Source organism: Oncorhynchus clarkii, chromosome 2, assembly GCF_045791955.1.
Source record: "Oncorhynchus clarkii lewisi isolate Uvic-CL-2024 chromosome 2, UVic_Ocla_1.0, whole genome shotgun sequence".
Lineage (NCBI taxonomy): Eukaryota > Metazoa > Chordata > Actinopteri > Salmoniformes > Salmonidae > Oncorhynchus > Oncorhynchus clarkii.
The window spans coordinates 22849522-22905935 of record NC_092148.1 but is presented as its reverse complement, the minus strand read 5'-3'; the positions used below and the strand labels follow the sequence as shown (position 1 = coordinate 22905935).

General features: G+C 42.0%; 3 protein-coding genes and 1 non-coding gene across 5 annotated transcripts; 3 read left to right on the top strand and 1 right to left on the bottom strand.

Annotated features, from left to right (window-relative positions):
* The first annotated feature begins 5324 nt into the window (after positions 1–5324).
* Positions 5325–28259, top strand: LOC139424561 (semaphorin-4A-like). Its single transcript, XM_071176537.1, has 14 exons — positions 5325–6159; positions 9566–9726; positions 11428–11490; positions 11600–11698; positions 11900–12002; positions 12178–12297; positions 17633–17760; positions 21338–21519; positions 21718–21853; positions 24431–24620; positions 24795–24910; positions 25030–25193; positions 25448–25518; positions 25649–28259. The coding sequence occupies exons 1-14, from the start codon at positions 6060–6062 to the stop codon at positions 26338–26340; spliced, it is 2325 nt and encodes a 774-aa protein (XP_071032638.1). The 5' UTR covers positions 5325–6059; the 3' UTR covers positions 26341–28259.
* LOC139383570 (U7 small nuclear RNA) lies at positions 12617–12669 on the bottom strand. The gene has a single exon (XR_011628749.1). It is a non-coding gene; the product is annotated as a U7 small nuclear RNA (small nuclear RNA).
* A 3241-nt stretch (positions 28260–31500) lies between the features above and the next one.
* On the top strand, positions 31501–35122 carry LOC139424625 (membrane-spanning 4-domains subfamily A member 4A-like). The gene is made up of 7 exons (XM_071176643.1): positions 31501–31648; positions 32141–32382; positions 32598–32699; positions 33048–33104; positions 33376–33561; positions 34043–34180; positions 34632–35122. Exons 2-7 carry the CDS (start codon positions 32182–32184, stop codon positions 34752–34754), a joined length of 807 nt encoding a protein of 268 aa, XP_071032744.1. The 5' UTR covers positions 31501–31648; positions 32141–32181; the 3' UTR covers positions 34755–35122.
* A 5965-nt stretch (positions 35123–41087) lies between these two features.
* Positions 41088–49530, top strand: LOC139424612 (nucleoside diphosphate-linked moiety X motif 17-like). 2 transcript variants are annotated; one of them, XM_071176622.1, is made up of 8 exons: positions 41088–41593; positions 45105–45221; positions 45378–45561; positions 45689–45714; positions 45879–45971; positions 46137–46235; positions 46388–46524; positions 46710–49530. In XM_071176622.1, the coding sequence occupies exons 1-8, from the start codon at positions 41519–41521 to the stop codon at positions 46879–46881; spliced, it is 903 nt and encodes a 300-aa protein (XP_071032723.1). In that variant the 5' UTR covers positions 41088–41518; the 3' UTR covers positions 46882–49530. The 2 variants fall into 2 exon arrangements, with proteins under 2 accessions (XP_071032723.1, XP_071032732.1); XM_071176631.1 differs by having other exon boundaries at positions 41290–41593; positions 46791–47105.
* Positions 49531–56414: the final 6884 nt, after the last annotated feature.

Here is a 56414-nt window from a genome sequence, read left to right as displayed (position 1 = left end):
CTTTTTTTAAACTTTATTTTTACATAATGTTGCTGCTACTGTCTCTTATGACCGAAAATAACTTCTGGACATCAGAACAGCGATTACTCACCACGAACTGGAAGAAGCTTTTTCCTTTAACGAGTCTGACGAGAAGGATACACTGCTCTCCCGGGAACAGGCACCAAATCCCCATCATTTACGTGAAGAAAAGACAGAGGAAAAGAGGACACAGATCGGGCTGCCTTCTGAGAATCCGTAGGCGAGCGAATAAACTCACACTGCCATCCATTCTACTTGCTAAAATGCAATAATTGGAAAATAAAATTGATGACCTACGATTATGATTATCCTACCAACAGGACATTAAGAACTGTAATATCTTAAGTTTCACCAAGTCGTGGCTGAACGGCGACACGGATAAGATAGAGCTGGCGGGATTTTCCATGAACCGGCAGAACAGAGAAGCTACATATGGTAAGACGAGGGGTGGGGGTGTATGTCTTTTGTCAATAACAGCTGGTGCGCGATGTCTAATATTAAAGAAGTCTTGAGGTATTGCTCGCCTGAGGTAGAGTACCTTATGATTAGCTGTAGACCACACTGTCTACCAAGAGAGTTACCTATATTATTCGTAGCCATCTATTTACCACCACAGACCGATGCTGGCACTAAGACCGCATTCAACCAACCAACTCTATAAGGCCATAAGCAAACAAGAATATGCTCACCCAAAAGCGGCCCTTCTAGTGGCGGGGACTTTAATGCAGGCAACCTTAAATCAGTTTTACCAGCATGTCACATGTGCAACCAGAGGGAAAAAAACTCTAGACCACCTTTACTCCACACACATAGAGATGCATAGATTGCTCTCCCCCGCCCATTTGGCAAATCTGACCATAATTGTATCCTCCTGATTCCTGCTTACAAGCAAAAACTATTGCAGGAAGTAGCAGTCACTCGATCAATACGGAAGTGGTCAGAAGACACGGATGCTACGCTACAGGACTGTTTCGCTAGCATAGACTGGAAAATATTCCGGGATTCATCCAATGGCATTGGAGTATACCACCTCAGTCATCGGCTTCAAAAATAAGTGCATTGACGACGTCGCCCCCGCAGTGACTGTACGTACATATCCCAACCAGAAGCCATGGATTACAGGCAACATCCGCATCAAGCTAAAGGCTAGAGCTGCCACTTTCAAGGAGTGGGACACTAATCCGGACGCTTATAAGAAATCCCGCTATGCCCTCAGATGAACCATCAAACAAGCAAAGCGTCAATACAGGATTAAGATTGAATCGTACTACACCGGCTCTGACGCTAGTTGGACGTGGCAAGGTTTGAAAACTATTACGAACTACAAAGGGAAACCCAGACGGAAGTTGCACAGTGACGCGAGCCTACCTGACGAGCTAAATGCCTTTTATGCTCGCTTCGAGGCAAGCAACACTGAAGCATGCACGAGAGCACCAGCTGTTCTGGATGACTGTGTGGTAACCCTCTCAGTAGCAAATGTGAGCAAGACCTTTTTAAATAGGTCAACATTTACAAAGCCGCAGTACTCAAAGCATGCGCAGACCAACTGAAAAGTGTCTTCACTGACATTTTCAACATCTCCCTGGCTGAGTCTGTTATACCTACATGTTTCAAGCAGACCACCATAGGCCCTGTGCCCAAGGAAGCGAAGGTGACCTGCCTAAATTACCGCCCGTAGCACTCACGTTGGTAGCCATGAAGTGCTTTGAAAGGCTGGTCATGGCTCACATCAACAGCATCCTCCCGGATACCCTAGACCCACTCCAATTTGGATACCGCACCAACAGATCCACAGATGATGCAATCTCTATTGCACTCCACACTGCCCTTTCACACCTGGACAAAAGAAACACCTATGTGAGAATGCTGTTCATTGACTACATCTCAGCGTTCAACACCATAGTGCCCTCAAAGCTCATCACTAAGCTAAGGACCCTGGGACTAAACACCTCCCTCTCCAACTGGATCCTGGACTTCCTGACGGGCCGCCCCCAGGTGGTAAGGGTTGACAACAACACGTCTGACATGCTGATCCTCAATACTGGGGCCCCTCGGGTGTGTACTTAGTCCCCTTCTGTACCCCCTGTTCACCCACGACTGTGTGGCCAAACACGACTCCAACACCATCATTACGACACAACCGTGGTAGGTCTGATCACCGACAACGATTACAGCCTATAGGGAGGTCAGAACTGGCAGTGTGGTGCCAGGACAACAACCTCTCCCTCAATGTGAGCAAGACAAAGGAGCTGATCGTGGACCAGAGGAAAAGGCGGGTCGAACAGACCCCCATTAACATCAACTGGGCTATAGTGGAGCGGGTCGAGAGTTTCAAGTGCCTTGGTGTCCACATCACCAACAAACTATCATGGTCAAAACATACCAAGACTGTCATGAAGAGGACACGACAACACCTTTTTCCCCTCAGGAGACTGAAAAGATTTGGCATGGGTCCCCAGGTGCTCAAAGTTCTACAGCTGCACCATTGAGAGCATCCTGACCTACTAAGCTAATATATGTAATTGTTTAAAGAAGGTCATACCAAGGATCCTTTAGAAATTTGATTTTCAATTTTAAGACCCTTGAAGTATCCCAAAATAGAATAAAAAACGTATTTGATGTTTTCAGACCCTTTACTCAGTACTGAGGTCCTGAGCACTCTGGAGGATGTTTTCATCGAGGATCTCTATGAGACTAGTCATCTTTCCCTCATTCTTGACTAGTCTCTTGCCCTGCCACTGAAAAACATCCCCACAGCATGATGCTGCCACCACAATGCCTCACTGTAGGGATGGTGCCAGGTTTCCTCCAGACATGACGCTTGGCATTCAGGCCAAAGAGTTCAACCTTGGTTTCATCAGACCAATTTGTTTCTCATGGTCTGAGAGTCCTTTAGGTGCCTTTTGGCAAACTCCAAGCAGGCTGTCATGTGCCTTTTTACTGAGGAGTGGCTTCCGTCTGGCCACTCTACCATAAAGACCTGACTGATGGAGGGCTGTAGAGATGGTCGTCCTTCTAGAAGGTTCTCCCATTTCGACAGAGGAACTCTGGAGCGCTGTCAGAGGGAGCATCGGGTTTTTGGTCACCTCCCTGACCAAGGCCCTTCTCCCCCGATTGCTCATTTTGGCCGGGACGCCAGCTCTATGAAGAGTATTGGTGGTTCCAAACTTAAGAATGATGGAGGCTACTGTGTTCTTGGGGACCTTTCAATGCTGCAGAAATGTTTTGGTACCCTTCCCCAGATCTGTGCCTCCACAAAATCCTGTCTCGGAGCTCTATGGACAATTCCTTCGACCTCATGGGTTGGTTTTTGCTCTGACACTGTCAACTGTGGAACCTTATTTAGATAGGTGTGTGCCTTTCCAAATGATGTCCAATCGCTAGCATTTTACAACGGGGGACTCTAATCAGGTTGTAGAAACATCAAGGATAGTCAATGGAAACAGGAGCACCGTAGTTAAATTTAAAATTCTCAAAGCAAAGGATCTGAATACTTATTTAAATAAGGTATCTGTTTTTTGTTTAGAATCAATTAGCTACAATTTCTAAAAACCAGTTTATGGGATATTGTGTGTAGATTGATGAGGAAAAACATATTTAATACATTTTAGAATAAGGCTGTAACATAAAATGTGGAAAAAGTCAAGGGGTCTGAATACTTTCCAAATGCACTGTATATACTGTACTTCTATTAATTTTTGAACTGGTACCGGGGAACTTTCAGATGAGTCTTGTGAGGCCTATGGGCGTCCTGGAGCAAAATGTGTCCGTGAGACTCACACTGTTCCACATAGGGGTTATATCGGTATGTAGCCCAAACTGTTTGAACGCTACAGAAAGATGGTGGCAGATCAGCTGTACCGACTTCAGACGAGTCCCAAGATGCCTGTGGGGGTCGTAGAGCAAAGCGGAGAACACCACCGTGAGAATCTCATCTTTCCATAGAGGGGTCGTAGTAGGGCAAACAATTTGGACACTACAGACGATTTTGTGTGAAGACGGATGTTTCATGGCCTGACAAACACTGCTCTAGCCCTGTCACCTTTCACCGGTCACCTTTCACCGCAGTTGCGGAAGTGCGAACAGCAGTTACGGTGGATTGAGACACATCCAAAGCAACAGAAAAAAACTGTTCTCTAGCTGAAATTGACAGATTTTAAGAGAGTGGTCCAGCTGCAACATCATCTCTCAGAGCAGTCATCCCTCAGGGTCTCTACAGTATACTTCCACTTACTGGTATGTCATCTCTCAGTGCAGTGGTTTCGAAAGAAGTGGACGTTTTGAAAGGAACCATATAAGGAGAAGTGGGGGTTTCGAAAGGTGCCTCAAGATGTAATTTGGGTTATCGAACGTTAGTCAAGGTCTGCAGAGATGACAGTAAGGAATTTCTGTTATGCAAAAAAAAAATGTCTTCACTGTGTCTTTGAACGTTACCTACCAGTAGCCATGTATGTAACTTTAACTTTTTTGTAAATGCTAGCTAACGTTAGCTACCTTAAAATAAAAACTGCATTCATTTTACAATGTATTATTTATTATTGAATTTTTTTAATAATAATAATAATTTAAATATCAAGTCATGGTGGTTCTAGTAGTTGTGGAATTCCAGCACTTCTAGTGTTAACATGCTGACTAGACTGGGCAATCGCACAAATGTTGATTTTGTTCATCCACACCTGACGCGATCAGGACAAGCAGGTTGAAATATCAATAGAACTCTGAACCAACTATTCATTTGTGGACAGGTCGAAACACATTAAACATTCATGGACATTTAGCTAGCTAGCTTGCTGTTGCTAGCTAACCTGTCCTGGGATATAAACATTAGGTTGTTATTTTACCTGAAATGCACAAGGTCCTTTTTTCTGGATCTTTGTAGAATTTTGACCCATTTTGAGTCACACAAATCGTCTGTTCTCTACTCCGACAATTAATCCACAGATAAAAGGGGAAACCTAGTTAGTTTCTAGTAATATATCCTCCTTCAGACTTCTTCTTCTTTGTGTTATATGTCGGTTGGCAACCAACTTTAAGGTGCATTACCATCACCAACTGGACTGAAGTGTGGACCTCAGTTCTTCTTTCATTCACCCACGTGGGTATATGCTCCCAAAAACCAATGAGGAGATGGGAGAGGTGGGACTTGCAGTGTGTCAAAAGTAGAACCAAGCACGTGGGCAGTTTGAATGATTTATTTTGCAACGCTCCTGCCGGTGTGGTCAGCATGTAAGACTCGGAACGCCCACTCCTTTTGACACCCCTACTTTTCCTGTGGGGTGCACTGCACTGAGAGATGACATATCAGTAGGTAGCAGCATAGACCCTGAGGGATGACTGCTCTGAGAGATGAAGTCGCAGTTGAACCCTATGGGATATTATGCTAATTTGATTTCCACAGGGCTACGGAAATCGACTAGGTTAAATGTTCAAAGTTTCTTTTGAAAAAAATATTTAAAACAGAATAGTGTTACCATATTCCATTGAGAGTTAGTTTCATGTAACAGGGTCAACCTTAAAATGAGGGACAGAGGTAAATGAATCACCAATCACAGGAAATGAATAATAATGTTCAGAAATGACTGTCAAAGCAACAAAATAACTATGGCTTTACGATGATGGTGATAACTTGGAGAAATGTTGGAGTTAAGTGGAGGTTGCAAGACTTTTCATATTAAAAATCTGATTTATTGAATTCTACATATTGTCAATATTAACAGGGCACTTTATTTATTGTAACAGTCTTTTAAAATTCAATATTGGTGCACAATTTCTACTTAAAATATCAAAGGGGCACAAAAGGCACTCTTTTCGTGTTATGGTGATGACGAGAGGAAGTCAGACGATGCAGGCCACAGCATTGCAACACCTTTTTCACAAGTGTGTAACAAAGCTCTCAGCACAGCCAGACTCGCACACATTTAACACGCACACTGTGCTCACATGAGGAAGTCCTCTTCAACAACAGATCCTTCCACATCCTCCGCCTCAATCTCCATCCAGGTATTCCAGCCGGTTCTGTTGAGAGGAGCACCCCCATCATGGCATATGGGAGCCTGGCCTGGAGTCTCTCTGCTCTACTGGGGCTTCTCCTGACCCCTTCACTAGGGTTGGAACCTCCACGGATCTCCTTCCCCCTCGGTTAGTAGAACATTTGATTCATTATTGTTTTTTCATGTCCATTTACTGGGTTTTTATGTATTTGCATCTGTGTGTGAATCTTGCAAAGATGCAGCATTCAGGAAAGACAGATATTATTTCAAGTTTAGTTCATGTAAATATATAATTTGTCAGGATATAATATGAAAAAACACTTCCTGATGTTGAACTGCTGAGACATGTTCCGACTACGCATAGCTTGTGGCTGTATGCATGTCACTTAAAATTTCCGTTTGTGCCTCTTCCTCTACATTTTAAGAAACCACAGTGGCATGAAACACGATGGCACAATAGACACGAAGGCCCATTACCTTTTCACTCAGGCCCCCCTTCCAGCATTGGGGAACACCCCTCGCCCCCGCCCTGTACTCGCTCTCGCCACGTCTATTTCTATGGGCACAAGCACTGTTCTTGACACACACTGTTCATGACACACACCTCTTTTGTTGGCGGAGAGAATATTTAGCAGGTTTAAAGCTTATTTCCTGCAATTTTAACCCTTTTGTCATGGGGTGAAGAGAAAATGTTGCAGTTTTAAAGCTAATTTTCTTGCAATTCTATAGATTTTGCCATGTCTAATGTTTATTCATGTGACATTTGAGTGACGCAAACATTCACACAGAATCTCTGGGCAAAAAAACCTAGCTAAAACACTTTAGCTGACATGGGCTAGTTGACCTGGACATTTCTGACAAGTTATAAATAGCTCTAAGGTCTGCAATGACAGACATGACGAGGAAAACGGATTATGCACTACCCAATTTCAAAATGTCACTTTGTGCATTCTACTATTACAACTTTCAAGAGTAAGTTGAAAGCTGGACCCCCACGCTCCGCCTGCACCCCACAGTTTGGGAACTACTGACCAAGGCCACAGACAGACTGTATGGACAGACACACTTAAATACACTATAAGCACAGACTGCCTGATAATACATGTTTAGGTCAGGTGACAGTTGTAGTTGATTTATGCTACATGGGGTATCCAATATAGTATTTTTTCATACTTCATTTACTTTTCCCCTCAAGCTGTTACCCAATCAAAACAATGGTCAATTATATCCCTTATTTCTCCAAATCAAATCAAAGTTTATTTGTCACGTGTGCCGAATACAACAGGTGCAGACCTTACAGTGAAATGCTTACTTACAGGCTCTAACCAATAGTGCAAAAAAAGTGTTAGGTGAACAACAGGTAAGTAAAGAAATAAAAACAACAGTAAGAATACAGGCTATATACAGTAGTGAGGCGATAAAAGTAGCGAGGCTACATACGGACACCAGTTAGTCAGCCTGATTGAGGTAGTATGTACATGAACATATAGTTAAAGTGACTATGCATATATGATGAACAGAGAGTAGCAGTAGCGTAAAAAGGGTGGGTGGTGGGACACAATGCAGATAGCCCGGGTAGCCAATGTGCGGGAGCACTGGTTGGTCGGCCCAATTGAGGTAGTATGTACACAAATGTATAGTTAAAGTGACTATGCATATATGATAAACAGAGAGTAGCAGCAGCGTAAAAAGAGGGGTTGGGGTGTGCACACAATGCAAATAGTCCAGGTAGCCATTTGATTAGATGTTCAGGAGTCTTATTGCTTGGGGGTAAAAACTGTGGAGAAGCATTTTTGTCCTAGACTTGGCACTCTGGTACCGCTTGCCATGCGGTAGTAGAGAGAACAGCCTATGACTGGGGTGGCTGGGGTCTTTGACAATTTCTACAGCCTTCTTCTGACACCGCCTGGTGTAGAGGGCCTGGATGGCAGGCAGCTTAGCCACAGTGATGTATTGGGCTGTACGCACTACCCTCTGTAGTGCCTTGCGCTCAGAGGCAGAGCAATTGCCGTACCAGGCAGTGATGCAACCAGTGATGCAGTGATGCAACGCTCTCGATGTTGCAGCTGTAGAACCTTTTGAGGATCTCAGGACCCATGCCAAATCTTTTTCGTTTCCTGAGGGGGAATAGGCTTTGTCGTGCCCTCTTCACGACTGTCTTGGTGTGTTTGGATCATTCTAGTTTGTTGTTGATGTGGACACCGAGGAACTCAACCTGCTCCACTACAGCCCCGTCGATGAGAATGGGAGCGTGCTCGGTCCTCCTTTTCCTGTAGTCCACAATCATCTCCTTAGTCTTGGTTACGTTGAGGGATAGGTTGTTATTCTGGCACCACACGGCCAGGTCTGACCTCCTCCCTACAGGCTGTCTCGTCGTTGTCTGTGATCAGGCCTACCACTGTTGTGTCGTCTGCAAACTTAATGATGGTGTTGGAGTTGTGCCTGGCCATGCAGTCGTGGGTGAACAGGAAGTACAGGAGGGTACTGAGCACGCCCCCCTGTGGAGCTCCAGTGTTGAGGATCAGCGTGGCAGATGTGTTGCTACCTACCCTCACCACCTGGGGGCGGCCCATCAGGAAGTCCAGTATCAGAGGGAGGTGTTAAGTCCCAGGATCCTTAGCTTAGTGATGAGCTTTGAGGGTACTATGGTGTTGAACGCTGAGCTGTAGTCAATGAATAGCATTCTCACATAAGTGTTCCTTTTGTCCAAGGGCAGTGTGGAGTGCAATAGAGATTGCATCATCTGTGGATCTGTTTGGGCGGTATGCAAATTGGAGTGGGTCTAGGGTTTCTGGGATAATGGTGTTGATGTGAGCCATTACCAACCTTTCAAAGCACTTCATGGCTACGGACGTGAGTGCTACGGGTCTGTAGTCATTTAGGCAGGTTGCCTTTGTGTTCTTGGGCACAGGGACTATGGTGGTCTGCTTGAAACATGTTCGTGTTACAGACTCAATCAGGGACATGTTGAAAATGTCAGTGAAGACACCTTCCGGTTGGTCAGCACACGTCCTGGTAATCCGCCTGGCCCCACAGCCTTGTGTATGTTGACCTGTTTAAAGGTCTTACTCACGTCGGCTACGGAGAGCATGATCACACAGTCGTCAGCTACAGTACAGTATTTCTACACTTTTTTTGCTCTTTGTGACTCATTTGCTTGCATACAGTTTTACAAGAAAGTCAATGACCACAATCAGATATGTCAAGATGATAGATTCAAAGGCCAAGCCACTCAAAATCTAAAATTAAACTGTGCACAATGCTACATGTTCAAAAGTGAGACCACATAGTCTGAGTTTTTGTTTGGATACCTATATATACACAGTACGTATGCCGTTTTACAACAGTTGTGGTAAAAAGAGATGAGAATATGAGCCAACTCTCACAGTCTAAAAGTGAGCACTAGCTGCTACATTATAGAACCCCATTATAACTTTTTAGCTGTGGTGGGGGGGGGGGGGGGGGGTGTATCAATACCCATGGTCCGGTGTTAGCTGGCGGTCCACACAAACATACATCATAATCATACCATTTTTATTTGCCTTTCCTTTCAGAAAGCCCAGAGAGACCTCTTCCCTTATTCAGCCAACCAGACATTAAAAACACCACCACACTGTTGCTAAGTGACGACGGCTCCACTCTGTTTGTAGGGGCACAAGATGCTGTGCTCTCATTGGATGTCAGCCAGCCTGATGTTATAACCATGAAGACTAAGGTAGGCACATTCGAGAGGAAGAGGGAGCTGTCTTATTTCATCAGAGATACAGTGCCTTGCGAAAGTATTCGGCCCCCTTGAACTTTGCGACCTTTTGCCACATTTCAGGCTTCAAACATAAAGATATAAAACTGTATTTTTTTGTGAAGAATCAACAACAAGTGGGACACAATCATGAAGTGGAATGACATTTATTGGATATTTCAAACTTTTTTAACAAATCAAAAACTGAAAAATTGGGCGTGCAAAATTATTCAGCCCCCTTAAGTTAATACTTTGTAGCGCCACCTTTTGCTGCGATTACAGCTGTAAGTCGCTTGGGGTATGTCTCTATCAGTTTTGCACATCGAGAGACTGACATTTTTTCCCATTCCTCCTTGCAAAACAGCTCGAGCTCAGTGAGGTTGGATGGAGAGCATTTGTGAACAGCAGTTTTCAGTTCTTTCCACAGATTTTCGATTGGATTCAGGTCTGGACTTTGACTTGGCCATTCTAACACCTGGATATGTTTATTTTTGAACCATTCCATTGTAGATTTTGCTTTATGTTTTGGATCATTGTCTTGTTGGAAGACAAGTCTCCGTCCCAGTCTCAGGTCTTTTGCAGACTCCATCAGGTTTTCTTCCAGAATGGTCCTGTATTTGGCTCCATCCATCTTCCCATCAATTTTAACCATCTTCCCTGTCCCTGCTGAAGAAAAGCAGGCCCAAACCATGATGCTGCCACCACCATGTTTGACAGTGGGGATGGTGTGTTCAGCTGTGTTGCTTTTACGCCAAACATAACGTTTTGCATTGTTGCCAAAAAGTTCAATTTTGGTTTCATCTGACCAGAGCACCTTCTTCCACATGTTTGGTGTGTCTCCCAGGTGGCTTGTGGCAAACTTTAAATGACACTTTTTATGGATATCTTTAAGAAATGGCTTTCTTCTTGCCACTCTTCCATAAAGGCCAGATTTGTGCAATATACGACTGATTGTTGTCCTATGGACAGAGTCTCCCACCTCAGCTGTAGATCTCTGCAGTTCATCCAGCGTGATCATGGGCCTCTTGGCTGCATCTCTGATCAGTCTTCTCCTTGTATGAGCTGAAAGTTTAGAGGGACGGCCAGGTCTTGGTAGATTTGCAGTGGTCTGATACTCCTTCCATTTGGATGTTTAAAGCTTGGGAAATCTTTTTGTATCCAAATCCGGCTTTAAACTTCTTCACAACAGTATCTCGGACCTGCCTGGTGTGTTCCTTGTTCTTCATGATGCTCTCTGCGCTTTTAACGGACCTCTGAGACTATCACAGTGCAGGTGCATTTATACGGAGACTTGATTACACACAGGTGGATTGTATTTATCATCATTAGTCATTTAGGTCAACATTGGATCATTCAGAGATCCTCACTGAACTTCTGGAGAGAGTTTGCTGCACTGAAAGTGAAGTGGCTGAATAATTTTGCACGCCCAATTTTTCAGTTTTTGATTTGTCAAAAAAGTTTGAAATATCCAATAAATGTCGTTCCACTTCATGATTGTGTCCCACTTGTTGTTGATTCTTCACAAAAAAATACAGTTTTATATCTTTATGTTTGAAGCCTGAAATGTGGCAAAAGGTCGCAAAGTTCAAGGGGGCCGAATACTTTCGCAAGGCACTGTACGTTTATAAAAAGGTTCCTACAGTCTACAAATATTCTCTCTGTCTGTTTCTCCTGTAGATGGAATGGAAGCCCCCTCCAGATGTTCTACACGAGTGTACCACTAAGGGCAAGAAAGAAACGGTATTCATTGAGCCATCATGCACTTAAATGCACACACTTGCCTTCACAAGAAACCAATGAGAACCACTCTCACCTCTTTGATATCTGCCTATGTACTTATTTTCCTCAGACGGACTGTCCCAACTTTGTGCGAGTGCTGCAACCCATCAATGACACCCACTTGTATGCCTGTGGAACATTTGCGTACAACCCTCATGATACCTATATGGTAAGACATTGCAGATCTCCTAGACTCTCCTAAAGCCTTCTGTTCTTCTCCTTTACGTCATATTTGGATAGACAGAGTATTTATATGATAATGAAACCTATAACACACTTTTAATGACCCCTCTCTCTTTTTCCCACTTATGGTCCTATAATTCCTCCCCCCTCTCAAATGTGTCTGTTCCTTTCTCTCTCATTCTCTCAGGACACAGACACTCTCACCATGGCCAAAGTCCCCAGGAAGTACAATAACGGAAAAGGTTGCTGCCCGTTCAACCCATATCAAAGAAACACAGCCATCTCTGTTGGTGAGATTGATGATGTGGAGAGCCAATTGTAGCTGAATTAGTGGACTGCCTTGGTGACGATGCCACATGATAATTGCCAAGAAGACACCAACACTTCCGAATAAATGCTCTACTTTGTATTTTGTTCTCGTCACTCAGATACCTCAATTTTGAACATGTTTCTCTATATATATAGATGGTGAGCTTTTCACAGCCACGACAAATGACTTCCTGGGTAAGACACCAATGGTCTCCCGCCATCTCAGTAAAGATGGTCGCCCAGATGTTAGCCAGGATACCTCAGTGACCTTGAATGGTGAGTGGTCTTCAACAAATAGAGCGCAATAGTAATAACATGGTTTTTTTGACACTTACTCCGCCTTTGCTCGTTGGCCAAAGCCTATGGGAAAATGAATGGGGGATTTTTGGATAAACGCTGAAGATAAGGTCTGTGATATCCCACATTAAAAAATAAAACTGTAGTATATACTATAGTGATTAATGTAGTGTTTTTGCAGATTGTAGTATACTGTTGTATTTACTATACTGTTTTTGCAGAATGTAGTATACTATAGAATTTACTGTAGTGTTTTTGCAGACATTACTGTGTTTTGTTTTATCTTTGACATAGTAGTGCGGGCTTTCTCCTTGAGGAAACCTACTGGAGAAATACTAAAAGAGCACATTTTCCATAACCTGTTGGTAGGTAGGACTGTGGTCTAAACAGATAGTTCAATGGGATTGAGATCCGGGCTCTTCGCTGGCCATGGCAGAACACTGACATTCCTGTCTTGCAGGAAATCACGCACAGAACGTGCAGTATGACTGGTGGCATTGTCATGCTGGAGGGTCATGTCAGGATGAGCCTGCAGGAAGGGTACCACATGAGGGAGGAGGATGTCTTCCCTGTAATGCACAGCGTTGAGATTGCCTTCAATGACAACAAGCTCAGTCCAATGATGTTGTGACACACCACCCCAGACCATGATGGACCCTCCACCTCCAAATCAATCCCACTCCAGAGTACAGGCCTCTGTGTATAAAAGCCTTCGATGATAAACGCGAATCCGACCATCACCCCTGGTGAGACAAAACCGCGACTCGTCAGTGAAGAGCACTTTTGCCAGTCCTGTCTGGTCCAGCGACGGTGGGTTTGTGCCCATAGGCGACGTTGTTGCCGGTGATGTCTGGTGAGGACCTGCCTTACAACAGGCCTACAAGCCCTCAGTCCAGCCTCTCTCAGCCTATTGCGGACAGTCTGAGCACTGATGGAGGGATGATGAGTTCCTGGTGTAACTCAGGCAGTTGTTGTTGCCATCCTGTACCTGTACCACAGGTGTGATGTTAGGATGTACCAATCCTGTGCAGGTGTTGTTACAAGTGGTCTGCCACTGCGAGGACGATCAGCTGTCCATCCTGACTCCCTGTAGTGCTGTCTTAGGCGTATCACAGTACAGACGTTACAATTTATTGCCCTGGCCAGATCTGCAGTCTTCATGCCTCCTTGCAGCATGCCACATGCAGATGAGCAGGGACCCTGGGCATCTTTCTTTTGGTGTTTTTCAGAGTCAGTAGAAAGGCCTCTTTAGTGTCCTACGTTTTCATAACTGTGACCTTAATTGCCTACTGTCTGTAAGCTGTTATCAAATCAGATCAAATCCATTTTTATTTGTCACATACACATGGTTAGCAGATGTTAATGCGAGTGTAGCGAAATGCTTGTGCTTCTAGTTCCGACAATGCAGTAATAACCAACGAGTAATCTAGCTAACAATTCCAAAACTACTACCTTATACACACAAGTGTAAAGGGATAAAGAATATGTACATAAAGATATATGAATGAGTGATGGTACAGAGCGGCATAGGCAAGATGCAGTAGATGGTATCGAGTACAGTATATACATATGAGATGAGTATGTAAACAAAGTGGCATAGTTTAAAGTGGCTAGTGATACATGTATTACATAAAGATGCAGTAGATGATATAGAGTACAGTATATACGTATACATATGAGATAAATAATGTAGGGTATGTAAACATTATATTAAGTAGCATTGTTTAAAGTGGCTAGTGATATATTTTACATCAATTCCCATTATTAAAGTGGCTGGAGTTGAGTCAGTGTGTTGGCAGCAGCCACTCAATGTTAGTGGTGGCTGTTTAACAGTCTGATGGCCTTGAGATTGAAAAACAGCTTCTGTCTCTCGGTCCCAGCTTTGATGCACCTGTACTGACCTCGCCTTCTGGATGATAGCGGGGTGAACAGGCAGTGGCTCGGGTGGTTGTTGTCCTTGATGATCTTTATGGCCTTCCTGTGACATCGGGTGGTGTAGGTGTCCTGGAGGGCAGGTAGTTTGCCCCCGGTGATGCGTTGTGCAGACCTCACTACCCTCTGGAGAGCCTTACGGTTGTGGGCGGAGCAGTTGCCGTACCAGGCGGTGATACAGCCCGACAGGATGCTCTCGATTGTGCATCTGTAGAAGTTTGTGAGTGCTTTTGGTGACAAGCCAAATTTCTTCAGCCTCCTGAGGTTGAAGAGGCGCTGCTGCGCCTTCTTCACGATGCAGTCTGTGTGGGTGGAACAATTCAGTTTGTCTGTGATGTGTACGCCGAGGAACTTAAAACTTACTACCCTCTCCACTACTGTTCCATCGATGTGGATAGGGGGGTGTTCCCTCTGCTGTTTCCTGAAGTCCACAATCATCTCCTTAGTTTTGTTGACGTTGAGTGTGAGGTTATTTTCCTGACACCACACTCCGAGGGCCCTCACCTCCTCCCTGTAGGCCGTCTCGTCGTTGTTGGTAATCAAGCCTACCACTGTTGTGTCGTCCGCAAACTTGATGATTGAGTTGGAGGCGTGCGTGGCCACGCAGTCGTGGGTGGACAGGGAGTACAGGAGAGGGCTCAGAACGCACCCTTGTGGGGCCCCAGTGTTGAGGATCAGCGGGGTGGAGATGTTGTTACCTACCCTCACCACCTGGGGGCGGCCCGTCAGGAAGTCCAGTACCCAGTTGCACAGGGCGGGGTCTTAACGACCGTTCCACAGGTGCATGTTCATTAATTGTTTATGGTTCATTGAACAAGCATGGGAAACGATGGTTAAACCCTTTATAATGAAGATCTGTGAAGTTATTTGGATTTTTACGAATTACCTTTGAAAGACAAGTTCCTGAAAAAGGGATGATTCTTTTTTTCTGCGTTTATAGTCTATTCTATATATATATATATATCTTTTTTTACCCACCCCATTTTCGTGGTATCCAATTGGTAGTTAGTCTTGTCTCATCGCGTACGGACTCGGGAGAGGCGAATGTCGAGAGCCATGCGTCCTCCAAAACACAACCCAACCAAGCCGCACTGATTCTTTACACAATGCCCACTTAACCCGGAAGCCAGCCGCACCAATGTGTCGGGGGAAACACCGTGCACCTGGTGACCGTGTCAGCGTGCACTGCGCACGGCCCGCCACAGGAGTTGCTAACCCGGATGACGCTGGGTCTCCTGGTCGCGGCCGGCTGCGACAGAGCCTGGACTCAAACCCAGAATCTCTAGTGGCACAGCTAGCACTGCGATGCAGTGCCTTAGACCACTGTGCCACTCGGGAGGCCTGTTGGTTTTGTTACTTATGGGTGGCACAAAACAGGATATGGGGGAAGGGAATGGAGATATGCTAAATGCATACTGTAGTATTTACTATAGTTAAAGTGTAGTGTTTTTCCGGATACTACTGTAGTATTTACTATAGTATTTGACAGTATACTACAACATTCTATAGTAAACACTACACAATCGTGGGATACTACAGTGTGTAGTATAGTATTCTACAGAATATTATAGTTTACTATAGATTTCTAAAGTAAGTACTGTATTATTTGTTCATGGGGTTAAACACAGGCTTAGGAGATCTTACATAATTACATTAGCTGATGAAGATTGTGAATTTTGAATCAGTTATGTATTCAAAACAAGCACATAGTCTTCATAATTCATAAAAGGTCATGTTAACTGACTGATATTATCTCATAGAACAAAATTTATAAGATCTCCTAAGCGTGTGTTAACCTCAGACCTAATTTATAAGTTTATCCCAAAACCCCATTCTTTCCCCATTAATTTCCCCCATAGGAATGGCCAAACATACCAGAGGTAACTTATTTCTAATTTTTAGGACTACAAGCTGGTGAGCTCTATACAAATTCAACATTAGCTTCAGTTCAAGAAACAGAACATAAGCAACTGGTGTCCCCCAGGGCTCTGTGCTCGATACCCTGTTGTTCTCCCTATTCTGCACACAACAAAACCAATTGTTCACATTTTATTGTGTATTAAGAATCACTAAATATATCAACATGTCAAACTTTGATTGTTATTTGAACTCTTCTACATTCACTGATTTTGCAACTGTTGAATTGGCAAGAAAATAGTTACACTCAATATCCAAAAGTAAGTGGAGACCTGCTCTTTGAACATCTCATTACAAAATCATTGGCATTAATATGGAGGTGGTCCCCCCTTAGCTGCTAGAACAGCCTCCACGCTTCTGGGAAGGCTTTCCACTAGATGTTGGAACAGCGCTGCAGGGACTTGCTTCCATTCAGCCACGAGCATTAGTGAGGTCGGACACTGATATTGGACAATTAGGCCTGGTTTGCAGTCAGCGTTCCAATTCATCCCAAAGGTGTTCGAAGGAGATGAGGTCAGGGCTCTGTGCAGGGCAGCCAAGTTCTTCCACACCTATCTTGAAAAAAAAAAATTGCGCACGTGGGAATTATCATGCTGAAACAAAAAAAGGGCCTTCCCCCAACTGTTGCCACAAAGTTGGAAGCACAGAAATGTCTAGAAGGTCATTGTATGCCGTAGCGTTAAGATTTTCTTTCATTGGAACTAAGGGGCCTAGCCCAAGCCATGAAAAACAGCCCCAGTCCATTATTCCTCATCCATCAAACTTTACATTTGGCACTATTCATTTGAGCAGGCAGCGTTTTCCTGGCATCCGCCAAACCCAGATTCGTCCTTTGGACTGCCAGATGGTGAAGAGTGATTCATCACTCCAGCGAATGCGTTTCCACTGCTCCAGTCCAATGGCGGCAAGATATATACCACGCCAGCCAATGCTTGGTATTGCGGCTAATGGGCCATTGAAACCCATTTCATGAAGCTCCCAACAAACAGCTATTTTGCTGATGTTGCTTCCATAGGCAGTTTGGAACTTGGTGGTGAGTGTTGCAGACGATTTGTACGCGCAACGTGCTTCAGCACTCCCATTCTGTGAGCTTGTGTGGCCTACCTACTTTGTGGCTGAGCCGTTGTTGCTCCTAAACGTGTCCACTTCACAATAACAGCACTGACCGGGGCAGGCCTAGCAGGGCAGAAATTTGACAAACTGACTTGTTAGCATTTTATGACAGTGCCACTTTGAAAGTCACTGCGCTCTTCAGTATGGGCCATTCTACTGCCAATGTTTGTCTATGGAGATTGCATGGCTGTGTGCTCGATTTTACACACCTGTCAGCAACCGGTGTGGCTGAAATAGCCAAATCCACTCATTCGAAGGGGTGTCCACATAACATGTTGTGTATTACCCGTCTGTGCTTGAATAGATGTTTGTGTAATTGTCTGAGATGTTTGTGTAATTTCCTTTATTTCAGAGCCCACTTTCGTCAGTTCCGCATCTGACACCAGCGAGGGGAAGGTGTACTTCTTCTTCAGTGAAATTGGAAATGAGTACAGCTTCCTGGATGAGTTCAAAGTAGCGCGGGTAGCCCAGGTCTGCAAGGTAAGTAACAGGATGGGGCTTCGATTCCATTTAATATAGGAGAAATTAACATTAATCCAGTTAATGAATTGGAAAAGAAATCCTCATTGAATATAACATGCTAACTTCTCAAATTAATTAATTGAAATTAAATTCTTTACCTGAATTGAGTAGGAATTGCCCCCTAAGCCTGGTAGAATGGTAGGCCAGTGTCCCTCCCCATTCTCCTATGCACAGATTTACTCAGAAGGATATGAGAACCCTCGAGATGCAACTTCTCTTTTTCACAAGGCAGAAATGTGACTGCTTCCTCTGTCATTACTGACAGGAGAGTATTTACAGTGCCTTCAGAAAGTATTCATACACCTTGACTTAGTCCACATTTTGTTGTGTTACAGCCTGAATTCAAAATGGGTTTAAATGACATTTTCTCACCAATCTACCCACAATACTCCATAATGACAAAGTGAAAACATGTTTTTAGACATTTTTCCAAATGTATTGAAAATAAAATACAGAAATATCTAATTTACGTAAGTATTCACACCCGAGTCAATACATGTTAGAATCCCCTTTGGCAGTGATTACAGATGTGAATCTTTCTGGGTAAGTCTCTAAGAGCTTTGCACACCTGGATTTTTCAACATTTGCACATTATTATTTTTTTAATTCTTCAAACTCTGTCAAGTTTGTTGTTGATCATTGCTAGACAGTCATTTTAAGTCAAAACTGTAACTAGGCCACTCGGGAACATTCAATGTCGTCTTGGCAAGCAACGCCAGTGTATATTTGGCCTTCTGTTTTATGTTATTGCCCTGCTGCAAGGTGAATTTGTCTCCCAGAGTTGGAAAGCAGACTGAACCAGGTTTTCCTCTAGGATGTTGCCTGTGCTTATCTCTATTCTATTTATTTTTATCCAACAAAAGAACTCCCTAATTCTTGCCAATGACAATCATACCCATAACATGATGCAGCCACCACCATGCTTGAAAATATGAAGAGTGGTACTCAGTGATGTGTTGTGTTTGTCCCAAACCTAACTCTTATTGTATTCAAGACATAAAGCTAATTTCCTTGCCACATTTTTTGCAGTTTTACATTAGTGCTTTAATCCAAACAGGATGCATGTTTTGGAATATTTGTATTCTGTACAGGCTTCCTTCTTTTCAATCTGTCATTTAGGTTAGTATTGGAGTAACTACAATGTTGTTGATCCATCCTCAGTTTTCTCCTATCACAGCCATGAAACTCAGTCACCATTGGCCTTATGGTGAAATCCCTGAGCGGTTTCCTTCCTCTCCGACAACTGAGATAGGAAGGATGCATGTATCTTTGTAGTGACTGTGTGTATTGATACACCATCCAAAGTGTAATTAATAACTTCACCATGTTCAAAGGGTTATTCAATGCCTGCTTGTTTTATTTTTTACCCATCTACAGTTGAAGTCGGAAGTTTACATACACTTAGGTTGGAGTCATTAAAACTCGTTTTTCAACAACTCCACAAATGTATTGTAAACAAACTATAGTTTGGGCAAATCGGTAAGTAATTTTTCCAACAAATTGTTTACAGACAGATTATTTCACTTATAATTCACAATTCCAGTGGGTCAGAAGTTTACATACACTAAGTTGACTGTGCCTTTAAACAGCTTGGAAAATTCCAGAAAATGATGTCATGGCTCTAGAAGCTTCTGATAGGCTAATTGACATAATTTGAGTCAATTGGAGGTGTACCTGTGGATGCATTTCAAGGCCTACCTTCAAACTCAGTGCCTCTTTGGTTGACATAATCGGAAAATCAAAAGAAACAGCCAAGACCGCAGAAACAAATTGTAGACCTCCACAAGTCTGGTTCATCCTAGGGAGAAATTTCCAAAAGCCTGAAGGTACCACGTTCATCTTTACAAACAATAGTACGCAAGTATAAACACCATGGGACCATGCAGCCATCATACCGCTCAGGAAGGAGACGCGTTCTGTCTCCTAGAGATTAACGTACTTTGGTGCGAAAAGTGAAAATAAATCCCAGAACAACAGCAAAGGACCTTGTGAAGATGCTGGAGGAAACAGGTACAAAAGTATCTATATCGATATAACCTGAAAGGCCGCTCAGCAAGGAAGAAGCCACTGCTACAAAACCGCCATAAAAAAGCCAGACTACGGTTTGCAACTGCACATGGGGACAAAGATCGTACTTTTTGGAGAAATGTCCTCTGGTCTAATGAAACAAAAATAGAACTGTTTGGCCATAATGACCATTGTTTGGAGGAAAAAGGGGATGCTTGTAAGCCGAAGAACACCATTCCAACCGTGAAGCACGGGGGTGGCAACATCATGTTGTGGGGGTGCTTTGCTGCAGGAGGGTGTATGTAAACTTCAACTGTACAAATAGGTACCCTTCTTTGTGAGGCATTGGAAAACCTCCCTGGTCTTTGTGGTAGAATCTGTGTTTGAAAATCAGTGCTCGACTGAGGGACCTAACAGATAATTGTATGTGTGGGGTATAGAATCATGAATAATGATGAGTGAGAGTTACAGATGCACAAATATCATACCCGCCAAAACATCCCAACGCAACTAAAGGTGTTAACCCTCCACATATTTCAAGACAACTGGAGTACTGGGCCAGCCACTCTTAAATAGCACATGGGCCAGCTCAGTTGAAACACCTTCCGACTAACAAAATGGACAAGCCAGCACAGGTGTAAAACATACTGACTAACGAGATGACAGCAATCAGTACGCCCTATGTGCTGACGAGCTAAAGTCCAACCTCAAAACATAAATGGAAAACCCAAAGGCTGTAACATCTTCCCCCTTAAGACAACAAATAGAGAAGTTAGCATGTCTTGGGGTTATGACATTTGCGCATCTAACTTTCTCACTAATCACTATACACTATTCATTCAGGGCTATCTGTAATCATGCTAGCATCCACATTAATGTAGAAGTGTTTAGAAACATTATATTCTAATGTACTGTACAATAAAAGTGACTCAAATGGCACAATACATTATTTACCATTTCCATTGGGCACAAAATAATCTTAAACATAACGGAAAAAAACAGCCAATGCATCCAACAAGTTTGTAAAGTCACAAGTTTGATGTAATCATTGTGTGCTATGAATTTGGGACCAAATACTAAATTTCTGACTACTTTAATACACAAGTGAATTTGTCCCAATACCTTTGGTCCCCTAAAACGGGAAGACTAGGTAATTACGTGCTGTAATTTCTAAACGGTTGACGTGAAAATACCCTCAAATTAAATCTAACAGTCTGCACTTTAACCTCATAGTCATTGAATAATTTAAAATCCAAAGTGCTGGAGTACGGAGCCAAAACAACAACAAATGTCAATGTCCCAATACTTTTGGAGCTCACTGTAATTCCATTGATATTATGGGGTATTGTGGCAGTAAATTCAGACAGTAACACAACCAAATGTGGAAAAAGTCCAGGGGTGTGGATATTTTCTGAAGGCACTGTAAAGGCCAGAGGTGTATTCAGAACACTCTCAAAACAGAGTGCCCCAAAAAGTGAACCATGTCATGATTATTACTAAACAAATATGTTGTCCGTGGGTGCGTCAGGATGACATTGGGGGAGAGCGCATCCTGCAGAAACGCTGGACTTCCTTTGCTAAAGCCGAACTTCTCTGTCGGCCTCCCAAAGAGCTGCCTTTCAATATCATCCAGGATGTGTTCACCCTCGCTCCATCAGAGGGCTACTCCACACAAGATATTATTTTCTATGGTATCTTCACATCCCAATGGTGAGCATTTTATTCCTGCACATGTAAGATGAGATGTCTGGAGGTCTAATGACATGACCAAACAATTGTGCCAATATTTGGGTTAACTTTCTCACAAAATAGTTTTTTCTATATGGTTCTGCCCCCTCTTTCACATCTCTCTTTCCTGCTGGCCTCCTACCCTCTGTCTATATCTCTTCTCTCCCCTTCCACTCCCAGGTCAGTGGCTTCAGGGCAGTCTGCTGTGTGTGCCTTTCGGCTTGGGGACATCAAAGATGTGTTTGCTGGGAATTACAAGATATTCCAAAACCACCAATGGAGTCCTCGCATGTACAAGACTAGCAACCTGGGCAAGGTGTGGATGGGCCAATCCTATACTGTAGAAGTATACACTGAGTTTACCAAACATTAAGAACACCTTCCTAATATTGATTTGCATCCCCCCCGCTTTTTCCCTCAGAACAGCCTCAATTCGTTGCGGCAAGGACTCTACAATGTTTGAAAAAGCGTCTTTGCCCCAGTGCTTTCCAAAGTTGGGTCAAGTTGGCTGGATGTCCTTTGAGTGGTGGAACATTCTTGATAAACATGGGAAAATGTTGAGCGTGAAAAACCCAGCAGCGTTGCAGTTCTTGACACAAACCGGTGCGCCTGGCACCTACTACCATGCCCCGTTCAAAGGCATTTAAATCCTTTGTCTTGCCCATTCACCCTCTGAAAGGCACACATACACCATACATATTACAATTGTCTCAAGGCTTTAAAATCCTTCTTTAACCTTTCTCCTCCCCTTCATCTACACTGATTGAAGTGGATTTAACAAGTGACATCAATAAGGGATCATAGCTTTCACCTGGTCAGTCTATGTCATGGAAAGAGCAGGTGTTCTAAATGTTTGTATTCTCAGGGTAGATTACGGTATATGGGCAGGGTTGAGAACAATATCCTTTATAAGGATCCATTCTCATGGTTTACCTATTTTTTTGCAGTGGCAATAATAGGTTTATATACAGTGGGGAGAACAAGTATTTGATACACTGCCGATTTTGCAGGTTTTCCTACTTACAAAGCATGTAGAGGTCTGTCATTTTTATCATAGGTACACTTCAACTGTGAGAGACGAAATCTAAAAATCCAGAAAATCACCTTGTATGATTTTTAAGTTATTAATTGGCATTTTATTGCATGACATAAGTATTTGATCACCTACCAACCAGTAAGAATTCCGCCTCTCACAGACCTGTTCGTTTTTTAAAGAATCCCTCCTGTTCTCCACTCATTACCTGTATTAACTGCACCTGTTTGAACTTGTTACCTGTATAAAAGACACCTGTCTACACACTCAATCAAACAGACTCCAACCTCCCCACAATGGCCAAGACCAGAGAGCTGTGTAAGGACATCAGGGATAAAATTGTAGACCTGCACAAGGCTGGGATGGGCTACAGGACAATAGGCAGGGTAGCGTCGTGGTTAGAGCGTTGAACTAGTAACCGGAAGGTTGCAAGTTCAAACCCCCGAGCTGACAAGGAACAAATCTGTTGTTTTGCCCCTGTACAGGCAGTTAACCCACTGTTCCTAGGCCGTCATTGAAAATAAGAATTTGTTCTTAACTGACTTGCCTAGTTAAATAAAGGTAAAAAAAAAATATGTTAAAAAAAGCAGCTTGGTGAGAAGGCAACAACTGTTGGCGCAATTATTAGAAAATGGAAGAAGTTCAAGATGACTGTCAATCACCCTCGGTCTGGGGCTCCATGCAAGATCTCACCTCGTGGGGCATCAATGATCATGAGGAAGGTGAGGGATCAGCCCAGAACTACACGGCAGGACCTGGTCAATGACCTGAAGAGAGCTGGGACCACAGTCTCAAAGATTCGTCTCAAAGAAAACCATTAGTAACACACTACGCAGTCATGGATTAAAATCCTGCAGCGCACGCAAGGTCCCCATGCTCAAGCCAGCGCATGTCCAGGCCCGTCTGAAGTTTGCCAATGATCATCTGGATGATCCAGAGGAGGAATGGGAGAAGGTCATGTGGTCTGATGAGACAAAAATAGAGCTTTTTGGTCTAAACTCCACTCGCCGTGTTTGGAGGAAGAAGAAGGATGAGTACAACCCCAAGAACACCATCCCAACCGTGAAGCATGGAGGTGGAAACATCATTCTTTGGGGATGCTTTTCTGCAAAGGGGACAGGACGACTGCACCGTATTGAGGGGAGGATGGATGGGGCCATGTATCACGAGATCTTGGCCAACATCCTCCTTCCCTCAGTAAGAGCATTGAAGATGGGTCGTGGCTGGGTCTTCCAGCATGACAACGACCCGAAACACACAGCCAGGGCAACTAAGGAGTGTTTCCGTAGAAGCATCTCAAGGTCCTGGAGTGGCCTAGCCAGTCTCCAGACCTGAACCCAATAGAAAATATTTGGAGGGAGCTGAAAGTCTGTATTGCCCAGCGACAGCCCCGAAACCTGAAGGATCTGGAGAAGGTCTGTATGGACGAGTGGGCCAAAATCCCTGCTGCAGTGTGTGCAAACCTGGTCAAGAACTACAGGAAACGTATGATCTCTGTAATTGTAAACAAAGGTTTCTGTACCAAATATTAAGTTCTGCTTTTCTGATGTATCAAATACTTATGTCATGCAATAAAATGCAAATTAATTACTTAAAAATCATACAATGTGATTTTCTGGATTTTGTTTTAGATTCCGTCTCTCACAGTTGAAGTGTACCTATGATAAAAATTACAGACCTCTACATGCTTTGTAAGTAGGAAACACTGCAGATTTTGCAGGTTATCAAATACTTGTTCTCCCCACTGTAGTTGTTAATTTATGGACTTGTGCAATTAGCCTAATGACCAAATCCTCTTTAACCCCTTTGTTTCCCTCATGGCAATTGTAATGACTGAGTTTATGGCCTTTTTGTTGACAGTGTGGGTTGGCCAATGCCTCAGACACCACTCTAATGGCAGTCAAGGAAAGTTTCCTAGCCAGTGGAAGTGTGCGTCCGATAGGCAGTGCACCAGTTCTCAACTCCCCTGACCAGCGCTACAGTCGGATTGCTGCACTACGGACAAAAGCGGCCAATGGACAGGACTACACCATACTCTTCCTACTTAGTGGTGTGTCATAGTTATTTTCAATCTGGACATTGCTCTTTATTCTTGGTCTGTAAACTTCTGTCTGATTGCTCATGTGGTGATACAACTCCCATCCCAAATTTGATGGCAGATAATTTTGTCCCAGCACATTTTCTTTTGTTTGCAACCTTTGTCTTTCACTCTTCTCTTGGTCAGAGTCTGGGTTTCTCCACAAAGCTGTGCTGTTGAACACGGATACCCACATCATAGAGGAGATCCAAGTGTTCAGACAACCACAGCTGGTGAAAAACATACTTCTCTCCACCTCCAAGGTACACATTTGTTCAATCTTAACTTTTGTCAATACATGTTTTCAAATGGCATCTCTCTGTATACTGTCTGTGGCCTTTCATCCACTAAAGCCCTTTGATGCCTGTTCCTCCTATCGCAGGGTGTGCTTTATGTGGGGACCTCTGAAGGGGTGACCCAGGTGCCTGTATCCCAGTGCTCGTCCTATAAGAGCTGTGCCCAGTGTGTTTTGGCACGAGACCCCCTCTGTGGCTGGGACCCTGCCAGTGGACACTGTGCCAGTGTGTCTGCCATTCCAGCCAATGCGTGAGTACATATTTAGATCTTTAGATTAATCACTGGCCTCCACATACTGATGGTTCCCCGTGGCATTTCCATTCATTATTTTATTTTTTTTATAAAAAATTGTAAAATCGATGACATCCCAGCCTAGCACTCATGCATGCATTTGTGCAATGAAGAGAACAGTCAGGGCACCAATATTGATGGACATTCCTCTCTCTCTCCTACCTTTCCATCTCTCACTCCATCTTTGCATTTGTATGTGTTGTTGCTGTCAGACGGCAGGATGTGGAGCATGGCAACGTGATGAAGGAGTGTCAAGGTTCCCTCACAGCTAAACCTCTGCTAGGTGATCACTACAATTAGACAAGTGTATTGGGATTATAAAGTAATAAAACCAGTAAAAAAACATTTAAGCATTGAGTGCTCTATATTATGTATAACTCACTAATTTGTCTGTGCTCACATTCTATCCCCAGTGGAGGTGCACGCACAGCTAAATGAAGTAGTGAGGTTGAAGTGTTCCAGATCCTCCAATCTGGCAACCCTGAGTTGGAAGTCCGCCAAAGCTAGCGCTCTGCCCCACCACCTCTTCTTTCACTCTGGAGATGAGAATCTGGTCTTCATGGCCACACCTGACACCTTCGGAATCTACCACTGCATCTCTGTTGAGAGGGGTTATGAGGAGACAGCAGCTATCTACACTGTGAGACAGAGTGTCTCTCCTCAGGCCATTGATACTCCAGCCGTTCAATTTCGGATCACCACCACAGAGACTAAAGACCAGATGACCACTATGATGGAGATTCCAAGCGACACTGACAAGCTAGAGGATCCAGTCATCACCACAGACGTAATCACAACCGACAAGACTCCAGACACCAATTCCAGTACTGAGAAGCCAGAGGATATGACCCCAGACCTCCTTTCCAGCAGTGAGAAACCAGAAGACCACAATGAACCCTTAACAGCCAAGAATTACCATAGTGAATTGGTGGCAGTATCATTTCTCCTGGCTGTGTGTGTTTGTGTGCTAGTGCTAGGAGGGCTCTATGGGTGGCACCTGCAGGGCAGATATAAATTGGGCCCCTCGGACACTGCAGAGGGGGGATACAAGGAAGAGAATGACCCCCTGGAAGTCTCACCTCCCTCTATAAAGAAAGCAGAATGAATGGACTCAGAAGATATCTATCTTCATCGAGAGTCAATTTTTTTCAACAGGCATTTGATGACATAACATCAGGTGGATTTGAGCTTGTTGAAGATTTATAAATAAGTAAATTAAAAAGTGTGTTTGGGAGGGGGGGTGAAGGGTAGGTTTATTTACACGTGGAGCCTATTTGTCTTCAACTTAAACAGACAGATAATGCACATTTCTATTAATTTCAAATGAATACAATTTTTGGAATTCTACATTTCCTCAGCTGACATCTTTTTCTATAGGCTACAAAACAAGTGTGTTTATTTCTGTAGGAATGTTCATTCTCTTTTACTACGCCTACTATAATAAAAAGAAGAAATTACATTTCTGAATCTTTCATATCCCTTGGCTGTCACCAAATAATAGTGGACATGCATAAAGAATGCTGCCCCCAAGTACTTACCAAAAATGCCTCATTTGCTAAGATCACCGTATTATGCAGTGCTCTCCATCACTGCTTTTTTTTAAATCTGCATTAGCACAGTTAAAGTTTCCAATTCTAGCTCATAGGCGGTAATTTGAAAAAGTACAGTTGAAGTCGGAAGTTTACATACACTTAGGTTGAAGTCATTAAAACTCGTTTTTCAACCACTCCACAAATTTCTTGTTAACAAACTATAGTTTTGGTAAGTCGGTTAGGACATCTACTTTGTGCATGACATAGTCATTTTTCCAACAATTGTTTACAGATTACACTTATAATTAACAATTCCAGTGGGTCAGAAGTTTACATACACTCAGTTGACTGTGCCTCTAACCAGCTTGGACAATTCCAGAAAATTACATCATGGCTTTAGAAGCATCTGATAGGCTAAATGCCATCATTTTAGTCAATTGGAGGTGTACCTGTGGATGTATTTCAAGGCCTACCTTCAAACTCAGTGTCTCTGTGCTTGGCATCATGGGGGGGAAAAAAGACTGTAGACCACAAGTCTGGTTCATCCTTAGGAGCAATTTCCAAATGCCTGAAGGTACCACGTTCATCTGTACAAACAATAGGACACAAGTATAAACACCATGGGACCACGCAGCCGTCATACCGCTCAGGAAGGAGACACGTTCTGTCTCCTAGTGATGAACGTACTTTGGTGCGAGAAGTGCAAATCAATCCCAGAACAACAGAAACGGGTACAAAAGTATCTATATTCACAGTAAATTGAGTCCTATATTGACATAACCTGAAAGGCCGCTCAGCAAGGAAGAAGCCACTGCTCCAAAACTGCCATAAAAAAAAGCCAGACTATGGTTTGCAACTGCAAATGGGGAAAAATATCATTTTTGGAGAAATGTCCTTTGGTCTGATGAAACAAAAATATAACTGTTTGACCATAATGAACATTGTTATGTTTGGAGGAAAAAGGGGGAGGCTTGCAAGCCGCAGAACACCATCCCAACCGTGAAGCACGGGGGTGGCAGCATCATGTTGTGGGGGTGCTTTGCTGAAGGAGGGACAGGTGCACTTCACAAAAGAGATGGCATCTTGAGGTAGGAAAATTATGTGGATATATTGAAGCAACATCTCAAGACATTAGTCAGGAAGTTAAAGCTTGGTCGCAAATGGGTCTCCCAAATGGACAATGACCCCAAGCATACTTAAGGACAACAAAGTCAAGGCATTGGAGTGGCCAGCACAGGGTCCTTACCTCAAACCTATAGAAAATGTGTGGGCAGAACTGAAAAAGTGTGTGTGAGCAAGGAGGCCTACAAACCTGACTCAGTTACACCAGCTCTGTCAGGAGGAATGGGCCAACATTCACCCAAATGATTGTGGGAAGCTTGTGGAAGGCTACCCAAAACAATTTACAGGCAATGCTATCAAATACTAATTGAGTGTATGTAAACTTCTGACCCACTGGGAATGTGATGAAATAAATAAAAGCTGAAATAAATCTCTCTCTACTTTCATTCTGACATTTCACATTCTTAAAATAAAGTGGTGATCCTAACTGACCTAAGACAGGGATTTTTTACTAGGATTCAAAGTCAGGAATTGTGAAAAAACTGAGTTTAAATGTATCTGGCTAAGGTGTATGTAAACTTCCAACTTCAACTGTAGATTGAATGATGTCTTGTGCTGTAGTTAACAACTCTGTGGCCGTGTTCGAGAGCATCAAAAATGACTTCGGGTGACTGACTGATCTACAAATCACATTGCATCATAAATAACAACTCATTATTTGTAGATCAGTCCTATACAATTTACCAATGATACTTTGCAGTTTTGATTTTCTTGAACACGGCCAATGGGTAGTGCCAGAGATACTGTAAATAATGATGAGATCGTCTTGTCTCTGCCTAACAATGCGAGTCGTTCCAAAGGCGGAAAGGCAAGCGGTTTGTGGTTCCCACGTGGACAGATGTTGAATGGAGTGAACCATCTCGCTTCACCTCTTCTTCTCTGGTAGTGCTAAAACAATGTCATATTGTTAGGAAAATTATGATTAAATGACTGAACAATAGTCTTATTTTAAATGAAACTGTAACTAAATAAATGTATACTCTGTTTTATTATATCTGATTAACAATATGAGTTCATAAGAAGGGATTGTGTGACACGGACAAGGAGTAATTCAAGTTAATGAACACCATTCCAACTAGGAAGAAAGGAATGGTTTGTGGATTAAGTAAACAGATAAGGTAGATAACCTATGGTTGAACCGACGTAACTGAGCTCTGGGGTGTTTTAGATAAGGCAGTGAGTGCATTCCTAGGTTTTCTGTTAATTAGAACTGTCAGCTAAGTGGTGATCGATAATGGTGAGGAGTCAAGTTAATTCAGTTGTGTTGTGTGTCTTGTGTATGTGTTAGTGAGTTGGAATGAACTTTTAAAGTTCCCTTTGTCCCGGTCTAGAGGAGGAGATTAATTTCAGAAGCAATGAAATTACGTCATGTTATTGTATATAAACTGTTGCTCGTGGTAACGCGCTCCGAGAATAAATTCTGTTACCTATTATTGAAAAGACTGGTCTCCGTCTATTTTATGCAAACAAGAATCTTACAAATTCTCATAAAATAGATTAAGGGAATTTAATTAATGAAAACATATTGGAATAACTAAATTACAGTAACACATATCTGAATTCCTCCATCTTTATGCACCTTCGACAGGTTAATAATTGTTTACTTTTATCCGGGATCCTTGGGAGTTGGGACGTCCCTACCCTAAACCATACTCTTAATTAACTAACCCTTATCTTAACCGTTGGGGCTCCCGAGTGGCGCAGCACTCTAAGGCACTGCATCTCAGTGCTAGAGGCGTCACTACAGACACCCTGGTTTGATTCCAAGCTGTATCACAACCGGCTGTGATTGGGAGTCCAATAGGGCGGCGCACAATTGGCCCAACGTCGTCCGGGTTTGGCCGGTGTAGACTGTCATTGTAAATAAGAATTTGTTCTTAACTGACTTGCCTAGTTAAATCAACAACAACAAAGAAATGGTGACAGAGTTGGGATGTCCCAAGGATACGATTTAGACTTTAGACTTACACAATTAACAAAACTTTGAGAAGGTAGGTGGGTTTTCTAGTAAATTACCTGGCCTGGGCTGCGTTTCAAACTCATAAGACACACCGTCATCCACTTACCCTCGCCTTATGCCCTTTGGGGAATCTCCGCGGCCATATTTGTCGTCGGTCCAAATGATTAGCCAAGTAAGGGAAGTTTGCAACGTAAGCCCTTCAGCCCTCGTTTTTAATGGAGTTTGCGAGAGCACAATTATGTTCACTTCGGGGCCTAAATCAAATCATATTTTATTAGTCGCATGCGCCGAATACAACAGACCTTACAGTGAAATGCTTACTTACGAGCCCCTAACCGACAGTGCAGTTAAAAAAAAAATGGATAAGAATAAGAGATAAAAGTAACAGGTAATTAAAGAGGAGCAGTAAAAAATAACAATATATACAGGGGGGGTGCCGGTACAGAGTCAATGTGCAGGGGCACCGGTTAGTTGAGGTAGTATGTACATGTTGGTAGAGTTAATTAAAGTGACTATGCATAGAGGACACCAGAGAGTGGCAGTGGTGTGGAGAGGGGGGGAGCGGGCAATGAAACGCCCCATAATTCAATTTGCGATAATTGTACATCCGCTAGGAAAAGTCAGCCAAAACTTAAAACGTCAATATGTTGTCAACATACAAGTGTAAGTAAAAACAAATGTAAATAAGTTAATGCACAAACACATCTAGTAAAAGTAATTGTTTTTGTTTGGTTAGCTTTAGGAAATTATAGAATAAAACATGTTCCTTCTTCAGAAGTAGCTAGACAGGCTAACGTTAGTTAGCTAATTAATTTGTTAGCTATCATACAGTAGGCATATATATTTAAGCAATAAGTCATGGGGGGGTGAGGGATATGGCCAATATACCACGGCTAAGCGCTGTTCTTATTTATGACGCATTGCTGAGTGCCTGGACACAGTCCTTAGCTGTGGTATATTGGCCATATACCACAAACCCCAGAGGTGCCTTATTGCTATTACAAACGGGTTACCAACATAACTAGAGAAGTAAAAATAAATGTTTTGTCATACCGGTGGTATACAGTCTGATATACCACAGCTGTCATCCAATCAGCATTCAGGGCTCGTACCACCCAGTTTATAATAATAATTACATAGTTAATATAAGTAGACATGCAATCATAATTGACTGCAGCGCCCACAAACTACCAGTGGCTGAAAACACAACCGTTGCGGGACGAACGAGTAACGAATTTCCGGGCAAGGGCGGTCCATTTAAAATTAATTATGTACTCCCTTACCCCTTGCCCTGCAAGTGGAAACTCGTCAGATGTCATGAAACGTTATCAGAAGTGTCGACTCACTTTTGAGGGCTGAGGGGAGAAGGTGTGTCTGTTAAGTGTTTGGAATGCAGCCTTGTCTGTTTCGCAAGCATTCCCAGAAGTCTCGCGATGTTGCGTCTCTGAGTTTATAAACTGTGATATTGGTGCTTTCAAGACAACTGTGAACTCGGAAAAAACTAAGTCAAATCATGTCAGTAATCTTCAAGTCGGAAAGTTGTAGCTCTAGAAAGATGCTCCAACTGCCGATTTTGAATTCCGATGACAGTTCAAAAGTGTTTCCCCCCTAAATCCCAGTTGTCATGAACGGACTGAAGTCGAATATTTCCGAGTTTCCAATTGTTTTGAACGCGTTATAAATGAAAATAGCAGACGCAACAGGGATCTGTAAACGTTGAAGAAGTGTCCTAGATTATATCCCTGTATTTCCGTGTTTGTACATTAGCTGTTCCCGCACCTGGAAAAAGTGGACAAGTGGTACATTTTTCGATTTGATATGTTACAAATGTTGTCTAAATTAATGTTGATTAGGCGATTTGTGTTAACAGCAGTAGGCCTAATAAATGTAAACATTTGCAAGCTTCCATAGTTTTACTTTCAATTTCCATTGAAATACAAAACAGATTTACAAGTGCATCTCAAATGTGGCTTGAAAAAAGGCTGACATATATTGTAATCATTGAATGTTGTCAATATTGTATTGATTTGTTTAACATTTCAATGATGTTAGTCTAACTGATATCAAATCTACTTTGCGGGACATAAAAAAGGCTAATTCTGTGCTAGTTACCGCTGTTTTTGGTCATTTGAAAAAATCTAAAAGGATAATGAAATTGAAATTGTATTTCTAAACCAAGGACAACCTAAAGAAGACTTAGGCTATATGTAATGCCATAATAAACACTAACACAATGTCTGCAGCTGTATTAAAGCATCAAACTTTCAGTGTGTAGTTTGTTTTCTTCTCAGGTGTTTGTTGTCGTCAACCACCCAAATAAGGATCATCAACCATGTCCACCTCTATCACAACTGCAAATGGAGTTGTGGTAGTGACACAAGTGTTCCCCTTGGTGGAGAGTGGCAAGGCTTCAGAGCCACTTCTGAATGTCACTCCCCAAATCCAGAGTGCGCCCCTCGGTGTGCCACTGCCTACCACTAAAGTGTCAGAGATGACAAGGGTGTTCCTGCAGCTTCAGCCACAATCTCTTGGGGTGAGAACAGAATATTACTGTCCTTTGTTTTTAGTGCTTATTCCATCCATTTGCCATTGGATTCAATCATCGGCTGTGATATTGTAGAGATCTATATTTAACATCCTTTGAGGGCAATTTGATTTAGAAGAAACATCTAGGCTAAACTGTAAACCACTATTAGTTACCATTTCCACTATTGTTACTTAATGTTCCCCGAATTACTGTTGTCTCAGATTGTGCAGATCGTCCTTGGATTGGTGTGCATGGTGATGAGCCTGTCTGCTCTTCTCTCCCCTATCCTGTATGACCAGTTCCCACTCTTCATGGGAGTTGCTGTAAGTTCTGGGTCCCAAGTGGGCAAGTAATATCCAACACACTTAATGCTACACGGACACATGCAATTTTAGAGATGTTTCCTCAGAGTGAATCTGGCATCATCTATTTTACAGTAGTTCTATTGTAACCTAGAAAAGTAGGTGAACAAGCAGGATAACTGACTTCAGATCAGCATTCATGACCAAAGGGCATCCCACAGGAGACAGCAGAACTTGTGTTTATCTATAAAGTGAAGGCCTCTACAGTAGGTGACATTGGATGTGGTAGTTGATTGGACAGCATCACCTTAGTGTCATATGTCAATGGTCTAAAGTGTCTTTCTCTCCTGTGTTGCTCACTCTCTCCAGTTTGTCCTCTCTGGATCTCTCACTGTGGCTGCCCGGAAAGGAACACGTTTGAGTCTGGTAAGTCATTCGCTGTGATTGTGGTTAATAGCAGTGTGCACTTCAAGTTTACTTTATTAGATTTATAAGTTGAGATGTATATCAGAAATTAAATCTTTGCTATTAGGAAGTAAAACAGGAGATCTTTTTCTAGACCAAAATTCACAAACCAAAAATCTAACCAAATGGAACAGTTAATGGATTTCCTATGTCCATATATTTTAAACAAAACAAACTAACATTGTCACGCAATAGTTGTTCCGTTTCCCCTCCCCATTTCTCACCCTGTCAGATTAAAGGGACTCTGGCTGTGAATGTCGTCAGTGTTCTTGTGGCTCTGGCTGGGGTTGCCTATATCTGCATGCTGCTGACTGTAAAACATGAAGATGGTTTCTGCATCGAAACTGATGACAACTATACTTCCAATTCCAACCAGAACAGGATACAGGAATGCACACGTATGGTTGGGACAATATATGTAAGTATTTACGGAAGTGACCTGGTTCATGTAATTTTGCTGTATTTATTTCTTATGCTAACTTCAGAGAACTCAGTAACCTTCCAAACACATGAGGTTGGTAGCACCTTAATTGGGGAGGACGGCTCATAGTAATGGCTGGAGCAGAATAAGTGGAATGGTATCAAATACATCACACACATTGTTTCTATGCGTTTTATGCCATTCCATTTGCACTGTTCTGGAAATGATTATGATTAATTTTCCCCTCAGCAGCCTCCTGTGCTTCCAAACAGTCTGTTTATTAAAGGTTGTAAGGAGCTAGAGAAATACATCTTTGCAGGCTTATTAAATGTTTTATATATTTACGAGATACGGTTGATATTGTTTTACCAGGATGAGAAACCTGAACAAAACTTGTAAATCCTGCTAAAGTTACAATGCAAATCATTAGCCCAACCATTGACACATATTCCTCTTGCTTTACCCCTGTGTGCATCAGACAGTCTTGAATGGGGTAAAGGGCCTACTGCTGGTCCTGACGGTGATGGAGCTCTGTGTGGCTCTCACTGTCTGCGTCTTCTCTGGGAAAGTCATTCACCTCCATGGGTACTACAGCCTGAGCCGTGGCCGGGGGATGGTAAGCTTGAGAACACTGCAGTCAACGCTTACATCAACAGGTTAACAGTCTGTTGAACAGGCAGAGAGTGCAGCAGCTGTACATTAAAAACAAGTACAGTCTTACAGTAGTTCAAACATGTAATGCTGTGGGGCATGAACCATTTGGCCTATTTAACAGAACATTGCTACAATCCCTAACTTTCCCATAACATTTGTTGCTTCTTGACTCCCCCTCTTGTAAACTCCTAGGTATCAGCAATAACTGAATAGCTCCATCTAGTCCTCTGGTAGGCTTGGTGGAGTTTACACCATATTGCTTAGACACACCAATCCAGTCCTTTCAAATCCCCAGAATCGTGAAGGGTATATGGGTTATGTTGAATGGCCAGTTTGAGATGATGCCAGTCTGTGCTAGTTCCTCACTTCATCCTCCTTCCTTCCTCCTTCCTGAACCTTGTCATTGGGTCTAGGTGGTTGTAGAGACTGGTACTGACCCCACCGGAGCCAGCCAGGCCTCCCTGAGCGACAGTGATGTGGCCTTACTGGGCAGTGTTGAAGATTCTGACACCCCGGCTCCACCATACTCTCCTTGAGGCAGAACCATGCCATACACCTCACCCTACTTCTTACAACACATATTGCATTGTAGTATACCCTATGTACTCATGTGTTTCTCTTGTTTGAATTCGTTATTTCACAATTGCTTACCTAAACTGTGCATGAAGATTATCATTAGGAAGTGTGACACGCTGCGAATGTGTCTGATTGTTTTGTCATCAATGTGAGCAGTCGTGCCCTGGTGATGGTTCTGTCCTGATGAATGTATTGCTCTGTAGTGGTTCCTAATATATCAAGTAGGACTGTTATTCTCTTTGCTATTTCATATTACTGTAGAGTTAATATCTTGATTTCTGACAGTGTATCATTCTTTCATTCAATAAATGGAATATTTCCTCTTCAAGTGTTATAGTGTCTACATTGGTAGAAGTTTACACAGGTAACCTTATTTCCATCTGGTTCCAACTGTTTAATGCTTTTCTGGAGGTGAAATGCCAACCTGACATCACATGCACTCAAATCAGCCATTCATCTTTTGCATTATTGATTTGAAGTGAAACTGAGAATGCATGTTGTTGAGTGGCGCTCTACTAATAGCCGGGGCGCTGTAGGCTGAATATAATTCATGACATGAGGGCAATTTCCTCCATCCCTGACTTAATAGCCTCACCCCCAACAGATCAGTAGGAGGAATTGATTAGTGGTCTTGCATTGGGCGAGTTTGTTTTGCATGGCCCGGTGCCCTGGTGGATGGAGATTTGTCTTTAGGACCAATGGAATGGTTGAAAATGAGCAAACCCTGCTCACCTGGGGAACCAGGCCACACAAAACAAATTTGCCCCTTGTTTCTCCAGTGATGTGCAGTCAGGGTAGGCAGTGCATTCTACAAACCACTACCCTTCGCTGGGTGTGTTACTGGAAGAAAAAAAACTGCTTATCCCATTAATTTTAACAGAAGGCAAAGGTAGGTGATCTGAAATTGTATCATTATTATAAAATATTGCTTGAGAGTAGATCAATATAGCAGCACATTACTCAATTAAAGATTATTTTTGTTTTCCTTATGAGTAGCTAACTAATACAAAGACAAATCAAATGACTGCTTGCTGAATCAGTAACATTCACAATCACACCCTTTGAAGTATCCTGTAAAGACTATGAAGGAGGAACATGCCAACAACAACCAACATGTTGTCATGCATGGACTGTTCATTTAAATCTAAGTAACCTATTTACTGAGCTAAATAGTCACCTATTAACTATGGTAAGATTTTTTGTTTCACCCCTCCCAACACAGCAAGCCTTGATTCAATTTGCTACAACTTGAAGGAATGCCGTGCCCCTCCCTCCAATATCCTCTCAGTGGAACAGCTGTCGAGTTATTCCAGGGGAAACTCCAAGACTCTGGGGTGAGCACTCGGTTCGTTCATAGATGTTTATAGAACAGTTAGGATACTATGGATGGAAGGTATGAATGAATGTGGTTTTGTACTATATATGCCTATAGTAGTAGCTGTTCTGTCATGTTCATGATGCACTGCCTGTAGCTTATAAATGTGTAATCAGTTCATACATTTTTTTTTATGTCTCTTTCTCACTCTACACACTTCTAAGGTGTTTGAGATGATCATTGGGGCTGCTAATGGTCTCCATGGCTGGGAATCTTTTTCAGCTGAACAGTTTCTTTCAAAGAGATGTCTTTGTCATGTTTATTGTTGGAGGATGGATCAGCTATATATTGATCAGTTGTCTTTTAGGTGAAACTAAAAATAAATTGGAACTGTGCTATTTGTATTCATGCCATTTGCATTGTTCAACGATACTTCCACACATTGTGTATATGATCTGTCTCTAAAGTTCAGGATGTTGTTATTTATCCCGTAGGTCTTCCTTAGTGGAATTACTCTTGTATATGCTGGCATTCACCCCACATAAAGTACTTCTGGGAAAGTACGAGAAAGCTGTTTAGATGGCGTTCAGAGGCTGGCACCTAGAGTTGTGTCTAGTTCAACAACTGTTAACTCAACCAACTGCTGTCAACCCCTTATACCTTGTGTAATCAAGTAGTCGATTTGGTTCTGGGTTCAAGATCAGTCAACCCCTTAGTCAATTAGTCAACCAAGGGAAATATATTTGTGTTTTCTTTAAGAGTATGTCGCCTCTGTTTCCACAGGTGAAGTAAAATGTCTCACTGAATGTAATGACCCCCCAAGACCAGGATCTAAACAGTCCGAAAAAAAAAAAAAACTGAAACGCACCACCACACAGAAACAACAGGGGAAAAATAAGCCCGCACAAAGAGCAGGCGGGCCTTACCGGCTTAAATAGCCCAACTAAAAACCTAAACAAGAAACAGGTGAAACCAATAAGACAAAACCAACAGAAAAGGGAAAAGGGATCAGTGGCAGCTAGTAGACCGGTGACGGCGACCGCCGAGCGCCTCCCGAACAGGCAGAGGAGCCACCTTCGGTGGGAGTCGTGACAGTATGTCCAAGCATACACCATACAAACTGGTCAAATACCCCTGCAAAGAGGATCACCCCTACTCCAATTTCTACTGAGACACTGTGGTAGGTATTTTCTTCAATACCACTGAATTCAAGCAAAGGCCCGATGTAGATTCGCTCTGTGTTGCTGCATCTGATAACATGACCATGATGCTGGTGTGGTGTGTAAATGTCTCCTCTGTTGTGTCTCTGCATGGCTTCCTTCCTGTGACGCTCCTGATCAATGGCATGCTGGGCATTCTGATTGGTTTCTTGGTGCTGGAGATGCTGATCAGTGTGATGGTTATCACGTATGGGCTGTGCACCATGGGTACCGACGACCCAGAGGTAAGAACCATCTCCTCACAACCAACCCAATTTTTTTTTCTCACTAATTGGTGAAAAAAAAAAAAATAATCAGATCAGCTCTGAAAAATATCTGATGTGAAAATATCTGATGTGATTGGTCAAAAGACCAATTAGTGGAAAAAAATATCAGAATTGGGCTGCCTGTCTAAACGCAGCCTTGTTGTCACTTTCTGATTAGGTGACTAGATTCACTAAGATTAGATATGTCCCTCTCCTCCCTGCTTAGGTCCCTCAGACTGACACCCTTCTGTGTGTTCCCAGCAGCACTGTAGACCCCCCTGTGCTCCCCTGGCACTCAGAGTGAAGTCACCACAGTGGTGACACTGCCATGAAACAGTCAGACATGATGATAAAGGGCAAATCTTTGGACTAGTGGCAAGGAAAAAAAGAGGGAAAAAAACAAATATCTTACTGTTATGCTTGCCATTCTTGCACTAAAACACTTGTACTTGTGTTTTCTTACTAATACTGATTCGGATGAAAGCTGCCTTGCTGAGTAAAGTTTAACTTACAATGATTGTCATATGTGGTTGTCTTACCTAGCTAGTACATTAAGTTAAATCGCTCTGGATTTCTACTAAGCTATATACAATTATTTTAAGGTCATACCAAGGATCATTTAGCTATTTGATTTGGAATTTTAAGAACCCTTGAAGAATCCCCCAAAATATATTTAAAAAATATTTGATGGAAAATTGTATTTGGCCCATAAATATGCATTGAATAACAAATTCACTACACGGAACAATAGATAGTCCCCCCCAAAAAATCTAAAGAAAGTTTGTTCTTAACTGTCTGACCTATATCTGAGAGCTATAACAAATAGCAGGAACATTTATTTGTATTATTATTTGTATTTATTTGTACATGTACTTAACTCCTTATTTTTGACACTAAACAGCTTAGTTGCTTAGTTGTGTTTTTCAAAATTGTTATTTTAGGCAGGTTTATTTTACTGAAGCATCTTCAAAATAATATTGGTCTTTGGCGCCACCTACTGGATCAATACTACACTGAATGGGGCGGCACATGGGTGCAACCACAGTCATAGAGGAAGAGGCGAAGCTAGAGGTTTCACTCTCGCCAAAATCTGTCCAAAATAAGGCCAACACGTTTCTATTGGTTAATGTTTTACATACATTTGTCGCCTGTCTTCCTGCGTTTGGGACAACGACTCCCATTGTTAGGCAACGACTCCCATTGTTAGGGCGGTGACATGAGCATCTCGTCATTATATTCAGATCTCTGCCACAGTGCCACGTGTTTGGTAGATGGGGAGCTCAGTGTCAAAGTTATGAGGTAGATAATGCTACCCTCCCAAGGAAGTGAGATTAGTTTTTTGTTGTTCTCCATTATAATTGATTATGTATTCTCTCAGGGAGAACAGATATTGGGAGGTCTTTGTTTGCGGACGACAGGGCACTGTGGAAGAGAGGGAGAAATATTCCCCATAAAGTCAGGAGAGTTCAAGAAGGATCAGAGAAGTTGAACAGCAGTCCCACAGGTGGGGCTTCAAGTTCTCAGTTGAGAAAACCAGAGGAGTGGACTTGAGTCACATGACTTGGACTCGAGTCAGATTCGATTCACAAATATGATGACTTGCAACTCGACTTTGACTTTAACACCAATGACTCGTCACTTAACTTGGACTTGAGCCTTTTGACTCAAACTGACTTGATATCCTCCCCAAGCCCAAATATTAAACATTATGCTATTAAACTGTGCAGCGCATCAACTCTTCATTTAACCGATAACAATTTGAATCGGACAGCAGCCAATCAAATTGTGCCAGCTGAGAAAAAGTTGTGTGTGGCAGTGCAGAGGAACATCGGTGAGTGAATTCAGACGAAGCCCTTGGAAAGATGATACCCAAAATGATTATGTTCGGATATAAAGACTACGCTGTAGTCAACAAAAAACAGATTCCAACTTGCAAAACATGCGGGAAGAAAATTACAGACGGAGGCGCAACAACTTCCAACTTTGTTCGACATTTGAAGCTGCACAAAGAACGATAAGTCGTGGCGAATATAGCTGACAGCTATATATAACTTAACGTAACATTTAATCAATGAGCCTCCACACAGTCAGTCAGTGCAGGAACTTGATCATTGCAACCAAGATTGAGCACCAACTGGCTAGGCAGTTGGTAGCCTAAATCCTGCCTGATGTTACTGCTATTCCGAAAACCATTGACATATGTTAGCCTACTGTAACCACACACAGAGAGTGTGTGTGTGTGTGTGTGTGTGTGTGTGTGTGTGTGTGTGTGCATTACGGTTGGGCGATTGTGTACAAGCTTACATCGCCCGATTGCGGCCCATAGCGATCCTCGATAGTCGATCGAAATACATGGCTACCCATGTATTTCCATTGAAATAAAGTTTATTTGGAAAGTAATAAATATACATATATTTTTAAAAGCATTCATGATTTGCGTAAATGTAATATACTAACTATTACTCTTGTTAAAAATATGAAATGGTATTACATTTGGTGAAGAGCACATTATGACTTGTTAAGGACTCGAAACTCGAAAGTTTAGGACTTGAGACTTGACTCGGACTTGCCTGACTTGGGGCGGGGGGGGGGGGGGGGGGTAGAATAGCATTAAAAACAAATGACAAGAGTTGTGGAATAGGGAGGGAAAGGGAAGACTCCTGTGTACGATCCAGGAAAATATGAGGGCAGGGAGGAACAAGGGATCACAAGGCTCTGGGACACACAAACCTCAACAGTACAAAACATCTGACTGGGTGTGATCACTGTCAGGAGAAGATGGAGACAGTGGAAAACAGATTATTTCAGTGCCAGCACAATGGGAGGGATTGTTATCAGATTTAAGGGCAAATATATAATATATGCCATTTAGCAGATGCTTTTATCTAAAGCAACTTTGTCATCCGTGCATACATTTTATGTATGCGTGGTCCAGGGAATCAAACCCACTACCATGGCATTACAAGCACCATGCTCTACCAACTGAGCTACAATGGTATAGAAGGGTCAAGCTTAAGTTAATAGCTGAGAAAATCTTCAGGGGATGTAGTATTTCATTATGTTAGTTTCCTTAAAGGAAAACTACACCCAAAAACAAAATCTTTCGGTATAGGTTTCATTAGTCCATTTTTTAAAACATTGTCAGCATTCTGACAATACAGAAATACAGATGGTATGATGCTGTCTTTTCCATCATATGATTTATAATGCATCATATCAGCTGTATTTCAGGTATTGTGAAAGTTATACTGTATATCTTTAAAACCTTATTGATGACATGCAACGCATTTTGATATCAACAATGGACTAAGGAAAAAAATACCAAAATGTGTTTTTGGGGTGGAATTTTCAAGAGATGAGAATAGTTGGTAGGATTTAGAGTTTTTAGACTTTACTTTTCTCTGGTCCACACTCCAGTCCAGTTTGTTGCGGTAAAGAACATTACAGTTGGTTGAGAACCGCCATATATAAACTGAAGAAGAAGAAGAGCCACATGTGATTTCGATGTAGCCAATGAATGTAGGTAGCTAGCTACGTGTACATTTGTGTTTATATTCCTTGGACATGACAGCCAGCCATAGAAGCTAAGAATATCAGTGGGCAGGAAACAATTTTGTTGCATGTACCGTCCACCTAGCTAACAAGGCAGGAGCCCACTGGATAGTTAGCTAATACAGCTTGGGAATTGATCAGAATAACGGCTAGCTATAGAGTTATCTTGGTTGTCAATACTTCAGTGGGATGTCAATTGCGCTACTCATTTGAACAAATGTATAATGTGGCAATATTAGCTAGCTAGCTAACGTGCATTGCCATTCTTATATTGCTATCAGATTTGTTATCGCTCGCATGATTATTTTACAAATTGTTTTGAAAATCAGGCTAGCCAACTGTCACCTGCATTAAACTACTGTATCTATCAATAAGGATAATAATTGACAACCATGGAAAAAGTCACGAAAATACTGGTTCATCTGTCGAAGAATAATGTCGCACCGCATTGTGCCCGTTTTGTACAGGTCAGTTGTGCATGTGCTATGTTTTTGCTTTGTTGTCACTTCAACCCTAGCCAAATGCCAATGTCACGTGGAATTTATGAAAACGAGGTCCTATGTCAGTGTTTGGTTTTACTGCAGTACCATTTTAAAGGGGTATGTCACCCAAATTAAATACAAGGTTAAATACAAAATAAAACAATAATACTGTACATATACACTACATGACCAAAAGTATGTGGACAACTTCACGTCAAACATCTAATTGCAAAATCATGGGCATTACTATGGAGTTTGTGCCCCCCAGTCGGCTTTCCAATTCATCCCAAAGCAGTTTGGTGGGGTTTAGGTCAGGGCTCTGCTGGCCAGTCAAGTTTTTCCACACTGATCTCGACAAACAATTTATGTATGGACCTCCCTTCATACACTGGGGCATTGTCATTGTCATCAAAAAATAAATAAAATAAATACACTGGGGCATTGTCATGCTGAAACAGGAAAGGGCCTTCCTCAAACTGTTGCCACAAAGTTGGAAGCACATAATCATCTGGAATGTCATTGTATGCTGTAGCATTAAGATTAAGATTTCCCTTCACTGGAACTAAGGGGCCTAGCCCAAGCCATGAAAAACAGCCCCTGACCATTATTCCTCCTCCAAACTTTCTAGTTGGCACTATGCTTTGGGTCAGGTAGCGTTCTCCTGGTAGCCGCCAAACCCAGATTCATCTGTCGGACTGCCAGATGGTGAAGCGTGATTCATCACTCCAGAGAATGGATTTCTACTGCTCCCGAGTGGCAAGCTTTGCACCACTCCGGCCGACGATTGGTGATTTTAGGCTTATGTGCGGCTGCTCGGCCATGGAAATCCATGTCATGAAGCTTCCGGCGAACAGTTCTGACTTTGCTTCCAGAGGCAGTTTGGAACTCGGTAGTGAGTGTTGCAAATTAGGACAGACGTTTTTTTACGCACTACGTGCTTCAGCACTTGGCAGTCCCATTCTATGAGCTTGTGTGGCCTACCACTTCGCGGCTGAGCTGTTGTTGTTCCTAGACGTTTCCACTTCACAATAACAGCACTTACAGTGGCAAGAAAAAGTATGGGAACCCTTTGGAAATACCTGGATTTCTGCATAAATTGGTCATAAAATTTTAGCTGATCTTCATCTAGGTCACAACAATACACAGTCTGCTTAAACTAATAACACGCAGACAATTATACATTTACATGTCTTTATTGAACACACAGTGCAGGGTGGAAAAAGTATGTGAAACCTTGGATTCAATAACTGGTTGACCCTCCAATAACCTCAACCAAAAAAAAAATTGTAGTTGCGGATCAGACCTGCACAACGGTCAGGAGGAATTTTGGACCATTCCTTTTTACAAAACTGTTTTAGTTAAGCAATATTGTGACAGCAGTGGCTTCTTCTGTGGTGTCCTCCCATGAACACCATTCTTGTTTAGTGTTTTACGTATCATAGACTCGTCAGGGATGTTAGCATGTTCCAGACATTTCTGTAAGTCTTCAGCTAACACTCTAGGATTCTTCTTAAAACTCATTGAGCATTCTGCGCTGTGCTCTTGCAGTCATCTTTGCAATTTGTCTTACCGTGGACTGATGAACATCAAGGCTTTTAGAGATACTTTTGTAACCCTTTCCAGCTTATGCAAGTCAACCATTCTTAATCGTAGGTATTCTAACATCTCCTTTGTTCAACGCATGGTTCACATCAGGCAATGCTTCTTGTGAATAGCAAACTCAAATTTTGTGCGTTTTTTTTATAGGGCAAGGCAGCTCTAACCAACTTCTCCAATCTCATTGATGACTCCAGTTAGCTTTTGGAGAAGTCATTAGCCTAGGGGTTCACATACTTTTTCCAACCTACAACTGAATGTTTAAATGATGTATTCAATATAGACAAGAAATCCAGGTAATTCCAAAGGGTTCACATAATTTTTCTTGCCACTGTAGAGTTGCTCGGGGCAGCTCTAGCAGGGCAGAAATTTGACGAAGTGAATTGTTGGAAAGGTGGCGTCCTATGACGGTGCCTTACTGAGCTCTTCAGTAAGGCCATTCTACTGACAATGTTTATCTATGGAAATTAAATGACTGTGTGCTCGATTTGATACATTATGAAATAGAATCCACTAATTTGAAGGGGCGTCCACATACGTTTGTATATACAGTGGGGAGAACAAGTATTTGATACACTGCCGATTTTGCAGGTTTTAATACTTACAACGCATGTAGAGGTCTGTAATTTTTATCATAGGTACACTTCAACTGTGAGAGATGGAATCTAAAACAAAAATCCAGAAAATCACATTGTATGATTTTTAAGTAATTAATTTGCATTTTATTGCATGACATAAGTATTTGATCACCTACCAACCAGTAAGAATTCCGGCTCTCACAGGCCCATCTGAAGTTTGCTAATGACCATCTGGATGATCCAGACGAGGAATGGGAGAAGGTCATGTGGTCTGATGAGACAAAAATAGAGCTTTTTGGTCTAAACTTCACTCGCTGTGTTTGGGGGAAGAAGGAGGATGAGTATAACCCCAAGAACACCATCCCAAACGTGAAGCATGGAGGTGGAAACATCATTCTTTGGGGATGCTTTTCTGCAAAGGGTACAGGACGACTGCACCGTATTGAGGGGAGGATGGATGGGGCCATGTATCGCGAGATCTTGGCCAACAACCTCCTTCCCTCAGTAAGAGCATTTGAAGATGGGTTGTGGCTGGGTCTTCCAGCATGACAACGACCCGAAACAAACAGCCAGGGCAACTAAGGAGTGGCTCCGTAAGAAGCATCTCAAGGTCCTGGAGTGGCCTAGCCAGTCTCCAGACCTGAACCCAATAGAAAATCTTTGGAGGGAGCTGAAAGTCTGTATTGCCCAGTGACAGCCCCGAAACCTGAACGATCTGGAGAAGGTCTGTATGGAGGAGTGGGCCAAAATCCCTGCTGCAGTGTGTGCAAACCTGGTCAAGAACTACAGGAAACGTATGATCTCTGTAATTGCAAACAAAGGTTTCTGTACCAAATATTAGGTTCTGCTTTTCTGATGTATCAAAGACTTATGTCATGCAATAAAATGCAAATTAATTACTTAAAAATCATACAATGTGATTTTCTGGATTTTTGTTTTAGATTCCGTCTCTCACAGTTGGAGTGTACCTATGATAAAAATTACAGACCTCTACATGCTTTGTAAGTAGAAAACCTGCCAAATCAGCAGTATATCAAATACTTGTTCTCCCCACGGTATAGTTTATATTTCCTTCATCTATGGGCCAAAGATTGCCGTCCATAATCAGGATTTGTATATTGATAACCAAAAAACAATGACTGAATGGACCCATACCAGGCCCAGTACTTTCCCCTCAAAAATACATTGAAATTAAGTCATTTAGGTAAATGGTTAGCCTTTATTGTAGTTGCCGAATTTTCAAAGGTTGTTTGTTATATGAGGTGAATTATGCATCAGTTAAAAAAACGACCTTTTTTTTTTACCACTTAATTTTCTGTTAGAGCATAACAGGTCATTTTACAGAGACTCTTGATGATGAGGTGGAGGTGAAGTGTTCTTTGGAGAACAATCGCTTTATACTGTGTGACTGTGAGAAGGGGAGAGGAATTCCTCTAAAGGTAATGGCTCAATGGAATACATTCAATTTATTAAAATTATAGGTTTAATTGTTTTATCGGTTGTGGCCACATCCCATATAAATAATTGTTGGTTGACTGAAAAAAGTATAATGGAAAATGTTTGAGTTTATTTGGTTGATATTTCTTTTTTCTCAGAGGGCAACCTTTTGCCCCTTCAAGTATCTGTCTGATGCAGAGGCAGCTGCAATCCCATTGGATGTTCAGAGCCGCGGAGTGGATGTGGGGGTTGCTATTCTTCTGCAGTCAGCCAATCAGAAGGTGTTGTTAACTCGACGGGCGGCCAGTCTCCGCATTTTCCCCAATGTGTGGGTTCCTCCAGGTATGGCATCATTTTGCGGAAGTAACCTTTCAAAATGAAATAGCATTCCATAGTACGACACTTTGGGTAAATTAACCTTAGTGTTGTTTCCTGATATTGAAAGGGTGATTTGTGTTCTTTTTTTCAGGTGGCCATGTGGAACTGGATGAGAGGGTAAAGTTTCTAGTTGCTATAGCTATTAAACAGTGGAAGATAAAATGGATTATTCCCCATAAGTGTCTTTGCCTGTGGTTTCAACACCCTCATGGTCTCTGGGGTCAATTCCCTTCAATCAAGCATGGTGTGTGTGTTTGCCTCATATGTCTCTTGTTTGTCAGCTCCTGGACGCAGGGTTGAGGGAGCTGAGGGAGGAGACAGGACTGAAGCTGGACCCTGGAGACGTCTCAGCTCAGCTGCTGGGGCTCTGGGAGGTGAGAAATCACTGCCACTACACATCACATTTCCAGGGAATAGTTTATTAAATAATAATATGTAAATGCATTAGAAAAAATCTACTGGCCACAATTCCACAGACATTTGATACATTCTGATTTGTCTGACAGTCCTGTTTGCTCATGTTCTGTTTCTCTTCACAGTCAGTTTTTCCACCCATGCTGAGCAGAGGGATGCCGCAGAGGCACCATGTGGTCACTTACATGCTCCTAAACACCTCCCTCACACACCAGCAACTCCAGGTATTTGCCTCACTGTCCTGTATCTGTCTGTCTCTCTCTCTCTCTCTCTCTGTCTGTCTGTCTCTGTCTGCCTGTCCATATTCCTGTCTGGTGTTATCATTAAAGGCATACAAAGCCAAGGCCTCTGACACTAAAGACTATATTTGTTCTAGGCCTCTCTGCACCCCAAGCCTGCTGAGGTCAGTGGTTGTCTGTGGGTGGATGCCTCGCTGGTCAAGGCCATCGTGTCCGCCGTGGACGGAGAGGAGGGTTCTGTGACACCGTTGGAGGGCCTGGCTCCAACCATAAGGTATATCACATCCACAAAGTGATGCACTCAAAACATAAACATAAAAAAATAGATTATATAGTTTGCCATTGATAAGTATTTGTGAAAAAAAAGTTTTACTGGGCTAATTTCCTCCGACATGAATTATTTAATTGCGTTCCTCTTAACAATGTTGGCATTTTGTTTCTGTGGTGTTGGTTCTGCAGTGTATCGGAGGTCTCTCCGGAAGGTGGGCTCAGTGAGTCAATTTTGCCATTGTCTGTTTTGTGTAACCGGGCCCCGAATAGCGGAGAGGATGTGGAGCGGGTCAGCACTGGTACCAAATATGCCCTGGAGCTCTGGCTTAAGAACCTGGAGGGACAGGGGACCCGGTGTTAACTGTCTTCACTAAACCTGGACGTCTAGCCCTGTGATGAAGTGACTTCCTGGAGGATGACATCACTTCCTGGAGTTTGCCTTAACCGGTGAAGGTCACCTAAAGTGAACTATCATCTTTCAAAAAATCTTGTACGTATTAACCAATAATGAACTTTGGGTGATCTGTCCCTTTAATATCTACAGCAACACCTACAAGTCTTATATGACTGTTTGAGGGCTTTGCATGAGCTATCAATGTTGTGCGTAAGAACAGTTTTTATTGCAAGGGTGTTGTTGTTAGTGATGAAATGTTTTGAACAAAGTGGATTTATACTGCAGATGCTTTTATGATCATTATATTCCATTTGCGCCTTCAAGCCACATGATGGCAATGCATAGCCTACACAGTGATTTCACATTTGGAAACAAGCGCAAAACAATCAGAATTCTGATTTAAGTTTACATAATTATCTTGACTTGTAAATAATAATGTGTTCTTAACTGACTCGCCTGATTAAATAAAAATGTATACAAATATTTACATTTTTCTAAATGTAATTATTTTCCTCAACCAGCATATTTACTTTTTTTCTTTTTTTACTATACTCAAGACAGAAGTTAGGTCTCAAGTCAGTTAGGTTAGGTCTTCATTGTAAAGATAAACACATAAATATGGTATTGTACTTTCAACTGAAGATATCTAATATTTATTGTTTGCAGTGATTCAATAATTAGCATTTAAAGACCACATTTGTATATGTCATAAGTGGAAGGTGTGTGTGTCATATAACGAAACCTCTTTTCACCCACACCCAGATTAATATACTATACGTTATGGCAACCTCACCCATGGATAAACTACTGGGAAATATGCTTACTTTGTTCTTTGGCTGCATTTAGACATTAAGCCAATTCTGATCTTTTTCCCACCAATTGGTCTTTGACCAATCACATCAGATATTTTTCAGAGCTGATCTGATTGTTCCAAAGACCAATTAGTGGAAAAAATAATAATCAAAATTGGGCTGCCTTTGTAAAGCAGTCTTGGTGTGTCAGCTGTTTATGTAGGATTTAACAGCTACTGTTACTGCGTTGCAGTCTCATGGTTGATCTGAAGCAATGCGTGACATTTGAACGCAAATCGGCCAATTTCAAAGCAAAATCTTGAATGTTAAATGGTGGAGGGGTATGGGGTGGGGTGTAATAATGAAATGTAAAACAGTTTTATAACAGTTTTCTACAATAACTAATTAACTAAGTGACCACAATTGGTGCATTAAATTAGGGACACATTTCACAACATCAACAAGTCAGAATCCACAGTAAAAAAAGGGTTTTTGTTTTCTCTAATTCATCATAAGTCATTACATTTTAATATCACTAGGAATAACATTCAGATGGAAAGAGTTGGGAGCATAATCTTCATCAGATCCTGAACTATCTCATTTTTCCCGAACTGTCCTGGCTTTTACCATGCAGAGGTAATCGGACCTGTTGTCAGTATTAGGAGCACCACACCCTCTGTGCCAATAGCAGTGGGAACTGGGCATTCCAGTGGGCAAGTATGTGGCAGGGCATTCAAGGTATAATCAAGTCTTGATGCCACATTTCCTTGCCAGCGTATTGTCTGTATTGGTGATGTCGTGATATTACTGTATGTTATATTTTCTAGATTTGTCCTATCGTCATAGTCTGTCACTTGTCTGATTTTGTTTCTAAGTTACATAAGAGTGACTCAGTGACTTATTCATTACCACTAATGTATTTGTGTCTGCATATCTTCATATGTGGATTTTACCTTTTGCCATTGACAATTGACAGACAACTTTTGTCATATTGGCCCAAATGCAAAGACATTGACTTATTTTCTTGATGGTATTATTAGAATAGGTTGACTCTGTTGGCTAAAGAAGCATTGCACGGATGCATGGGTGTATAGTTCTATCAGTACGTACATCTACATGCTTGAATAATGTTTTGTTAGACCGTTATCAAATGACTTAAGATTGCATTCTGTCTTTGCTCTTTTTGATTGATTTTAAGCCCAGCCAACCGATAAATCATATTGTCTCTGAGGTCAGAATCAAACAATGACCTCAATGTGTTAGAAACAATAAGAAGTGATCTGATTTGTTTTGGTTGAAAGTTTCTCTCTGATTGATTATCTTCCTGCTGGACAGTATTAGTAACAGCAACCACTGTGATGTTTTCCTGGAAAAATACACAATGCAACTGTAGAACGACACATCTAATACAGACTATACAGTTAGGGGATATGGAGAGGGAGGGACATACACCTCATGCATTTTGGATAAGAATGCGGTTTGTACTGCACACCTTGAAAAGTCTTCAATTCTCAATGTCACTTGGTAGCTGGTTATCATGAATGTTATGTATCTGTTACCAGGACATCCATATGTCAACTTTTTATGTTAAACCTAGCCCATTGGCCAAAACAGCAGAAAGAGGTGTTGCCTTTTTAATACACACTGACTTGCATATAATGGACAAAGTTTGAGTTATTCTCAATGTTATGGAGTCTGACTCATTTTGTAATTTAATACAATACCTTATTCTTTATCACACCGCCACACCCAGCCTAACTGTAAAGCACGTTATCTAGATATCTATTTACTTGTTCCTTTCACACAAAGAATAAAAGAAAGAAAAGCCAGGGGATGAGGGCAGGCTTAGATACAAACAGAGGCATGTCTGTTCTGCCCTAGCTTCAGTTCTCCTGATGAACAGAATCATCCAACTCTTTTAGAAACCATGAACGCATCCAAACCACTTCTGCCCATAAAATCTAACAAACTTTATTTATTATTTACAATATTTAATCCCAAAATGATTGATTTTTTTTTTTATGCAAAGCTCCAATGCACGGTCACTTCAAATGTGTACAGATAGTTACATCTCACAGATTTGATTAATAATGGTGGATTTATTTAATCAGATTGTCAAATATACATAACATTGGTGTTTTACTCACTGGGTTGGGTTTGTGGAATAGTTAACTTCTTGGCATGCTAGTGTCCTATCTCAAAACATGTCTTATCCAGCAGTAGGGAATTAGATCTGGATCTCTCAGCCCAAGTCAAAAGGTTTGATTTATAGTCTTTGAAAACAATGAACTTCTTGTTAACTGTACCTGATTGGATATTGTTCTTAGGGGCACCCTTACTCATTCTTCTGAAATGTTAATTGCAGGATACATATTTTGACCCCATTTACTGATCTAGGATGATCTTTCTTTTTTACAAAGGTTAAGCTTGCCTTCAGTAAAGACTGAAAATACAACTCAACCCATTACCACAAGGAAGCCAAAATGTCTAACCTGGCCTCAGAGCCATTAGAAACATAATTTACGTATTTCTGAGCACGTCAAGACATATGATACCTTTCAAAGGCCTGGTTACTTTAGACAAAAACTAAAGTAGGGAGGTTGGTCGGGGAGGAGTAACATATACTAAATGGAGTGTCTCGGATTTACGTACAGAATAATACGAAATACAAATGGAGTCAATGGAATGGTAACAACCACATGGAAACCACGTGTTTGATGTCTTTGATACCATTCCATTGACTTCATTCCGGCTATTATTATGAGCCGTCCTCCCCTCAGCAGCCTCCAGTGGTAAAAACATTAGGAATAAAATAACATTAGGACATCTGCATTGCTTGCTTGGGGTTTTAGGCTGGGTTTCTGTATAGCACTTTGTGACATCAGCTGATGTAAAAAGGGCTTTATAAATAAATGTGATTTGATTTGAATAAATACAGGTTGAAATTACAATCAGTGAGCCAACGCCATGATCTTCATTCAGATACTTCAGAGATAATTGGACCATTTGTACAGAATTGTCATTGCTCCCATGCATATTACTTCATAAGGCCATTTCAGATGGTCTTCTTACCCAATTGACTGGAGCTTCTGGAGGAAAGAGAAATAGGGAAAGGACAAAAAAAATGTTTTTTGTAAAAACAGTAAATTACTTCAATTAAATATATACAGTATCTTCAACATTACATGAGGGATGTGTTTTCTTAGGAAGTTATTTCAATGTGTTTAATCAATATGTATGTTGACACATCTCTACACACCTATATCGGCAATAATCAGTAGCCTACCTATTCGAACCTCACATTGAACCTCATCCCCCTGATGTATGGAAGGAAAGAAAGCATTCAGGGGAGATTGTCTCCTGGAATTGAAAACATGAAACTACACTTCCTCTGTTGTCTACCTGAAAGTACCACTGCAGTACATAAGCATACAGAAAGTGTGTCACCTACTGTACCTGTGTGTCAGTATTCGTTCACCACATGCATCTCTGTTCGGTTTTTCGATGGTCCCCGCATTTCGTCCTGTATCAGAGAAAGTATCAACTCATCAAAGGTGTAAAACAGTCTGTAAAGATAATACTGCGCACACAATAATTTACAGGCAAAACTACATTTTGCAGTCTGTTTTAGACCTGTTCTATAGAACTGTAATGTTAGCTTGTCTTGCAGATGTTCGTCTGTTCTAAAGCCTTAGTTAACGAAGCCTGAAAGACATCCACTCTGCTTAATTGCAACAATAAATCAAACCGGTGATTCATCAATTAAAGGGTCTTTGGGAGGAGACGGTCATGTAAAGAGAACAGAGTGGTTGTGAATTACAATGTGTCTGTCTGCTGCTCTGTTGCCATAGAGACAGGTGACAGAGGGGGCACTCTTCTCATTATATGCTAGTCAGTCTTGGAGCAAATGTTGGCAGACAAGTACGGAACGATAAATAAATTGATCAAGGAGAGTTGGAGGCTGTGAACAAATAGTCCTCCAATGTCTTCCACTGTCCCCTTTACAAAACAACATAACAAACATGTTCAAACCACTGCTAGCAGCAACACAGAATTAAACCAAATATCTATGTAAATGTAACACAATTATACGAAGTGCATAAACACATATGCAGCAATATCCTTATACAGTAGATTGAATATAAGCAATGTGTAAGCTAACTCAAACTGTACATTTCCAAAACTAAACAAATATCTATGATGCATACATATCAACGCTAGAAAAAACCTGAATAGATTCCCTCCTCACTTCACAAACTCTCGTGTGTGTGTGTGTGTGTGTGTGTGTGTGTGCTTGAGGTGTGCACTGCAGTGTGATGAACATGCAAGTCTTGTTAGTACAGTCAATTGTCTTTTTGTTTGGTGTTAAGGGAGAGATCTCACTCTCCCTGATGTTGGTAGATCCCATGGCATTTGTATTTAGCATCCCTTTCAAAGCTCATTCGAGAATATATATTTTTTATGTCCACAATAAACACAACCTTTTTTCTGTCAAATCATGGTGTTGCCAGTCATTCAAAGTGATATTGATGAGTAACATGCCCCATACAGGAAGGTCCTTGGATGATAACTCTGGTATCATCCCTCATATGTACCCAAGGTAGGATTAAAGCTATAAACTCACAGCTCACAGATGATTGTGTTTAATTGGTTGTCTGGTCTACCAAGAACATCTGCTTATGTGCGGGTTTGATTTCGGAGATAAGCAACTTGGTGCATCAATGAAAATAGGTGGCTTGGGGGGAGGAATATGGCTTGGGACCCTCCCTGGAAGCTACAGGGGTAGTTCGGCTGAGAGGGTAGAGGGGAAGGCTAGTGTTTCCCACGCCTCAGGTTTCCCTGGTCAAAATCAGAAGGGCACAAAGAGGCATCTATCTAACACTGAGGCAGAGTAGACAGTCTTAGTAACCATAGCCAACCTGCTGAATGCAGAATCTGAGTCTGTGTCTATCTGGCCTCTCTGCCAAGACATAGGACTTACATTAGGCTTGCCGTTGGGCACGTCGAAGCGGCTGTGTGTGGAGTACATTTGGATGTCTGCCCCGTGGTTGATCTGGTTATATGGGCTGAAACTTCCATATCTCTGCCTACAGCACAACCACACTAGCTGAAGGTCAAGAAAAGACAAGAATCATAGTACTTTTAAAATGGCCTCCTTAGCATGACATACTGTAACTGTTATAGCAGGGTTGTGGCTGTTTCTGAGAAATTGGAGGTCTACAATGCATTTAAGGATAAACTGTGTATATCTGTGTGTCTGTTTGTTTTTCTACTCACCAGCAGTATTAGGAGAATAAGGAGGATTAACAAGGTCAGGACAGCCAGTACCAATAGAGCGATCCCCCATCCTGGGACTCCCTCTCCGCCCCCAGCAACTACAGCTGCAGCATTCTCTGTGGTCTTATGTGTCGCCTCCGTATTCTCTGGGTTCTTATGACTGGTCGTTTGGCCTGTGGCAGCCTGATGCCTGCTTGTTGCTCTCTCAGTAGGGGCAACTGGGGGGTTAGATTGGCCTGAGGCAGTTGTTGATGGAGAGGTTTTACGGAAGACTGTCGTGCTACTGGTCTGGGGAGGATTTTTAGGGGTAATAGGGGTGGTTGTGTTGCTAATTGTATTGCTGTGGTCTCCAGGAATATGGGTGCTTACATTGCTAATTGTTATGTTAGGGTCCCCAGGACTAGGGGTAGTTATGTTGCTAATTGTAATGTCGTGGTCTTCAGGAGCAGGTGGGGTTGTGTTGCTAATTGTATTGTTGTGGTCTCCAGGAATATGGGTGCTTACGTTGCTAATTGTTATGTTAGGGTCCCAAGGACTAGGTGTGGTTATGTTGCTAATTGTAGTGTTTTGGTCTTCAGGAATATGAGTGGTAATGTTGCTAATTGTAGTGATATGTTCTTCAGGAATATGAGTGGTAATGTTGCTAATTGTAGTGTTATGTTCTTCAGGAATATGAGTGTTAATGCTGCTAATTGTACTGTTATGGTCTTCAGGAATATGAGTGTTAATGCTGCTAATTGTAGTGTTATGTTCTTCAGGAATATGAGTGGTAATGTTGCTAATTCTAGTGTTATGTTCTTCAGGAATATGAGTGGTAATGCTGCTAATTGTGCTGTTTTGGTCAGGACTCGTGGTGGTGGTTGTGAGGGTATGACTACTTGTGATATTAATTGTTGCAAGACTGGTGATGTTGCCAGATGAAATCATTGCTGTAGATGCAGTTCCATCCCCGACCCTTCCTGAACGGCTAGCCGTACTAACTAAGGCAGCTGTAGTAGTCGTTGCTGCAGGGGTATTTGTGGTAGATGGTGGTGAGGAAGTTACGGTTGCTGTTGTACGTGCTACAAGAGGTAGTGTGGCTTTTATTGGAAGTTGACCTAAGGAATAAAGAACATATTTGAGATTCCTGCTTTATTTGACTAATAACAGTTTCTTAAGCTATTTACAAAACAGTTATTTTTTTAACATACAAATGAATCAGGCTGCTGCACAGCAGAAGTAGATAAGGTTGCCATCTTCTTTACCTTCAGTATAGGCGAGGTCCAGGTCAAGGGTTTTGGATTTATTTGATTGGATATGAATGGAAAGTAGACCTTTAGCTAAAGTTGGAATGATCATGAATGTAGTCCCAAACATTAATGTCGAGTTTGCAATGACTGATCCATTACTGCAAGAGTGAGACCAGTAGTCAAAAATAATTATAATTGTCAATGTCCTTAAAAATGATATTTTTTTCAATGGCAGAATTTTAAATTTAACATTAGAGCTCACCTGAAGATTATATCAAATACACCCATATATTTGTCAGACTCTGGCAAAGAGCTGTGGACGTCATCCATCTGAAAAAGTGAGACACAGCAATCAGAGGAGCACTTTAGTATTATCCTACAAGCCTACAAGGCATGTCTTCACACCTTTACTTGTTTGAATATTGAGGATATTGTAACAGGTTGTAAGGGAGGTATCTATAGTATCCTTGTCTATGGTGTAGTGGAGTGGGTCAACTGGAGTGTGAGCTAGTAGTGATGGCTCGTTTTTGCTGTTTACTGTTAAAATAGTGCTCGCTGCTAGGTGTTGGAGAGCTGATGATGTTGGTGACATAGAAATACAATGAATAGAACAGACTTGGGAGCATCTAACCATGGCAATTTGACAGGTAAACTCATTGGTACACTCGCAATGGTTGCTTGGTATAAATGCAGTAAAGAAGTCAATGGAACTTGACCAAAACAATGGAAATGCTGTGGAAATGTGTGGGGGGAAAATGCCGTGTAGGAAAGATCCGGAAGCTTACCAGCAAAATGTGCCTACATATATAGGCTATTGTTAATGTGTGTATTATGCTTGTATAGATGTCAACCCCAATACATGTTCATGTCATCATCACCAATCAAATGCCTGTTAATATACATCAATCATGACGTATTTGACGAATATCCACTTTGTTAGATCATATCTGTTGAATGTGCGCCAATCCAGCGTCATTCTTCTATACCCCACGGTCTGTGTTCCCTTGACCTTTTAACCGCATATATTGTGATGCAATCCTTTCCATAGAAATGTAGAATCTTCATTCAAATGATAATAAGTGATGTGTCTCATGCAATATAATATATTTTTAAATTTCAGTTGAGTTAAATCAACAAATCACAGCATATATTGAGGGGTACACTTCCTGCTTTTACTTCCTGCTTTTCTCCAATGGGTACACTTGCAATGGCCGCCAGTCCACCCATTTACCACAATTGACTTGAATGGGGACGCCCGTTCTATTAATTATATTTCTATGGTGGGTGACTTGTCTTGGCAAGCATGAAGTATCTCCAGGACAAAGAGTTATTTTGTGGGTATAGACTGAGTGATGAGTTGAAGCTCTATGGACAGACTTGAGCAGTAAAAAACACACTCTTACCATCTGCTCCACCTGTTTCCTCAGCTGTTTGTACTCCTTAGAGCTTTGATTATTGAGTGACTCAGTGTAAATCCGGTTGGTGATTCTGACGCATAAGTAGTATGCGGACAGCGTAGCTGGGGTGGTCTTGTCACTGCTGCTAGGGGTTGCCCTCCGTAAACGGGAAACAGGCACAACGTCAGCAAAGAAAAGGAGTGCTGTACAGGAGAATGGGAAACAAGCCGAAATTCAGAAATGAGCAGAAATACTGTTGCACAGCCATCTAATAAATTACTGCCATTACCCTTAGAGACTGACTGATTGAAGTGCCAATTACAGCCAATAAAGGATGCCTTGTACCGTGGAAATTATTATCTGTAAACAGACACTTTGAGTTGAAAGGGGGGGTCACCATCTGTGATCTCAATCACTGCAATAATGCATTATTTAGACTAATTTATTCCAAAACAAAGTTTGCAAATGTGTTTTCTCAGTGCGGGAAATAAGTTGTTTTGTCTTATCCCAATATTTGATTGAGTGGGGTCGATTGTAAATCCATAATACTATTCTGCATAGCCCTGAAGACATGTTATACATTATAACAGATTGACAGATTATGATAGATGTTTTGCTAAGATTTAAAAAATATTCTCAGTGTGGGTTTTAACTCCAGTATATTGGCATCACTTGAGGCACATGAGGAAGCAATTTCAAGTAAAAATAAAAATAAAAATTGTTATTGGCCAAAATGTCATCAAGAAGGCTCCAGAGCAGCCGGGGACAAGAGAATCATGAAAAAGTGGTATTCTGGTTGTGTGCTG

Coding starts and splice junctions, on each gene's coding strand:
- LOC139424612 (XM_071176622.1), top strand. CDS start 41,519: ATGGAAAAAGTCACGAAAATACTGGTTCATCTGTCGAAGAATAATGTC. Junction 45,972..46,136: donor AGCTGCTGGGGCTCTGGGAG/GTGAGAAATCAC, acceptor TTCTCTTCACAG/TCAGTTTTTCCACCCATGCT. Junction 46,236..46,387: donor TCACACACCAGCAACTCCAG/GTATTTGCCTCA, acceptor TATTTGTTCTAG/GCCTCTCTGCACCCCAAGCC.
- LOC139424561 (XM_071176537.1), top strand. CDS start 6,060: ATGGCATATGGGAGCCTGGCCTGGAGTCTCTCTGCTCTACTGGGGCTT. Junction 11,491..11,599: donor CTAAGGGCAAGAAAGAAACG/GTATTCATTGAG, acceptor TATTTTCCTCAG/ACGGACTGTCCCAACTTTGT. Junction 21,520..21,717: donor GGTATCTTCACATCCCAATG/GTGAGCATTTTA, acceptor TTCCACTCCCAG/GTCAGTGGCTTCAGGGCAGT.
- LOC139424625 (XM_071176643.1), top strand. CDS start 32,182: ATGTCCACCTCTATCACAACTGCAAATGGAGTTGTGGTAGTGACACAA. Junction 33,562..34,042: donor GTATGGTTGGGACAATATAT/GTAAGTATTTAC, acceptor TGTGTGCATCAG/ACAGTCTTGAATGGGGTAAA. Junction 34,181..34,631: donor TGAGCCGTGGCCGGGGGATG/GTAAGCTTGAGA, acceptor CATTGGGTCTAG/GTGGTTGTAGAGACTGGTAC.